The 72089-nt window shown below is 38.0% G+C and overlaps 2 protein-coding genes across 3 annotated transcripts in view; both read right to left on the minus strand.

Moving 5' to 3' along the window:
* Positions 1 to 1818, minus strand: part of CCER1 (coiled-coil glutamate rich protein 1) — a 3201-nt gene extending 1383 nt beyond the window's left edge. For both annotated transcript variants that reach the window (XM_047741865.1, XM_047741863.1), the window contains exon 1: positions 1 to 1818. This exon is cut by the window's left edge and continues 50 nt beyond it. In XM_047741865.1, coding sequence (XP_047597821.1) covers positions 33 to 1298 — 1266 coding nt within the window. In that variant the 5' untranslated portion in view covers positions 1299 to 1818 and the 3' untranslated portion in view covers positions 1 to 32.
* A 5151-nt stretch (positions 1819 to 6969) lies between these two features.
* EPYC (epiphycan) lies at positions 6970 to 48804 on the minus strand. The gene is made up of 8 exons (XM_047742355.1): positions 48632 to 48804; positions 43705 to 43794; positions 41105 to 41282; positions 19490 to 19661; positions 14243 to 14401; positions 13202 to 13404; positions 11835 to 11930; positions 6970 to 7306 (listed from the first exon to the last, which is right to left on the minus strand). Exons 3-8 carry the CDS (start codon positions 41267 to 41269, stop codon positions 7136 to 7138), a joined length of 966 nt encoding a protein of 321 aa, XP_047598311.1. The 5' UTR covers positions 41270 to 41282; positions 43705 to 43794; positions 48632 to 48804; the 3' UTR covers positions 6970 to 7135.
* Between the last annotated feature and the right edge of the window lie 23285 nt (positions 48805 to 72089).

The raw sequence follows: 72089 nt of genomic DNA on the forward strand, positions 1-72089 counted from the left end.
TTCCATCCCATTCTCAATCCCTTTCCTGAGGTCTAACAGTTAATGTCGTCTACCATGAGGAGAGCTTCCTGGGGCACTTTGGGAATCATCTGCTTGGGGCTTAAATAAGTACAGTTTATAAAGTTCTCTCTCTCTTCCTCAGCCCCCACTAGGAATGAAAAAGGCATTTCAAGAGGTAAAGGATTCTCTTCCTCTCTCGGCTCCTCTTCCTCCACCCCCTCCTCTTCCTCTTCTATATCCTCCTCTTCCTCTTCTATATCCTCCTCTTCCTCTTCTTCCTCTTCCTCCTCTTCATCCTCCTCCCCCTCCTCCGCGCAGTCAGCGTCTTCGACCTCCTCTTCATCTCCGGCCTCGGCCTCCTCCTCCTCCTCCTCGCTCTCCTCCTCCCTCCCGTCACACTCCTCGTCACACTCCTCCTCGTCACACTCCTCCTCCTCCCTTCGCTCGTCGTCGTCGTCGTCGTCCTCCTCCCCAGACTGTGCGGTGGGAAACCGGCGCTCCTCGTCGGGGTCGGGACTGAAGCCCAGAGAGGGATTCTGCGCAAAGGCGTACAAGGTTTCCCGCGGCTCCGTCTCTTCTTCGCCGCCGCTGGGGGGCGCGTCGTTCCCGGAGGAGCCTCCGGGGGAGGCCGCGCCCTGCGCCTGCTGCGCCCTCTGCTCCCGCAGCGCCTCCTGCTGGCGCTCCAGCTTCTCCTGCTGCCGCATGTCCTCGTAGATCTGGTTCATGATGAACTGGGTGGTGTTGCGCGGCGCCCGCATGCCGGGTGCCCGCCACCCGTACAGGTTGACCGGCCTCAGCAGCGTGCTCAGATCCACGGGCGGGCTCCTCGGGAAGGAGCGGCGAGGGTGGCGGCGCAGGCCGCGGCCCCTGCGGCCCCAGCGCTTCTTCCTGCCGGGGGGCCTCGCCCAGCCGGGGTTCCAGGGCCCGCGCCAGCAGGAGCAGCAGCAGAGGCAGAGCGGGTGCACACCAAAAACCCGGATCACTTGCACTTGGCCGGGAGGCTTCCAGAATCCGGCCGGTGGTGGGCGCCAGGGCTCTCCCCAGCGCCCCCAGTTGGAATACACGGCCCAGTAGGGCCGTCGGGGTGGTTGGAACCAAGGACCCGGACCGTGCTGTTGCTTTGGCTGTTTCCTGGGGGGCTCATACTCCGACTTGGGACCATAGCGGTGGCGCCGCTTGTTTATGGGAGCGCCCCTGCGCCTTCGGTGGCAGGTAGACCAGGTACGCAAGGGGGCGGAGGACGCCCAGCCGCCGCCCAGGTTGAGAGGGTCCTCCCTGTTGTCGAGGGTCTGGGTCATCGTCCCCGGAGCTCCCAGAGGTCTAAACAGAAGCGTCCTAGAAGCCGTCGTCGGTTGGCCTGATCTGAAGGTCTGCAGAGCCTCGTCCGTCTGGGCAGCACCACGTGCCTGCTACCGGGAGGGCACCTTTCTCTCCAAGAGGACCCCCTTCTCCCTCTTCTCTGCTTGCTGGATCGCTCTTCCTTCGTAATCTCTTGTCTTTCGCACCCAAGTTGTCTCGCCCAGGTGGGTTGGGCGGGACTGGGGCTGGGTAAGGATGGTGGGGGAGGAAGGTGTTGGTGGGCGACGCACGGTGAGACCCGCTCCCGGGTCCCACACACACCCGCCTCGGCTGAGGCGCGGGCTGGGAACCGGGGAGGCAGGGGTTGCGCGTTACCTTGCTGCTCCCTCCCAACCCAGGTGCTACACCGTCGCTGTCCAGGCGGGACTGAGCCGGCGCGGGTGGCTCCGGCCTTTAAATACCGGCCGGAGAGCCCCGCGTGCCCACCGCGTCCTCGGTTGCTCAGGGCGATAGCCAATTGGGGTCGAGGTCGTTCTCGCTGTGCGAGGAGGGGGTTCCGGGTGGAACGAGGTGCCCCGTGAATGTTCGCAGGGGGCTTGTGACGCAGGTTTTGAAAGCGGGAAAGAGGGCCCTAGGCTGGGCTTGTGCTTCCCAACTCAGACAACGTTTGGGGCAGTTAATTTGAAACTTTTGTACCACCCGGAGGTGCGGGGATAAAGATGGACCTTGAGCTGAACCCCTTGGAAGGGGGAAATCTTGTATATCGGAAAACTCATCTCTTACACCTTTGGAAGTCGAGGAGATAGAGGGAAAGTGCCTAGAGTCAGAAAACGGGACCCCACTCCTTACCTTAGGGCCTGTGCACACTCTTCTGACTCTTGGGCGTTCTAGTGCATCACACGTGAAACACGACCACCACCATTTATTGCGTGTGCTTGCAGCAAGCATGAGCTCACCGCATGTAGTCCTCACACCTGTAGGCTCTGTGTGGTGGGTATTGTTACGGCGCCTCACAGATCAGGAAATTGAGAGGTTAACTTACTCAAGCTCGTGGGCATAAGGAGCTTTGGGGCTAGTATTTAAATCTAAGCCAGGTTGGCCCCCAAACCAAAGTCTTAACCACATGGCTGCACTCTACTGCTCATCCACCTTAAGTAGGACTCTTTCGAGGAGTACACGAAATCCTTCGGGGAAATGCCTTGCTAATTGTCATACAGCATGCGCTTGTCCACTAATGAAATCAATAGTACTAGGATGTATACAGTGGGTTTACTCTTGAGAATACAAATATGCCAGTTACGTCTTTTGGTAAGTCCGTTTGTCTACCAGACAAACATTGGGAGTCTTTATAACATTATGGTTCATAATATGGGCTTTAATTTAAATTAGCACGAACCTACTCTGAGGGATACTGTAACGATGGATATAGGTCATGGTCGTTAGGCATTCATCCAAATCCATAGAACGTACAATATCAAGACTGAACCCTAATGTGATCTATAGACTTTGGGTGATGATCATGTGTCAGTGTAGGTTCCTCAGCTGAAAGGCACCTACCATTCTGATGAGGGATGTTGGTCATGGGGGAAGCTCTGCATGAGTGGGGAGAGGGAGTATATAGGAAATCTCTTTATATGGGAAAGTATATGGGAAACCTACTGCATTTCAACATGAACTTAAAACTGCTTAAGAAATGAAATCTATTAAAGAAAATGTGCTTCAACTTCGATTCAGCAATGATGAACCTCTGTGAACCTCAGGCTCCTAACCCATATCGAGAGTAGAGTTATAAAATGCCTATTCCACGGAGCTGTATTAAAGGTTAAGGTACTTCCTTAATTCAGCCAATGCAAGTACCCCAGGAATGTGCAGTCGCTGTTGGCTATCATCATTGTCATACTTAAATACTTTAGGACTTTAAAGTTGATATGGTGTATGTAAAGATAACCAACCCTGTGCATGAATGCCAAAATCGGCATCCCTGCCCTTGTGCCCTTTTCTTGTCCCATTTATTAGAAACATCAAGGACTAGCTACCACGCTCGATCCTAGAGAAAACCACCCCAGAGTATATCTTTTTATTGCTTTCCTGTGGTGAGTGGAATTATGGAAAATGGAACATTGCCCAGTGGGAATCTGAGTCCATGCAAGCCTCCAGTAAATGATGGAGAAGTAAACGTGGGAAAGCCCCTGAAGCCTGCAAAGGTCATTTATGCCTTCCTGGTTGAAAATGGAGAACAGGGTGGGGGATCTTGGATCAGGACTCCAACCACTGCCGTGGGACCTGTAGACTCCACCGGCTTCATTCAATTTGGTTTGCTCTGTGGTTTGCTGGAGAATGGCCTGCTTGACTTCAAGTGCTGAATGCTGACACTTTGAGCCCCCAGTGTCCCTTTCTGGATATGGAACCACACACCTGGCTGTTACTCTGCCCTTACTCTGCTTAATTCAAATTGGAATGCTGATACTCCAGATTTATTTTTATGGGGACCTATGTGGTATACCTATTGGGTTTTAATTGGGAACTTTAGAAATTGACCATGTTGCTGTAGTGGATTTCTCATCAATTTCTTCTTTGTTTAAAAGAGATTAACTCACAGAAAATAAAAGCATTGTTCTTGTACAGTTTCTTCCATGGGGACATGCATTTCATATTAATTCTTCTTATTAAAGAACGTTAGCATGGTATTCTTGCTCCTTCCTTACTCTTAAGAGAAACAGAAAATTACGGTTTATGATTTGTAGTTTTTTTTCAGTAGATTGGCATTGTAATTCAAATTGTTCATGTACTGGCAAATCACCCAAGAAATTTACCACCAGAGGATGTTAAACATGACTTTAAGAAATGCAATTAAGGAATTTTTAAAGACCTCTTTTAATTGGCTCATATTCCCTAAATACTACAAAATAAACTGTTTTAATATGTAGTATTAGTTTTCTACTGCTGTGAAACAAATTCTCACAAACTTACTTAAAATAACATACATTTGTTATCTTGAATTTTCAGGTGTTGGGGGGCCCAGGAATAGCTTAGTTGGCTCCTCTGCTCAGGATCTCACCAGACTACAGTCAAGGCACCTGGCTGGCTTGGGTTCTCATGTGGGGTGCTCCATTTGGGAAAATGTTACGGCAGAATTTATTTCCATGTGGCTGTGTAAGTGAGGGCCCTCCCTTTTAGCTCTCTGTTTGCCTTCAGGTTGGAGGCCACCCACAGGTCCTGGAGGTTAACAGCCATTCCTAGAGATTATTCTCACTTCCTTGCCATGGGCTTTCTCAGTAGGGCTGCTCATTCCTTCAAGTCAGCAAAGCAGATCTCCCGAGTGCTTCCTAGCACAATGAATACACACACACACATGCATATGTATCATAGTATGGGCTTGACATTGACATTAGTGACATCTGCCATCTTTGTCATATTCTGTTGGTTAGAAGCAAGACCCAAGGTCTTACCAGCATTCAAGGGGAGAAGGTTACACAAAGACATGAATAGCGAGAAGTGGAAGGTTCACTAGGGGATTACCTTAGAGGGTTCACCACACAGACCAAGTAAATTGAGTAAAATACGTCCTTCATATCAACTAGTGTGACTTTATTTGGGAGACTTGAATAGCATGCAGCATTCTGAAATTCCATTAAATGCTGTATGACAGCGTAAGTTATGCTATGCTTTATGTTATGCAGGACGTTATACTATTACATTGAAAACACACTGCTATCTTGGTGTTATTTTTTGTGCATTTGTGTGAATTGAAAAGGATGAATGCTAACACTTGATGGCAGTAGTAACTCATTCAAAATCCAGTCAGTGAGAGCCCCCTGTATACAAAACAAACTATGAGAAGATAGGTATTTCATCTTTATATTTATCACAAATGGCATATTTAAATTATTCCAGGTTGCCAATATTAACTATCCTTTATTCTGGTGCAGTGTAATTGGGTATATTTATTAGATTTTAGCATTTTTCAATTGGCTTTTGGAAAGCAAGCCTCCGCTAATTAAACTTATAAATTAAAATTTTTTAGAGAGAATTTGGATATGCCTGAGAAATTTGGTCAGATAAATGAAACTCAACAAATATTTTTTAGATCCATCTTTGTCACCTATTAAGTTCTATGGGATATGAGGAAAAATAAATGGAACGCATTTTATACACTCTCAAAAACGCCTTTTGCAGCCCTGAAGAGATCCAAGCAGTCATTTTAAACCAAAAAGGTAAGCGCCATCTGTTGGTCATAGAAGCTAACTACAAGGTATTAAGTCTTTCCAGCCTTTCAAAAAGTGAGATGAAATTAACTCATTAACTAACGTAGTGGACTGATATGTGCTTTTCAGAATCAGTAGTGCTATACGTGCTGATATGGAAAAATTGTCAAGAAAATGTTTTTAAGTGAAAGAAGCAAAATTTAGAATAGTGATTACCTCTGGTATTTAAAAGTCCATGTTTGCATGTTAGATGTGTACATAATGGTGATGTGTGTGTGCAGACCTGCACATGTATTTTTGTATAAAAAAGGGAAATTGTTCAGGGCACTTGGGTGGCTCAGTCAGGTGAGTGTCAAACACTTGGATTTTTAACTCAGATCATAATCTCAGGGTCATGATCTCAGGGGGCATTGAGCCCCGCGTTGAGCCCTGCTGAGCCCCGTGGGTTGGGCTGCATACTCAGTACAGAGTCTGCTCCAGATTCTTTCTCCTTTTTTCTCCCTTACACAGTGCTCTTCCCTTGCACTTCCCTTCAACAGAAAACTTCCCATTCCCTCTCTCTCTCTCTCTCTCTCTCAAATAAATAAATCTTAAAAAAGGGGGGGTTGCTTATGTACAAGTTTTTGTTTCTCATGAAAACTTTTACAAAAGCATGCAAGAAACCATCGCCTAGTTATTTCTTGGGGGTGGAACTTGAGGTTTGCAGCAGGAAAGAAAATCACCTTTCACTGTATATTCCTCTGTCATTTTTTGGTTTGTAACCATGTCCCTGTGTTATGATCATACATTTCAGAAAGATCAACTTTCCTTAGCTTCTTCCCTAGTGTGGTGATCATATCATCATCTCTTTTCCATTTGCTAAATTTTATTTTGTTCACAGGCACAGAAATATACCAATAGGATGATTTGATTGTTAACCAGTTGTGTTAGAGTGATAAGACAAGCCCAGGGTCCTCTACAGCACCATCATCTTATGAGATATAACAATAAACTGCCATTTAAGCAAGGGTCTAAAATGAGTTCTCAGATCTTTAAGGTGAAAAAATGATTTTTTGAAGTTCATAATTTAATATTTTTCAAAAACTGAAGATATGTGATATTGTCAAATATGATTATTTGCATGTTGTGATTATAATGGATGTTTTCCCACAAGGCCATTGTAAATTTCAAATTATTTTATTGTCTCCTTCATTCTCATTAATAAATTTGGAAACAGAAACACGCTTTAGTTAAAAAAAAAAGGAATAGAAAAGTTTAAAAAACATCTAAATCTTGGCAATGCACCTAAAGTGTTCATTTTGTTTTTTTTTCTTTATTATAGACTTAACTTGAAATTATATGGGAAATAAATCCTTAAAACTTGCAAGTTATATGGGATATACAAGAGTATCTATGAAATCAAAACTAATGTTGTCATTTAGTTTTGCTCTTACTCTACTTCATTTGGTTTTATTCCTGACTCACCTGGTGTTTGCTTAACATGCTAAGTGTCATGATACCTTAAAAATTTCAGTTGTACACCATGTTTTAGAACACAATTTGAAAGTATCGCGCTGAGTTTCTGTTTTTGAAGAGAGCAGTAAGAATTGTTCCATTACAGTGAGTGTCATAATGCTAACCATGATCTGAAATTAGACAAGACTTCCAATAGGCAAACGAGGTAGGCACAGGTAGGCTTGAGGAGTTTTGCTGAGATTGATAGGGTTTCCATCCAGTCGAATATCCTCCAGCGCCTTACGAATATAAGTTAAATTTTTAACATCGCAGAAGGTATCTTCATGCATCTCCAAGATGTTGTTATTCTAAAAGAGATGGCAATAAATGATAACACAAAATATAACATATGCTTATTATTGATTAATAACACAGTCCATTTGGCTTCACCCCATTTTAATTCTTTTGTTCCTTCTCTTATCCAAAAATGCAGGTTATGAGATCATTATGCCTTGAGCACTTTCTAGGCTATGGGGATTAAATCACTGACGATTAAATCACTTGCACTTGAATAGTAGGAATGTTAAGATAAGGAGGTGAGAAAGCAGAGGTAAAGAAAAAGGTATTTCTAAAACTGATGGGTCTTGTGACGGAAGAATGGTAACTGTGGAAAGTTATCTTAAAGAGATAGCAGTGGAGCAGAGAATGGACTAACACAGCGGCAGGGAAAGAGCCAAGATAGGAGCATTGCAGGGAGAGAAAAGACCACGTTCAATCTGAGTAATTACCTTAGAATGTTCAAGAATGGGAAGAGAGTCAACATGGCTGAAGCAGAGTGAGGGAGAAAGTGAGCAACTATCAGGAAGATAAGCAGGGCCCAGAAAGACATATTTAAAAATACCTTTGTTGGGTATATTTCACACACCATAAAATTCCTTCATTTTAAGTATACAGTTCAGTGGTTTTTAAGATAGACAGTTGTACAACCATCATCATAATTTAATTATTTTTTAAATTTTTAATTAATATTTTAGCCATAATTTAATTTAAGAGCATGTTAAACCCTATATATATTAGCAGTTATCCCCTCTTCCCATTTTCCCCTATCTTTAGCCCATGGTGACTTCAAATCTACTTTCTGTTTTTATGGATTTTCCTATTTTAGATATTTTCTATAAATCATAGTTTATCTTCTGTGACTGGGTCTTTGCACTTAGAACTGCATTTTCAAGGTTTATATATTTTGTATCATGTATCAGTACTTTGTATTTTATTGCCTGATAATATTCCATTGTGTGGATATGCCACATTTTTATCCATTCATCTGTCAATAGAAATCTGGATTTTTTTCTGCTTTTGGCTTTTATGAATAATGCTTCTATGAACATTTGCAAACAAGTTTTGTGTTGACATGTTTTCAGTTCTCCTGGGAGTTGAACTGTGGGTTTATACTAACTCTGTTTATACTAACTCTATGTTTAACATTTCAAGGAAGTGTCAAACTTCTCCAAAGTGGCTGCACCATCTTAGATTCTTACGACAATGTATGTGTTCCAATTTTCTCTGAATCCTAACCAACACTTGTAATTATCCATCTTTTTTATTTTAGCCAACCAAGCGGGTGTAAGGTGGTATCTCATTGTGGTTTAGTTCATGGCTAGTGTATTTAATACAACTGACATTTGGTATCAATTTTATAACCTGCCACATTGCTGAACTCATTTATTAGTTCAAATGATTCAATGGATTTCTTTTGACTTTCTATATAAAAAAAATCTGTAGATCAATTTGGGGCCTATTTCCATCTTAATATTAAATCTTCCAAACCATTAATATGGACTATCTTTCCTTTATTTAGATCCCTTTCTCCCCAGATAAAATTATATACCTTTAAGGGGTACAGAATAATGTTTTGAAATATGTATACATTGTGAAATGACTACCACAATCAAGCTAATTAACACTTCCATCACCTCCCATGGTTTCCTTTTGCATGTGTTTCTGATAAGAACACTTAAGATCAAAATTGAAAAACAAATTTTGAAAAAAAAAAAAAAAAAGGAATGCTTAAGATCTACTCTCAACAAATTTCAAGACCACAATAGGTATTCTTAACTATAGTCACCGTGCTGTATTACATCTCCAGAACTTATTCACCTTAAATAACTAAAACTTTATATTCTTTGACTAATGTGTTCCCATATCCCCCAGTCTCCATGTCCTGGCAACTGCCATTCTACTCTCTGCTTCTTTGAGTTTGACTTTTTTAGATTCCACATATAAGTGAGATCTTACAATATGTGTCCATCTGCATCTGGCTTATTTCATTTAGCATAATGTTCTCACCCACCTTGTTCCAAATAGCAGAACTTCTTTTTTTAAGATTGTTTTTCTTTCTTAAAAAATGAAAAATATCCCATTGTATACATATACCACAATTTCTTTATCCAGTCACCCATTGATAGACCCATGGTTTGCTTCCATATCTTGGCAACTGTGAATAATGCTGCAGTGAACATGAGAGTGCAGATGTCTCTTTGAGATACTGATATTGATAAGTGATATTCATTTCACTTGGGTATATATTCAGAAATGGGATGGCTGGATCATCTGGTGGTTCTGTTGAACTTTTTGAAGACCTTCCATACCATTTCCTTTAATGACTATACCCCTTATATTCCCACCAATAGTACACAAGGGTTCCACAACCTTGTCAACCTTGTTATCTTTGGTCTTTTTGATAATAGCTATGTAGTGAGATGACATCTCATTTTGGTTTTGATTTGCATTTCTCTTATGATTAGTGACATTGAACATCTTTTCATATACTGGTTGGCTACTTCTATGCTTTCTTTTAAGAAATGTCTATGTAGGTCCTTCGCCAATATTTTAATCGATTTTTTTGTTGAGTTATTTGAGTTCTGTATGTATTTCTGCTATTAACCCCTTACCAAATGTATGGTTTGAATATCTCCCACTTACAGGTTATCTCTTCTCTCTGTTGATTGTTTCCTTTGCTGTGCAGGAAGCTTTCAACAATATTATAGCATTCAGTCTACAAGTCTTGTACTTTTTTTGTTAAAATTATTCCTGGGTGATTTATTATTTTGTGATTAATATGAATAGAATTGTTTTCTTAATTTCATTTTCAGATTGCTCATTTGTAGCGTATGCATACACAATATTTGTATATTACCTACAACATTGCCTAAATCATTTATTAGATTTCTTTTTTTGACTCATTATTAGGTAAAGTGTTGTTTAATATCTTCATATTTGTGACTTTTCCAAATTTTCTTTGTGGTTAATTTCTATTTTAGTTCCATTGTAATCAGAAAAGTACTTTGCCTGATTTCAGTTCTTTTTAATTTGTTGTGGCTAGTTTTGTGGCCTAGTATATGACCTTTCCTGGGAAATGTTCACTGAACACTTGAGAACCATATATGTTTTGCTATTATTGGGCGGAATGTTCTATAGATGACTGTTAAGTCTAGTTGATTTTTTTGTGTTTTTAAGGTGTTCTTGAACTATTTCCTAGTTGATCTTACGACTGGTTGTTCTATCCATTATTGAAAGTGGAGTATTGGAGCCCCAACTTATTGTTAAATTATTTATCTCTCCTTTCAATTCTGACAGTTTATGCTTCACACATTTTGAGGCATATTGTTTATAATCATTAATATAATAATGCAATAATGGTTAATGAGTGTATAATTATATATTGTTAGGTAAATATATGTTTATAATCATTGTATCTTTCTGATGGCTTAACCGTCTTCTCATCACAAAGTGTCTATAAGGAATAAAAGGTTTAGTGCCTATGTGCTGTACTACTCCTTTTGATAGGTAATAGGTATGCACCATTAATAATAACTATGCCTTACATATAAGTCCTTATCATATTCCCATAACTGTACCATTCACTTTATAAACTGAAACTGTGGTACAGGGAGGCTCAGATATTTTGTCCAATCTTTAGAGAGGATTAGAAGTAGAATTTCAGTCTAGGGAATCTGCTTTTGCCAGAGCATTCATTCTTAATTACTGTATTTTGACAAACTTTTTGAAATGAATCAAAATTGGGGATTTTTATATAAACATTAAAAATAAATATTGAAGACAACATAAGTTAAAAACAGCTAATACTGGATATTGATTAAGTAGTCATGAGAAGAGAGATGCTTTAAAGGTACACTTAATGCCTTTTTAAGCCTTAAAATAGGGAATATGAAGCCAATTACTTCTTGTTAAATGTTGTATTATATACACAAGCCCATTGTGTTTGAATACAACATCAGAGACACAGTTACTTTGTAGGGTCAATATTATCACAGACAACAGTAATAAAATTTAATTCAGAATTACAAAAACACATTGGAAACACATTTTCTTAACCCAGAGAGATGGAAGTCTGTCATCTCTCAGCAGATAGGAATGCCCTAGGATTGAGTTTAATTCAATACATGAAACTTAAAATTAAAAGCTAAAGTTGACATTTTTTTCTCTTCTGAAAGCTAGAAAATAAATTAGATTTCTCTTTCTCCCATTTTCTCTTCCACTTCCAAATCTTACACATTTCTTTAAGAAATGAAACTTTCAGTTTTGTTTGTATTTTTTTTTTCCGAAAGTAATTTTGGGTGCCAGAAAGATGCATTATGATTTGACAAAGACTGAAAATCTTTAAAGACTAAAGTCATTATCAAAAAATCAGTATAGAAAGAGGCATGGATGTACAAAGACCTTGCACTCCAATTGTGAGAGAGAGAGGAGAAAAAGAAGAAAAATGGTGACAGTGTGTCAACAGACCATTATAAAGACTTTCTGTGTCCTGACTTCCTCATCTTTACTTTTGTTTTCCATGGAGCTATTGGGCATACATTACTGGTGGAAACCTACCTGGAGGTGAAGGGCCCGTAGGTTTTCCGGGAGTGGCAGAGGGATGTGGTCCAAATTGTTATCAGTGAGGTAGAGGTGATGGAGATCAGACATATCCTGTAAACATTCCAAATGTAGGGACTTAGTGGAAATTAGCGGCACTGCAGTTGTGTTTTCCATTCCCTGTTCATGCAACTATTTGTAAAATAACACACGCCTGTCAAGGTCTTGTTTTGCAAAGATGAAGCAGATCAGTTCCCCAGGTTACTAGACATAAGTCAAATGAGTTTTGGAAAAATTAATGGTAAGCGAATATTTCTTGATGAAAATGTAAAGAGCTTCTCAATCTCTACAAAGAACCTTGCTTTGCCCACTCTCACTTTCTCTGTTTAAGCAAGGCGGTGTCTTCCCATGGGAGACATTCTGCAGAGAGGTTTTGAGGAGCTGGGTGAGGCAGAGGAAGAATGGCCTTTGTGTTACAGGGACAGAGAAAAGAGAGTTTCTCTCCAACAAAAATCCTGTTCTCTCTAGTACAAGTACTAGGAAAAGGACAGCCTAGCAAGAAAAAACAAACAAACAAAATTTAGACAATAATAGGTCTACTCTAGACAAACACCACAGAACAAACCATGACTCACCACCACCCATGCCAACAAAAGCTGAATGGGGAGACTGAACCTTGACCCTTGGCTGGCTACAGTGAGGTGTCCTAGCTCCCTCGCCAACCAGGGTTACAGGAGAGCTGGTGGAGAAACAGGACTTCAGTCCTTGCTCGGCAATAATGGGTCCACACCGCCCCCTGCACTCTCCCCGTGTCCCTTCAAACAGGATTTTAAATCTGTTTATCAGAGTTTAGAAGAGCAGCTTGAATACAGTAAGAGTGGGTAAGAGAGCTGGCTGGTGAGTGTTCTCATGCCCTATGCTGTTACTACTCTAAGCAAGACCCTCTGGCCCCAAATGTGCTTCCTTAGAAAACAAAATTTCTAAATTTCTAAAATTAACCAAATCCATCCTTTTTGCAAGGTCATGTAATGGACTTCTACCTCAAGACATCACCCACACCCTGCACAGGTAGTCGTCCTTTAAGACACATAAAATATTGGCCTTGAGTAGAGTTCTTAGAAAGTACAAATGGCCTGGCTGACACCGTTTCCAGACGCTCCAGACATCTCATGCAAGCTCTGCTCTCTGTCCCTCTTGTTCCACCAGCCTCAGAACTTAGCAAAACGCAGTATTTCCCAAAAGCTTGGTGAATAGTATTGTATAGTTTATTTTAGGAGATAAAAATCTCATCAAATTGAATCTGCTTATGGCAATAAAAATGCTAGTCATTGATGGCAAATGGGCTAGAAGGATGAGAAACTTCCATATCCAAACTTAAAACTCACTTTAAATGCTTCTTGCTTTATTCCTTTCCTTCCCAGTCTATTGCTGCTGATATCGATAAATGTCAAAGTGTTTGGCAGTTCGGGGAGCTGCCTTATTTTATTGTCACGCAGGACAAGCTCCCGGAGGCGAGGTAGCTTTCTGAATGCATCCTCATCAATTTCAGATATTAGATTTGATGTCAAATCGATCCTTCTTAAATCATCTAGAAGGAAAAATGAGGGAGGTGGTTAAATACTCTTAAATATGTTTTGTTCATATAAAAGTATGACGATAAATTTTCCCACATAAAAGCAAATAGAAATATGAAGTGAACTAGCAATAGACAACTAATGAAATAATTGTTTCTAACTACTTTTTATAAAAATGTAATTGTTTCCTCCCAATACTATACATATTTATGTACTTGTAAGAAAGCATAATTTTAACAACGGTAGTGACACATTATATTTATCTGGTCTTTTCCCTGAAGTCTTCATAAGCTTTGTCTAGATTTTACTATTTAAAAGGGTTTCCTCAGTGATGACAGATTGCTATATTTTCTCATCGTTATAGATACATTAGCATTAAAATACAAAGACATTCAAAAGAGATTTTCAAATGATTGAAACAGTTTATAAAGACAAGTTCCAAAATTCTTCGAAGTTGGCAACAATTATAAAGTCAGAATGTAGCTTGTAGGCATCGATCATAAAGCAGTTGTTCCTCAATGGAAGTTATTCAAACAACCCAAATCCTAGTGATTATATGACCACAACATTTTACTCAATGTCATGACATGATAATGAGATCTAGTCTATAAAATATACATATTTATGATTCTATTTCTTGAAAATTTTATTTGAAAATATATAGTTTCTTAATGACCTTTCACTCTTCCTCACTTTTTCCCCACATAATTAAAGCAAACCTTCAAATATTTAAATAAGGGAAAAATAGTTGATTTATGAGCCATATTTTCATATTCAAGTTTCATTTTATAGTGCAATAATTTTAGGAAAAGTCTGTAAAGAAGACAAGGAAATTAGTGCTGTCATCCATACTTAGGCTTGCAAAATCATTTTTGTTGATCTTTTTAATTCTGTTGAAGCGGGAATAGAAATAAACCGTGTTCCTGGGCAGCGGAGGGATAGCGTCAAGTTCACGGTCATCACAGTATACAGTGGTACTTATACACGTACACAGAAGGCAGGTTGGAAAGTCTAAAAGGTAGAGGCAAATAATTACATGTAAGTAACAAGAACAGCTGCTAAGAGATAATGTGATTAGATGTTTGTTAAATAAGTTTACAGTCTCATACAGACCATCCTGGTATATTTCATATTTTCTTATATAGTTTTTTATAAATGGAGATTAAAATCAAATGTACCAATTAAAGCAGCCATAATAACTAGTACATTCTTTGTACTGTTTTAAATTTTATTTTAAATGACCCAGTGGCTATAGTGTGGTTGTTGCTTTTATACTCATTAGAAATTCTCTCTTCAAATATAAATATTAAGACTGGTTTTTGTAAAGTTAAAACATCCCACATAATATTTTTATTAGGTCTTTGGTTCAATATTTAAACACCCCACTGAAACAATCTGCTTCAAGAAAAAGGGTAATAATCCTTTATATGAATTCACTCAATATGTAAGTATTGAATCCTTTCTAGGGAGACACAAATCTATTTTATGACCTTCTATGAAAGATAAATGTGAATCACACAATAAAATGATAAATCTGCAAAATGTCATGAAATAATGAGCATAAAATAGGGGAATTTGACTCAGTTTGACAGTCATGGTTCTCTGAGGCGGTGATAACTGAGTTGGGATCTGCAGGAACAGCAGCTGACCATGTACTTCCCATAGTGAAGAGTGCACAGGTAGAGGAAGCAGCATGGGCCAAGGCCCTTCCCTTTGGAAGGACTAAAAGATGGTCCATGCGGCTATAGCACAGAGAACATTGAAATGTATGGGACATACCATCCAGAGGCCTTATCGGCTGTTGTTACAGATGTCGCGTCTTATCCTAAGGATGGGCAGGGTATTTTGTGATCAGATTTGCGTATTAGGAAATCACTCTGCTTGAAGGTGTGGTAGAGGACTGAGGGAGGGCCAGTGTGCAGAGTGGAGATGAGTTGTTACCTGGATCAAAGATGACGGTTGCTTGGCTGTGGTCATAATGACATAGCAAAAAGGCAACAGATCAAAAGATATTTGTAAGGCTGGGTTATATCTCAACATCTCGGTCAGTCTCTACCGCGCTCATATTATGCACACACATATACCTCTCCTTCACTCTCTGTTTAGAGGTCCTGCAGAGGACAGTAAGCTTCTAAGGAAGATAGAAAAGCAATGACCAGAAGGAAAGGAAGAAAAGAGAATGGAAAGATGTATCAGAGGCCAGATGGAGAGGGAGAAGGAAAAGGGAATAGAAAACCTTCTATGCCTGCTGAGATATCAGGTGAGTTAAGGACTGAAAATATCTCTTGGATTAGTCATTGGGGTGGTTATAGGCAACTTCCATAAGAGCTGTGGAGTGAGGGGGCTGGAAGCCAGATTAACTGCCAGTTGAAGAGGGGAGTAGGGGGTGCAGAGATAGTTACAGCAAATGTAGACAATGCTATTGAGATGTTTGTGAAGGAAGAGAGGGGGATGGCTATAGGCATAAGCAGATATATTTGCAGTGTGTAAACTGAGTGAAGCACGATCCACTTGTGGTTTGTGATCAAGAACCAGTGATGTACTTACGAAGGTCTTTTTGCTGTCATTAAGTAGGAAAGTTAATTACAATAATAGCTTCAGGAATGAAAACTATTTTAAGACTGGAAATCTGAGAAAGACAATTTAAGGGGTAGCTATAAAGTATTTAACACTTGCCGATTTTTCAAATTATTATAAATTAGTATTTGCCACTTATGAAATTTTAAAAAGTAAGGCATTTGAGTCTTCTATGTATTCATGGCTTTGCTTTAGCAATAATTGCTTAGGATAATTCATACTATATATGTATATGCTATATCCATATGTATGTGTATATATTCACACCAGTTATAATTTAATTCTCTCTTCTTCCACTCATAACCCAAGTCTACTTTATATGGCTTCAGAATATTGTTTTTAGAAATCTGTATTAATCATAAAAAAATGATATTTTGATTACTAATGATTCAATATTTCTTTCCAAGCTATTTAACTTTGATGAGTACATAAGATTTAAATTTAAGGGCACCTGGGTGGCTCAGTAGGTTAAGCATCTGCCTTTGGCTCAGGTCCTGATCTCAAGGTCCTGGGATTGATAGCCCCACATCTGGCTCCCTGCTCAGTGGGGAGTCTGCTTATCCCTCTCCCCCTACTCATGCTCTCTCGCTCTCTCTTGGTGCTCACTCACACTCTCGAGTGAATAAAGAAAATCTTTATTAAAAATATTTAAATTTGGGGCACCTGGGTGGCTCAGTGGGTTAAAGCCTCTGCCTTCAGCTCAGGTGATGATCTCAGGGTCCTTGGATCGAGCCCTGCATCGGGCTCTCTGCTCAGCAGGGAGCCTGCTTCCTCCTCTCTCTCTCTCTCTCTGCCTACCTCTCTGCCTACTTATGATCTCTGTCACATAAATAAATAAAATCTTTAAAAAAAGATTTAAATTTAATTTTAAAGTTTAGAATTTCTGGTGATGCTTCGCCTGTGGAAATGAAAATGTTAATTAAAGTTTTAACTTCATTACTCACCCTCACTCTACTTCAGAGATAACTCCCCACCTGTCCCCAAAGTCATAGATGTTTTATATAGTTTCAAAGCTGACATTCTTGAGCCATAATTTTGACAAAAGCTTTTGAAAAGATTAGGCATTATGTTTTTCTGTTGTGCTTGGCTTGGCTGAAAGACCTGAGTATATGGGTAATGATGCCAGATAGTCAACTTTTGAAGGATCTGAAATTACTTAAAAGTAAATCATGTTCTGGATATATTTACTTTCCCTATTGGAAACTTTCTTCTGGGTACTCCTTCTATTGTATGTGCATCTCCTTGGGTTTATTTGGAGAGTGTTCTACTACTCCTTAGAATAGTAACTATGTGGAAAGAATATGATGTATTCTTCAGAGATACTGGCTTAGAGTTTAGTGATATCTCTTCACATTTCAACACCACTATGTACCACCTCAATGATCTTTGACAACTTTTACACTATGTTGGGGTTTTAGTTTTCTATTGTAAAGTGGAAACAATACCTAATATGTAGTATCATTCTGACTCTTCAAAGAGTTCATATACATAAAACACTTTAGTGGTTGGCATATCCACAGCATTTTACAAAAGCCAACTTTTTACATTACTTATTGGTGAACAGTTTAAGACTGGTAGATGCAGAGAGTAGATGGGGGGGTTACCAGGGGCTGGGTGGGGACCGATGAGGTGTTGTTGGTCAACAGCTGTAAAGTTTCAGTTATGCAAAATGATTAGGTTCTGGAGATCTGCTGTACAACATAATGCCTAGAGTTAACAAAACTGTATTGTACACTGAAGCATTTGTTGAGAGTAGAAAAATAAACTCTTCTATCAATAACAGAGTTATGAGAATAACTAACATTTATTATGTTCACGATGGGTCAGGCACGAGGTTCATTCATTTAATTCTTACAACAATTCTATGAAGTAAGATCTATTATTTATCATCCCATATTTTAAATGAGGAAACCAAGACAAAAAGTATTGAATGGCTTGATCCAGACTGCATATCCAGGAAGTCCCAAAGCTGGCATTTGAATGCCTTCCCTCTCTTGTTCTCTCAGTATGCTCTGTACAGAGTTTTGTTGTATGACTTGGAACACATTATTGCTTCTACATTTGTTTGCATGTCTGTGTCCCTGTACTAGACAAAAATATCCATGATAACAGTAGTCGTTTTAAGATAAGTATTATATCTCCAGAACTTAGAGTATAGAGACACTCCAACTCTATACTCTTAAACTTTTGAAATGGGAATTCTACTCATTTTTCTACACCCCCCTCGCTCTACCATTCTCCATGTGGGAAAGCCTTCTGGTGTGAGTCCGTCTGAGTGCCCCCAAGGAAGACATGGACACATTCTAAGAAGAAATATAGACAGATCATAGAATTGTATTTAGCAACAGGAACTCTTCCTCATTAACTAAAAGGCTCTGGTTTAGATCACCTTCAGGCTGTACAAGATACAGTCCAGTGTTACGGAATGCTTTCTACTCGGCTTCTCCCAAGGACTGAATGAGAAGAAGCCCATGTTCCAATAAGTACACAGATAAGAATCAGAACAGGCTCGATTAAGGGGCGTCTGGGTGGCTCAGTGGGTTAAAGCCTCTGCCTTCAGCCTTTAGGGTCCTGGGATCAAGCCCCACATCGGGCTTTCTCCTCAGCAAGGAGTCTGCTTCCCCCTCTCTCTCTGCCTGCCTCTCTGCCTACTTGTGATCTCTGTCTGTCAAATAAATAAATACATAAAAATCTTTTTTAAAAAATAAAAAAGAATAGGCTCCCTTGAAATCCAGGGTGTGGGGGCGCCTGGGTGGCTCAGTAGGTTAAAGCCTCTACCTTCAGCTCAGGTCATGTTTCCAGGATCCTGGGATCAAGCCCCGCATCTGACTCCCTGCTCAGTAGGGAGCCTGCTTCCCTTCCTCTCTCTCTGCCTGCCTCTCTGCCTACTTGTGATCTCTGTCTGTCAAATAAATAAATAAAATCTTAAAAAAAAAAAAGAAAAGAAATCCAGGGTGCGCAACCAACAGCTATAAGATCTCTTAACAAGTTCCTACCATTTTTTTGAGCTCGTTTCCTCAATAAGGAAGACCTACGACCTTTACACAGAGGTTGTAGTAGTCAAATGGGAGAATGTGAGGCAAGCATTGTGACCCACAGATCGCCTGCGCCCAGTCAGTGTAAAATATTATTACTATTGCCATCATTACCATCAGCCATCACCACCTTATCCCCCTAAACTGCTGTGGCCTGCTCTGTCAGACCTGGATTCTCATCTTGCTCTAACATGTAGTGGATTCTTTGTTCTAGAAATGCGTTCTACCACAACGGTTTAGAGTAATGATGCTAAATAAATAGTTTTGTCCCAAATCTTTGGTTATTTGATAATTTCCATCATGCCAAAGCTGAATTCTTAAAACTGTTTAATATTTGAATATAAAATATATGTGTATCTCCTGCTTCAAACCCAGCCTATGGCAAAACTTTCTCTGTGGGTCATGTGGGTTGCCTGTGGCATTGGAGTTGGCAGCTTTGAGGTATGACAAAGTGGACTTAATTCAGATCAGCCTTGATGGACCTGACCTTCATTGGTGTGTGGGCCCAGGACCCCGGTGAATTCAGGCTCCTGTGGAGAGGAGCCATCGATCAGTCTGGGGGTGGACTCCTCTTCTTCCTCCTCTTCAGCCTCCTCCGGCGGTGGGGGTGGGGTGAGGAGCTCTCTGTTCCCAGAAGGCATCACTGTGGCTGTTTCAATCTGAAAAAGAAACAGAATTTCATCAGGCAACCTTCTTAATCACCCACGCTGTGTGGCACGACACAAATTTTACACATATCCATTTTTGCCACAAGAGGTCGCTGGTGTTCTGAAATTCGACACTGCAGGGCCGTCTCGCCTGACTGAGCACATGTGGTTCTAGTTACTGTTGGTTTTAATTAATTTTGCTTTTCAAATCTTAGTATAATTTCCAATGCCCATGGTTTTTTTGTTTTTGGTTTTTGGTGGTTTTGTTTTGTTTTGTTTTGTTTTGTTTTGTTTTTTTGGTCATCCTGCTCTTTCAAACATTCTCACATGTTTATTCATTTTTTTAAAGCCTCATTTATTGTTTTCTAAATACATAGCATTGCAAGAATGCATTATTGTTGGGGAAGTTTCAAATTAATCCAGAAGTGTGCAGAATAAAATCCCAAAGTCCCCTTCACCCTGAAGCCCAGATTCCATTCCTTTCGAAGATAATAACCATTAAGAAATTAAGGTGTATGCTCCAGTCCTTTTAATCCTTGTTTTCCTAGATTCAAATATTCTGGGCTTGTTTGTTTGTCTGTTTGTTTTACAGTTTACACTTCTCCAGTTGTTTTACTGTAAAACAGTAAAAAGAAAAGAAAAATATATATGGAGTTTACCAAACGAAAAATATATATGGAGTTATGAAAACTATAGATTTGATTCTGATGTGAGTAACAGGTATTACCGACAATATTTGGGTTTGTTAAATTGACCTTTTCGAGAGCTTTGACAATAGAGGGAACTTACTAAAATGGAAAAAAAAGATGCTCAAATATTTTTCTTAGATAATACTTGGTTTTCTCTTCTTGCATATTTTGGGTGATGAGTAACGGCTCTTAGCAGCACCGCTTGCATTTAGAATAACTCCTTTCTCTCAAATCCCTTCCCATGCCTCAATGTCTGTTCCTCTGTATTACTTAGTAAATGTCTACCTCCCCGACAACTTTGTCACTTTAGGCAGGAAATCCGTCCAAGATAGTTCGTTGGCAACAGGCAGGGCCCACTGTTGGGCACATACTTTCTTCATGGAAGCCCCAGAAATCCCAGATTCTCCTTTTTCAACCCTCATAGGGCTGCTTGATTCTTTCTGCCCTTCTTTATTTGCATTTATTAAACAAGCAAACACAAACACACACACACACACATACACACACACACAAATTACCTTCTAACTTTAATGTCAAAATGACATGCACAGTATTACTTTTATGTGTAAAATCAGTACATAACTAGGGCAGATATTCTCTGAGTATTTTATTTTATTTTTATTTTTTTTTAAAGATTTTATTCATCCATTTGACAGACAGAGATCACAAGTAGGCAGAGAGGCAGGCAGAGAGAGAGAGAGAGAGAGAAGATGAAGCAGGCTCCCTGTGGAGCAGACAGCCCGATGCGGGGCTTGATTCCAGGACCCTGGGATCATGACCTGGGCCGAAGGCAGAGGCTTTAACCCACTGAGCCATCGAGGCGCCCCTCTCTGAGTATTTTAGATAGATATTTTAGATAATCACAATATTTTAAAGATACATTTATTATTTAGTATTTTTTGCATAAATTTGAATACATTGCCTCACAAATGAAAAATCATACCTTTGAAGGAACACTAAACTCTTGTCAGTTCACACGTTTGAATTGTGTCTCTTTCTGTGTTTCTCTAGGGTCTCCCCACTTCTGCCTTTCCTACACTGTATTGAAATGACTCCATCAGTTTTCTGCCTATCCAAGCCCACTAGTTGGTACACTCTAAGTTACATGTTTTATCTTTGTAACTCAAACCTGTAGCATGATAGGTGATCAACAAGTACTTCTTAAATATAATTTTAAAATTGCTTGTGCAGAATATATCTATTTCACAGCTCTACATTTAATTTTAGAGGTTTTACTGATAAGAGTCACGAATGTGTTCATGTTCACTTTAAATGTACTTAAAGCACGAAATCAAGCAAAAACAATTCATACTGTCTTTGGTGCATTAGGAAGCCATACACGAAGATTTTGTAAAACTTGGCCAGGAATCTCCACTTGAGAAGATTGGGCACACTTCCTTAAACAAGGAGACATACGGTTTCCATCTGCAGGATCAGAATGAAGCAGATTTAGAAGGAATAGACCTGCAGAGACCAAAAGGAGGCTCCAGGAAGAGCGGAAATTGAGACAGATGTTTCATGGAAGGGAGGGAGCCTAAAGGGAGAAACACATTCCAGACATGTTGCCTTGAATCTTTAGCTTTGCAGGAAAAATGTTTGCACATACTTTCTACAGATAATTGTTTTTCCACTCATCTGATGTGACGCTGTAAGCTCTCACTTGTCATCCAGTATAATGAGGCAAAAACAGCTTTTGTGTTTATCGGAACCTGTTTTGTTCACGCTTCCTTGCTAATAAAATGTGAATGTTGAACAATTTTGAAGACTGAGGGTAAGGAGCGCTTTTGCAGCTCAGCAAAATCCCAGAACTATACACTCAAATGCTGTTCCTGGGAAGCTTTTGCATTGCAGACACGTTTATTCTCACTATTGAATAGACATGGTTTAGGCTTCTGTCATTTTCTTCTTCTTCTTTTAACTATGTCCATACTGCGATACAAAGTTGTGAGGCAATGCATGCAGAGAAAGGAAGCCGGGGAGCACGAGCACCTGGCTGTCCATGTGACTGACTTATATGCTTACACTACAGAAACCTAAATTTGGGAATAAACGCAAATGGCCAGAAAACATCCCTGCTCCTTTTCCTCAAGCTACCACAGGCAACTCTCAAATGCAAGTATAATCGAGGCTCCCACATAAATATTCATCCTTCCTGTATTTTCCTCCATTATTTTTCCTCGTTTGACTCTGAACTGCTCCCTACTAAACTGTTTTAACCTCTTAATTATATTTACCTGAATTTTACGAACACTGTAAATACCAAGGATCACTCCTGCCTACGGCCTTGGACTTAGCCATCCCTGTGCTTGCATATTCTTCCCGGCATGGGACCAGCAGGGCACATCCCTGAGTGGACTGGTTTGTAGTACGTTGTCAATTTCTATCCCCCTTTTCACTGGGCTTTAGAGCTATAGATAGTTTATGTCATGGTGGACTGTATTTAGGCATACTTTCCGTGCTCATGAAAGAGGATGTCTGTACCAGAGAGGACAGTTGCTTAGCCAAGCGACAGTGACCTGGGTAGAGGGAAGTGTCAGCAGATGTCAGGTTGGAGTGTAACAGTGCCGGGAAGGGTCCCCAGGGCTGCGTCAGCCTCTGCACCCACACAGCCTTGACTCCATGTAAGTAATCCAGCACCCCAATACAGTCTCAGGGAAAAGGGAGTTGACATGACCCTCAGGTGTCTTAGATGAAGTCTCTGCTCCCTGGAGACGTCAGGACTCTAAGTAGAAAAATGATTCAGTTACCTTCCTTGTAGCAGATGATGTGTTCCGAGATTTACCAGCAATATTTATATCGTTAAGAATACTGCAAAAGGGGACGCCTGGGTGGCTCAGTGGGTTAAGCAGCTGCCTTCGGCTCAGGTCATGATCCCAGCATCCTGGGATCGAGTCCCACATCGGCTCCTAGCTCGTCAGGGAACCTGCTTCTCCCTCTGCCTCTGCCTACCATTCTGTCTGCCTGTGCTCACTCTCTCTCTGACAAATAAATAAATAAATAAAAAGAAAGAAAATGGAAAAAAAAAAGAATACTGCAAAAGATTTGAGACTTTCATTCTCCAATCATCAGAGGAGTTATCCACAGAAAAGCCTTTCTACAAAAGTACTCAGCACCATTTTAAGTGGTAACATTTGGTTATAAATAATTTTAATCAAATCCATTTGTCTCTTAGCAGAAAGCACATCTAAATGACCTGTAGGACTATATTGCTCCCACTGGGTCTGCTTAATATGTTTGTCTTAATTTCAGAGTAAAAATATGAAAAAAATAGTGCTTTTGGAAACAACAGTCCTACTTCTTCCTGACTGCCTTCCCTTGCCAGGGAACCCTGTCAGTCCTGAGTTCTTGTTGAACATGTTCGTTATACCTGCTGAGGATGGTCACAAGCCATTTGCTGTGGCTAAGAATGTGTTCCGACTAATAAAACATACCGTGTGGTTTTTTTCCTAATATTTTGATACCTTTTGATCTCAGCACTTAAGTGGCAGCTGAATTTCCAATGAGGAACTTTATGAAAATGTCACATATGCATGATAGAAAGAATGTTACAAAAGAGTTCAGGATACTCAGATTTGATTACTACCTTCGTGAATGAATGCAAAGATCACTGAATGAAAGAGTGAAATTGTAAATGTTGTAAATGAAATTGTAAATGATGTAAATGGAAGGTTTGCCAGTCTTTATAATTATCTAATCAAGCAGAAAGAATGTGCCAAGCATTACACTTAAATTAGGATCATTATGTTCACTTTACCCGTCAGTATTATTTTCAAACATCTATCAATACTTTCTTTTTTCTTTTTTTTCTCTCTGTGTCCACCACCATTACCATAATGTAAGTCACTATCCTGGGAATACAATAGTTGACTTACAGGAAGTTGTTGCCTCCTCCGTTATATATTCACTCTGTAATGAGAATAATAAGCTCTTAAAAAGACAAAGCTGATCATGCCAAGCTCTGCTTAAAATCCTTAAATGAATATTTACTCTTTTTTTTTTAAAGATTTTATTTATTTATTTGACAGATAGAGATCACAAGTAGGCAGAGAGGCAGGCAGAGAGAGCGAGGAGGAAGCAGGCTCCCTGCTGAGTAGAGAGCCTGATGTGGGGCTCAATCCCAGGACTCTGGGATCATGACCTGAGCCGAAGGCAGAGGCTTAACCCCCTGAGCTACCCAGGCACCCCTGAATGTTGTTTACTCTTAATAGTCACAAGAACAGTGCCATGCAGGAGCACAGAAACATACTGTTTAAGTGGAAGGATTCTGAGGAGGTGAGCTTGACTCCAGCTTACCTCTGAGACTTTGGGTGAGTTACTTTATCTTATGAGCCTCAGTTTCTCTATCTATAAAATTCTGGTATGCATAGTAGATAGTACAGTTGTGTTAGGATGAAAATGTTTATATAGTAAGTACCATGGAAATTTACTATTATTTGCTCTTTTTATTTTTGCTATTTTTTATTTTATGTTTGCTATGATTACTAAAATAAATTCAAAACTCTTTGACTTACTAGGTCTTGCATGGCTTGACCTGACTAGTGTCCCCTTTCCTTCATTTCATGTCAGTTTACTCTTCTGCTATACTGGCCATCTTTAATTTGTTATGCTCCTTGTTCTATAAGACATTTCCATGTAGGAGTTGTTCTGCTTAGAATTCATCCCATTCCTCATCTTTTTTTCCCCAATCTTATTCTATTTTTTAACAGCTTTATTGACAATACAGTAAATCCATGAAGAAAAAGAAAGTAAAACATGTATACACTGAGATCCTTGTTGACTCCTTGATAGTCACTTAAGGATGAAGATATAATTGTTCCTATTAGCATACAAAAAAATAAAGCAGATTTTAGTATAAATACTAATAGGGTCTGGGATAGAGTCACAGTGAGGTCTCCATCCTAAGAAATTGAAGTGACTTTCGCTTGTTCTCATGATATAAAACTGACCTTAAAAATGCGCACGCACACACACACACACACACACACACACACACAAAACTATTCCTCCCAAGCTTTTGGGAGTAGCTTCCTGACTCTTGACTTACTCGTGATAATAGTACAGCTAAAGAAAGAAAAAAGTAAAATGAAGAGGGTGGCAGCCTTAAAAAAACAAAAAACAAAAAAACAAAACAAAACAAAAAAACCCAAGTTCAGGAAAGAATGGTTTATTTTTATGATCAACATTGTTTGGAGGATAGAAATATGAAATTTGTTGAATATACACAAAAGTCACTAAAGAGATCATCTCTGGTATCAAAAGAAGTTTTACTGGATCTCTTCAGGGTCTAGATGAAAATAACTAGCACGGATTGAATATTCACTGTGTGAGCATCTGTTATGTTCTTTCCAGTGATTCACATGTAATTATCAGAATCACTCTTTGTAGAAGGTGCAATAATTATACACATTTAATAGATTTGTAAACTGAGAATCAGGGATGGGAGATCAAGTAAATTGTCAGAGGTTACATGATTTCTAAATACTAAGTCCAGGATTTGAATCTAATTAGTACTACCACAAGACTGTTTAATTTACTTAATTGTGATTCTGTACCCAATCAAATCAATTTCTGCTGAATAATCTAACTTCTTAGGCACTTGCACTCTGAAAAAGAGGGGTTCCAGATCATGGAAGTGAGCCTTATCATCACGGGGAAATGCCTTCACATTTTAAATTCGTAAATGGACTTTCTTGTACAGATTTTATTTATTTTTTTTTTATTTAAAGATTTTATTTATTTATTTGACAGAGGGAGAGAGAGATCACAAGCAGGCAGAGAAGCAGGCAGAGAGAGAGGGGGAAGCAGGTTCCCTGCCGAGCAGAGAACCCGACGTGGGGCTCGATCCCAGGACCCTGGGATCATGACCTGAGCCGAAGGCAGAGGCTTAACCCACTGAGCCACCCAGGCGCCCCTCTTGTACAGATTTTAAGCCTCATATAATTTTTGCTTGGCATCATTCATCAGCCTACAATCTGATTTGATCATCACTGATTATGTTAGTCGCTGATCCTGAAGGCTGAAGATCATACTAAGGCCATGTTGCCCTGTGGGAGTACTTGACAGTCATTCAGTCTTCCCCTGATATTGACACGTACGAAAAATATCATATAACATCGATGTAGGTGGATTATAACATTCGAATAGCGTTTATTGTAATTCTCACTTTTGTGGGAAATAAATATTATGTCAGAACGAAACTTTAGTCTAGTTAAACATGATGGCTAAGACAACTCCCATGTATTCACCACAGTTTCATTTTCCTCCTGGGCATTCAGCTCAAGTACATTTTCCACTTTCTATGACTCCGGCTTAGGTCACGTGGCCAGTTTTAGCCAACAGAATGGGAAAGGAAGTAACGCAGCACATCTGGTCCAAATTAGTAAGGAGAAAGGATGCTTTCTCAGTCTGTCAACAGAAGATACCAGTGTGACCTTGAAGTCCCAAGGTGAAGATGGTGAAGTTCTAGCATGAAAGAAGTTTGAATCCCTGAACAACTGCCCGGAGGACTGTAACCTGTTGACCTCTATTGGACAGTCACGTCAGCAAGATACGAATTTTTATTGTGTAAAGCCATGGGGATTTTGGAATTGTTTGTTACAGCTGCTAATGTAACTTGTCCTAATAGACATCTTTTCAATTTTTGTTTTCTTATCCATTTCTTAGTCACTCTGATGGAACAATTTTTACTACTTTAATAGTAGGTTGATTTACCTAGCATGTATCATTGACACTAGAAAAAAAAAATACCTATTTTTTTGCCACTCTGTTCTCTGATTTCTTTTTTTTTACAAACAACTCTTCTTTGATCTTGCTTATTTGGTGGAGTACTTACTGAAAGAGTATACCCTCACATTTGAGTGAATTTACCATTATTTCAATTTACTTACTTTTAAAGCTCAGTATTTTATTAACTAGATTAAATCAGAGTTAATAAATATGTATAAAAAGCAAATGTCAAATATCAGAATTAGTTAGTGGATTTCTATTTACTTCAAAAATCATAAAATCATAATATTTGATATTGACTTTCTAGGATGTATTTATGAAAACGTGAATTCTTTTATGTTTTTAAAAATTTATCCTAAGAGATGGTGATTCATCATAAATTTATAAATCTAACTGGTAATGCTTCTTGTATTTAATGCAATGAAATGAAATAATGCAATAAAATGAAAAATTTTAATGCAAAAGAAAAGAGCTGATGATTTGAAGATTTCATTTAATCCTACCTTCTCTAGTCTGTGTCCCTTCTGGGACCACAGTATTTTGTTGTTCACATGTTTATTTTCTCATTTCCTTTCCTTTTTGTCAGAAAGCGGCAATATTCCAGTTTTAGTTGCCAGGAAAAATTCTACTTCAGTCAGTTTTATCCCAGTTTATTGAGGTCTCCATTCACCATCATCCTGTTAGGCTCCAGAAACTTAATAGATTTTCAATATCTTAGTTCTTGCAAAATGTATCATCTAGTTCTAATTGAATGTCTCCAAATAATATTGGTAGAGAACTTTGGCAAAGGCTTTAGAAACCTTATCTAATAGCAAAGCCAGTTCACATTCCTTTTCCCCTTACTGCCCTTGTTCCCCAAGTAAGGATGCCAGAAAGATAATTTAGTATAGGCTGAAATCAGTAATCTCATGAGGCTAGGGGTAGGGGGAGAGTCAATCGCGGTAATTGAAACAAGAAGTTGGAATGAAAACCAAGAGATTTGGAACCTTATAACCTCTAATTTTTTTTTTAATGATGGAGTAATTTAGTATTTTTTTTGTTTCAATCTTTCCTATTCCAACACAAAATAAACTGTTCCTCCTAATACATACTTTATTGATCCACGAAGCATAATAAGCCATGTCTTTTAGTATCTAAAACTTTTATGCATAAAATTGCTATCACTCATGGTGATGATGAGGAGGAGGAGGATGTATATATTATCAGATGGTAATAACAACATTTAAAATAGGGAAACGTACATTTTTTAGAGGATGTCCCAGGGAAGACCAGCTAAAGTCAAATTCCTGTGAAAGAGATAATTAGCATGTTAATTTGTTTCTACTGTCCAATTTCAGTGGTAAAGCCTTACAAAACTTTACAAATTTAGAAACCCGACTTGATCTTTTAGGGGCAGAATTACCCAAAAACTGTACTAAACCCAAAATCTAACCTGATTTTATCTGTAGCCTCTATAGTCTCACTTGGGAAGCTAATTATGATCAAAAGAGTATTGATAACCGAAGACCCAGAACAAAGGACTCAGCTAAGTCAGCTCTTTAATAGCATGAGGCAAAGGAAGAGCTGTTTCTAAAGGGATCAGAATCTTTAAATTTGTTGATGACCATAAGTTTTTGCTATCACTAAGGCTGGATCATCTTGCCAGTAGAAGGCTGCTGAATGGTAGTTAATTGGCCTTGAAACATTTGATTTTATGATTTACTTTTTTTCTCTCAATACCAAAATGTACCAATTCCCTTCAACTTCCTTTATGTCTTTATATATGTTAGAGAGTCAATATAGTTTTAGTGGAAGGATTTTTATCTTAATTGTGCTGGATTTGATTTCTTTCATATTTATGTCTTTAATCAGAGTTTTGATATCGTAACTCCAAAGAGAACACACTCATGAGAAATTTGATCCAGCCTCAATATTTTTTATATATATTTTCTTTGTCCTTCTCATATATGTTAAGAAATGGAGTTGTAATACATATTTTCAACCATACCCTATACTTCGTTAAAGCCCGCATTGAATGTGAGCAGAGAGACTGGAATGATGTCACGGTGATTATCCTTTAGCGCTCATCTAGCCGCATCTCATATTGACTGCATTGACATCAAAAGCCAGTGATTGTACAACCTGATGGGTGACATTACCAAGTAATAACCCTTGCACTATTTCCATGCCTGTGTGTGGACGTTAACAAACACAGGGTAAGTCTGTCTATTCCTGGCAGACTCAAGACAAGATTAACCATAACTTGTCCTGGGAGAATTAAAATGGTGAATTTGTGGAACTGGGGAAGATCCAGTGAAAGGTTTATTAAAGGAGAGTTAGGCAGGAAAATAACAGGTCAATTTCAATCTTGAGTTAGATATTATTAGTGTGATGGGAGAACATGTTCAGGATAGGATTACTCAACTCAAAACTACAAAGAGTTCTAAAAATTTTTTGAACAATGTTACTTCTGGAAGATTTATAATTTACTAGCCTTTAATTTTTTTTTAAAGATTTTGTTTATTTATTTATTTATTTATTTTAGAGATGGAGGAGGGGCAGAGAGAGAGGGAGAGTGAGAATCCCAAGCAGATTCCTTGCTGAGTGCAGAGGTTCAGTCCCAGGACCCTGAGATCATGACCTGAGCTGAAATTAAGAGTTGGATTCTTAACAGACTGAGCCACCCAGGTGCACTTAGTTTACTAATTTTTTAAAAGATTGATTTATTTATCTGAGAGAGAGTGAGTGTGAGTGGGGAAAGCTGCAGAGAGGGAGAATCTCAAGCAGACTCCCTGCTGAGCAAGGAGATAGCTCAGGCTTGATCTCATCACCGATAAGGTTGTGACTGAACAGAAATCACCAGTCAGCCACTTAACCAACTGAGCCACCCAGATGTCCCTATTTTTTTTTTTTTTTCTAATCTATTCCTATGGTAGATGCCACAAGACAAAATCTACAGGACTATGTTAGAAAAACAAAAGTCGGGACGCCTGGGTGGCTCAGTTGGTTAAGCAGCTGCCTTCGGCTCAGGTCATGATCCCAGCATCCTGGGATCGAGTCCCACATCAGGCTCCTTGCTTGGCAGGGAGCCTGCTTCTCCCTCTGCCTCTGCCTGCCATTCTGTCTGCCTGTGCTCGCTCTCTCTCCCTCTCTCTCTCTAATAAATAAATAAAATCTTAAAAAAAAAAAAAAAAAGAAAAACAAAAGTCTACACCAGAAAGAAATGAGAAGGCATACATCTAGCACACAGTCTTGGGCACTAAGTATATTGACCAAATTAAATGCAGATTAAAATAATTCAGAAAAAAAATAGCAACTGACACTAAAAGAAGAGCTGAGAGAAGTCAAACACCTGATCTGGGCCCATTCCGAGAGATTCTGATCTCAATAGTCTGAGGTGTGGCCAAGACATTAGGGTTTCTAAAAACTCTAGAGATGATTCAAATATGCAGGCAAAGCTGAGAACCACCACACTAGAGAGGAAATGTACTCCCCTGAGTAGGATGTAGAAGACAGAAATGCTAATTAAGCCCTGGAACTTTGAAAGGTTAGTAAAGTCTTGATGACAATGTGGTAGGATTGTTTTACACTAGGCTCTCAGGGGCCAAAGGCTTCACAAACATTCATGACAGCGTCGGTTTAAGAATCTGCTGAAGTTGATGCTCTTGCTGGGGGAAAAAAATGGGGAAGAAGGGAAAGCTCCCTGGGAGGTAGATTTCTTGGATTCCAGAGCAGGAAACCAAGGAGAAGCCACTGGCATAGCTTCCAGGCTGAAGAACCCCATGGGCTGAAAATTCTTGCTTACAAGATCATCTGTCACCTCAGAGAATACACAGGGAGCATCAGGTGCCAGAAACCCAGGGTTTCCAGGAAAATAGGCATTCAAAGGCTTTGTGTTGAGTATGCAAAAAGAGGAGGAAACTTCTGATTGACCTGGTGACCAGGCTGGCTGCCATCATATGTTTTAAAAACATTCTGAAAACAGGACTATCCCATATGCTACTCTAAGAGTCCTTATACTAGGGGATGTTTCCTAGGTCAGTGCTGCTCAAACCACTGAAGGGAACTACACGTGTATCTCAAAGAATCCACTCATGTCGTCGTAACTGAGAGAGTCCAATTTTACCCAGGCAAGATGAAGAGAAAGCAAGAAGAATTAGGAAAATTAACAGACTGTTAATTAGAAAATTAACAGAAAATTTAACTTAACAGGTTAAAAGTCACCATCTTAGAGGGGGTGCGTTCTCTGTTGATCCCTTTACTCACTCTTCCTGAGGAAGAAAGACTGGGCTAATTGGTGGGTGGGAGAAGATACTAGGCTTGAGTGGTTCAACCTCTTTTTTGCGGGGGGGATTTCCTGCCTGTCAAGAAATCTGATTTTATGCCTCCATGCACTAAGATTTACTGGATCAGACACTGATCTGAGAACTGTGGTTAACCTCCGTTGCCTCAGACTGATGGCATATTTACTTCTGGAAATTTATATTAGGATGCTCATAATTGCTTCATACCTAAATTGTAAATTTCAACCTAGCCTTTATCAGTAGCAAAGGAGATATTTTGAACTCTATTTATCTGAGTCTCGTTTCTGTTACTCAACTGGGTCTGAAGGTAGGCAGTGCATTAGGAGGAGTTTTTATGGGGTCCCTTGAAATCTAACACCTACTGCCCAGAAAAAATTCAGTATTATATTTATCTATATGTGTTATAAGACAAAATAATATGCATTTTGATATACATACCTGCCTCCTGGTTTCGTATTATGTTCACAACTCTTGTTTTCTGTATTTGCTTCACCTTCTTTATTTATATTTTTATGCCATAATGTAAAATAATACATAATTAACAATATATAATACAGGATGTGATATTGTGGAGAACATAACACAATATGCACTGTATTATATAGTTTTAGAAATTATTTTATGAGGTGATACTGATGCGTACAGATTACATTTTATCTATATTTACATTTATATTTACTGTGTGTGTATATATATATGTATATATCTATTGCTGTACACATTGTAACTTTTGTTCATGTAAGCAGCCTTAAATACTGCTGGTGTGGTAGATAAGCACACAAGTAAAGTACATGTCTCAGATTTGCTGTCAGGGCTGAAACTGAGAACAGATTTGGAGAAATAATTTCTCAGCATATATATTTTGTGACAGAATTCATAGAAGCCTTATGTCTTACTAGATAACTACAGATCTGTGTGTATGTATATGTGTGTGTGTGTATATATGTGTGTGTGTGTGTGTGTATATATATGATATCTGTTTTCACTTCCTCTATTGTGTTGAAGACACATATTTATAAGATGAGTAGACTGGGAGGTACTGAAGGAGAGAGAAGAGCTGGTGTGATCTACTTGGCCCAATTCTTGGCTCTCAGCAAAAGACTGGGAGGCAGATCTGAAGTGAACTCATGCCTGGTGCAGTGAGTCTTAGTTACAGCTGAAATCCCGTCCCTTTCATGAAGGCTTACCTGACCACTGCATGGTGGATCAGCTTTTGTCGATATTGACTGAAGGAGTCATTTGACGATAGAGCTACTCACATTTATGAAACACTTACCATGGATCAAGCTCTAAGGTAAGCAGTTAACAAGTGTATCTTACCTCATGCTCAAAAAGTAGGGTATAAACAGGAGGCTGAAGCTCAGAAGGGTTGTATGATTTTCTAAGGCTGTACAGTTGGTGTTCAGGCCTGGGATTCACACGCAGGAAGTCTGACTCCAGAACCCAGTCACTCAAACTGCCTCTTAAGGGTGAAACAGGTGTATACATGAGAAACACCCAAAGTCGGTGGTTTCCTTCATTATGCTTTGTAGTGGGTGGTTTCATAGTTTAAATGCCCTGGCAAAGTCAGGGTGGGAAACAGGTCCTCACTGATATAGTCACTTGGATTGGATGCTCACTGTGTAAGTCACTTCCTAACCAGGAACTCCAGGCCTTCAGCAGATAATATTTAAATTATAGGTCTGTGTCTTCTTAAAAAAAAAAAAAAAATGGAAATCCAGAATGTTATTTGGATTTTCACTGTAACACAGACTAAGGTGTTTGTTAAACAGAATGGAATTTTAAATTTCTCTTTTTCCAAAATTGTCCCACACAGTTGATAATAAATCTTGAAGCTATTCCTTGTCGTTACCATCATGTCAACATTTGGCTTCTGAAGGTGTTAAAAGGCTCTGGGAAATATTCAGCCTGGTTACTAAAGATGTGTTCTTAAGGGTTTCATAGACTGGGATGTGGATATCTTAAGTGCAATGGAATTTCACTCTAAACATGAGCCTAGTGTTCAAATTGATTTAAGCGATCCATATAATTATCTCAAAGAATGCGACCACGAAGACTGGCAATGAAAGCTGTTTCTTATTTTCTATTTTATCTTGAAAATGGGTGAGGAAGAAATGTGTTTGGCAAAGATCGTCCAATCCCCACACTTCTCACAAAGTAGCTTTCAGTTCGGAAGGATTGTCTTACCTCTCGCTCCCTTAAATACTTTGACAGCTAAGACAGATGCTTAGATATTGTGTTAATTATCATCACTTGAAAATTCTTGCATTTCTGATTCCTAACAATCAAATTTCTTAATTTCAGAGGAAAGAAAGCTCCATATTGGGCACAGCTAAAAGAAGTAAAGATTAAAGAGAAAGAAAATAATGGAATATTTTAATGCTCAAGTCTCTCTGGTTTGGCATTAAAACAATCTGGTTTAAATTTTACTCTGAAACTTACTAGCTGAATAACCTTGGGCAAAATTCTGATCCTTAGTTGATCTTAATAATAATAATAATAATAGGATAATTTATCATTTCAAGGGGAAGTTATAAGAATTAACTTATGTTTGTGTTCTCGTAAATAAGGTATAATATAAACAAGTCACTGATAAAGACCATCAATGTTCTTTTGTTTCCTGATGAGCCTATATGAGTGCATATGTTTGTTGCTACATTCTTCAGAAATTTCCAATAGTTTTAAAATAACATTCAAACAGTTTAACACTGTTTTTAAAAGAAGCATATGGTAAGTCAATCAGACAACCATATTAAAAGCTCATAGTAAAATTCTTCCCTCCCTTCCTCCAAAGTGTCTTTGGTGAAGAGGGAGAGTGAAGAGGAAGATAAGCTTTTATTTTTGCCAAGTTCTGAAAAGAACATTTAACTCGGGTCGAGTTTAAGTTACGTCTTCCAATAAAAAGTGTTTTATATGCAAACCGTAAGTTTGAAACTTTAAAATGTATAAACTGGTCAAAGTGAGACATCACTTCAAATATAAGGATAAAAGTATCCCATGCCTTCATCACCAGAAGAAATAAATAGTAGAAATATTATTAATCTGATTACTTTTTGTTCAGAAAATAGAGATGGTTTTTTAAATTAGCTACATGTCAGCATGACCAAAGTGCTATGACAATTTATCATACTTAGCTAACCTAATTAAAAATACTCTTTTTTAAAAAAGATTTTATTTATTTATTTGACAGAGAGAGAGAAAGAGAGATCACAAGTAGGCAGAGAGGCAGGCAGAGAGCCTGATGCGGGGCTCGATCCCAGGACCCTGAGATCATGACCTGAGCCGAAGGCAGAGGCTTAACTCACTCAGCCACCCAGGTGCTCCTAAAAATACTTTTTATATATCATTATGTACAGTGGACATTCATTCTGTAAGTGGCCCCAAATTAATTTCATTCTCCTTAAGCACTTTCTTAAAACTATTTACATGGCACCATATTACCATGAAGGAAACTGAAAAGAAACCATTGTTCAACTGTTACTGGATGAACTCCCTTCATTGAGTTTTTGTCCATTTCTACAACCTCACTGAATTAAATTAAATGAAATTTAATTTTCATTCCTTTGATGAATCTTACCCATTCTTCATCTCTGAAAGCTATTTTTGAAGCTTAATGAATTTATTTCAATAGAGGTTTTCCTCATAAAGATGATTTAAAACAACTTAGCTACTTGTTCTTTTAATGAAAGAGCAAAAAAAAAATGGGCTAATTTTAAGATCAAAGGAGTATAAGAGCAAGGAAACCATCTCTTATTCAAAAAACTTCCTATTGGTCAATTCTTACTGATATCCCTTTATTACTTGTTATTGTTATTTATTTATGAAAGTATGAGGCAGTTCTAAAAGCATTGTGGTAATGCTTCAATCTATACGAGGGCATTAGGATGATTAGAAAGTAATATAAAATAAGGAGTGGTGCCTGGGTGGCTCAGTCAGGTAAGCAACCAACTCTTGGTTTCAGCTTAGGTCATGATCTCATGGGTCCTGAGATAGAAGCCTGCCTGGGGCTCCTGGCTCAGTGGGAAGTCTGCTTGAAGATTCTCTCCTCCACCCCTTCCCCCACTCATTCTTTCTCTCTCTCTCAAATAAATAAATCTAAATAAATAAATAAATAAATAAATAAATAAATAAATAAAATGAGAGAAGAGTAAGGCAAAAAGTTTGCCCAGATTTCTGAGCAAAATGGCAAGCACAATTAGTTATAAGATGTAGAGCCCCCAGAATAAGCAACTTCCTTAAAATTTACAATGCACTTGGATACTGAGACCTGAGAGAAATGTCTACTCCACATCCTCCTGAAGAGCTTTGTATGCCATCATTGTAAATGCCCTTTGTACTGTCCCACATTAAACAGAATGAAGTCTCCACAGGGCTCTGTATTATAACATTCCTGGAGTCTATTGAAGATTAAGTGAAAGTAATTATATAAAGATAAAGTAAGGTAGCATAAGACAGGATCAGTCTGGGGGCACCTGGGTGGCTCAGTGGATTAAGCCTCTGCTTTCAGCTCAGGTCATGATCTCAGGGTCCTTGGTTTGAGCCCCACATCGAGCTTTGTGCTCAGCAGGGAGCCTGCTTCTCTCTCTCTCCCCCACTGTCTCTCTGCCTGCTTGTGATCTCTGTCTGTCAAATAAATAAATAAATATCTTTAAAAAAAAAAAGGATCGTCTGATTAGATGGAGTCAAAGAGAACTTACTGCAGGAATGGTAGTTCCTATCCTCCATAAATATTAATATAGCTACTGAGTACTTTTCTGGGCAAAAGAAACAACTCATGGGCAGGGCCAGTGTTTATCTTAGACCTAAGAGAAATGAAAAAATCAGTAACTGCAAAACTCTATGATGAAAATGGAAGCATCAAATGCCTGCCTTAGTCAAAAACACAGTCTCAATTTAAGTCAGTCAGAGAATACCAAATTTTGAACTGTGTTCAGATGAAATCTATAAGGCAAATAGTTAAATGTTTCCCTGAATTCCAAGCCACCAAATATTTTTATATCCACATCTATATAGAGATTAGATAGGGTAGATAGATAGATAGCTGGCCAGCGCATAACATAGATATAACATGTTGGAGGATGCGTATCTACAGTTATTCTTTGAAATAGTTAGGCATAAGCCATTCTCTCTTACAGTAATTACATAAGTAAACTGTCTATACAGGGGACTTCTAGTTTACATTATTCACCCATAGAACAATGCTTTCTCTCTCTTTTAGCAATGTGGGAGCACAAGCATTCAGTTCAACTAAAACAAATATCAGGTTAAAAGGACAATTTGGAAAATGGTAGAAAACAGAGGGAGGATAATGTAATTTTTTACTAACCTGCTAGGAATTATTTTTTGATATGAGAAGATAATGCAATTATATGTCATTAATAACTATAATCTTAGGCAAGTTACTTACCTGCTCTTTTTCTCAATATTCTCACCTGTTCAATGAAAACAACAATAGCACTTCCAAGTTTTGTTGACAAAAATGAGATACTGCACATGATAGGCCTAGAATAGTACTCAGCGTGTAATAAATGCTCAACCAAGCATAACTAATATTCATCAGAAAGCAAAAAGTTCGTATTTTGGTCTTAAGGCTTATATCCAGTTCTTGCTAATACCATTAAAGTAAAATAAAAGCTAAGTAAAAAACTGCAAAAATGTTATGTTGCACTAGCAAATCTATCCATTATCTGCTGGGTAGCATAAAGCACCATGACGGATTTGCCGGGCCTACAATCTGCTCCTAACATAGAATCCTGCCGATCCTGGGTATTCTAAATGATCAGAAATCATCTAAGTCAGCAGTGTGGAGTACTGTTACTGCATAAGATCTTCAAAACCAGAAATTCTTCCACGATGCTTTCCTATCACCAGGGAGGATATGAATATTCTATCACCAGTAGAAATCAACAAAGCTCTATTGAGATACTGACTCCGGGGGAGGGTGACTGGGCTCACTGCTAGTGAAATCACTGGATTCATAAATGCAAACCTTGCAGCAGCATAAGTCAAATTTGGTTTTTGGAAAAAAAAATACATTATTACATATTGTATTCGTTTTCTTTCTTTTTTTTTAAAGATTTTATTTATTTATTTGACAGACAGAGATCACAAGTAGGCCGAGGGGGCAGGCAAAGAGAGAGGAGGAAGCAGGCTCCCCGCTGAGCAGAGAGCCTGATGCAGGGCTCCATCCCAGGACCTTGGGATCATGACCTGAGCTGAAGGCAAAGGCTTAACCCACTGAGCCACCCAGGCGCCCTAGTTTTCTATAGCGGCATGACAAATTGTCATACATTTAGCAGCTTAAAACTAGACTCATTTTTAATTGACAGTGTCTGTGGGTCCAGGGATGGCCTGACTGAGTTCTCTGCTCAGAGTCTCACAAGGCCAAAATCAAGGTTAATGACCAGGGCTGTAATCTCATATGGAGCTTTGAGTTCCCGGTATCTACAGTGCTGTGGTTTCCATATACTCACTGGCTGTCAGCTTCTCTCAAAATTTAGAGACTTCCTGCATTCCTTGTTATGTGGACCCATCCATTTTTATTTTTATTTTTATTTTTAAATTTATTTTTATTTTAATTTGTTTTTAAAATTTCTTTTCAGTGTCACAGAATTCATTGTTTATGCACCACACCCAGTGCTCCATGCAATATGTGCCCTCCATAATACCTACCACCAGGCTCACCCAACCTCCCACTCCCCTCCCCTCCAAAACCCTCAAAGCCAGCAACAGATAGTTTCCCTTGCCTTGAATTTCTCTCATGCTTTATAATTTGTCCCCGACCTCAAGACACTGTTTTAAAGGGAGCAGAAGTATAGGTCAAGACAACCAAGAGAATTTCCCTTTTAAAATTTCAGTTGTGCCATATAAAATAACCTAATTATAGAAGTGATATCCCAATATATCGATGATGTTAAGAATTATAGAGGCCATGAAAAGACCAGTGGATGGGTCATTTAGGGGAGATCTTAGAATTCTACTTACCTCATAGTCATACACATACACACACACACACACATACACACACACACACACACACACACACATACATAGAGCTTAAGGATTAATCATTCAAATTCTAGAGGGTCCACTATATTGGCTTATGATGCCAGGTCTTACAATTTGGAAGAAAGAAACTTGCATATGTTTCAGAAGCAATATCCAGTTATTCTATAAATTTGCAATTTTAAAATACAAGGTTACCTTTTCTATAGATGATAAATAAGTTCTAGGCTAAGATAGGCAGACCCACACTTGGCATTAAGGACAAAAACTAAAGAACCTGATCCCACCATTCTCCATGTGCTTTGTTTACCATGAATTTTTTCATCAACTGACCCCTAGATGGTTGTGTTACCAGCATTCATACAAAGAATATCACATAGGATCAAGAGCATATAAAACAACTGGTCTTAATTTATAAAGATGAGACAAATAAGGTTATGGGGAATTGCCAGAATCTGAACGTCCAAGACTAAATTGAAGAAACTTCTATCATGAGTAACTATATTCTAGAATCCACTCACCTGACTAGGTCTATTGGCTTTATTTCACATCTTTCTATAACTAATTGCATATTCTTTTTTTGTAAAGCAGTTTACATGAATTATTTGTTAAGATCTGAACTGATGTTCCGAATTTTGTTCTTCATCTCATTTTATGTATTATCTTGTTTTTGTTTGTTTCTGTATTTTTTTTTCTTGTTTCATAGGCAGTGGATGAGTGGGTTGGCTGATTGACTTTTGGTACTGGATCAACTGGGTAAAGTTAAAAAATATGCATAGTTTGCTTTCACATGTATTATGTTTTCATTATAGAACAGGTATATGTATAAGTATACATGTATATCATGTGTCTATAAACTGGTTTTCTGATGATGACTCCTCACAACAGATGATTAAATCAGGGATGACTTACCTATTTCCATCAGCAACAAGAAATTATTTAGTAGCTCTCTGGAGCCCTCAGTTGTTAAGGATGCTGAGTTTGCCTAGGCTAGTATGAAAATTAAGGATGTTTGAATGAGGTAAGGGGATACAATGCCACATATTTGGTGCCTTACAAAAAGGGTTGCTCTTTCAGAATAAGCAAATACCGAGGAAGGGTTGTATACTAAATCATCTTTATATAGATTAAATTTTTTAGCTTAAATTTCTTCATGTCAGAAGGAACTTCAGAATCTCTGAGACTATGCAGTAAAAAGGGGTTCTGACAGCAAGGGATGGCTTTAAAGAAGTCTGCAGATAAAGCTCCTCTCCTTCAAGAGATTGTCTAGGGCAGCCTTGAGCTCTCCCTAGAGTCTTCTCCCCAGGCCTGTTAAAAACAGAGGATTTACTTTTGGTACTCACCAAAGCTCTTGATCCCATAAAATATCTTTTGGAGGCATGACAAGTAAATTTAAACTACAATATTTAGTTCAGTAGATAATGGCACATACATATGCAGCCTTTCTTTTTTTAATTAATATTTATGGCAGATGAGTTAAGCACTGAAAAAGCTTCTCCTTATACTATCCACTGATGATTAGATTGGAGATGCAGAGACCATGTACAGCAAGACTGGTGTTAATGACCATAAACTTCACAGAAAATGCTTTTAACATAACGGAAGACATATAGCAAACTGAATCAAACAGTGAATACGGACTTGGAAAATAAAGTCACAATTTTGCGGAAGAAAAATGGTCTTCTGATAACCTAAAACTTTACTGAAATGAGGGAAAGAGAAAGAGGGAGAAAGAGAATAGAAGGAGAAAGAGAAGGAGGGGGGATGGGGAGTGGGGGGAGATGGAAGCCAAAAGAGAGGGAGATGGAAAGGAAAAGGGAGTTGTGGAGAAGATGTGAAAACTATTGTATTGTGCAAATTTGATTCTTGAATTTCATCAGGCAACATAAACAATAATGAGAGCATTTATCTCTTAAGAAAGATATAGCTCAGTACCATTAAATACATGCTTTTGTCTAAATATTTTATTTTCCTAGTTATCAAAAGTAACTATTCTAAGAAGATTTACACTTGAGTGACTGGCCAAAATGTTATGATCCTGTAGGTGATGTAATTTCCCATTTGGTTGATTTCTTCTTAATTAGTTTTTGTCAATGTTGTACGTTAATTACACTCCAACATTTCAAGGTCTGTTTGTTTTCTGATTCAGAAAAATTAGTCTGTATCCTTTAGTTATGTAAAAAGTCTAACATTTAATTAGAAACATGTCATATCAGATTTATGTAAAGGGCTGTAACCTTGCCAATGCCTACATTACTGCTGAGAGATAATCAGTCATTTTGGAAAGCACAGTCACTCTTGGAATACAGTGGAGCTCCAAATCATTGTCCGTTCTTTGCATTATTTTAATTTTCTTCCAACTTATTTTAACCTCACATCTTTTCCCTTTGCCCAAACTTTCCCAGCTTCCTCATCATTGCATGTGTATTATTTCCACTCTTCCTTACCGATTCCTTTTTCCTCCTATTTTCTCTTGTCCTAACATGATAGAAACTCTTTTTCATTGTCGTTGCTTTAATTTTGTGAGAAGATATAAAGGAAATGAAGTGAACTGTGAGAAAGCACAAGTGTGTCCCCATGTCTCCATGTCTCCAGCAGACTGAACACATTTCAAAGGAAAGGTTCATATGAAATTATTAAGAGAGAACATATCTGTTGATACATAAACAAGAATCTCTTTGAAAGGAACGCATCTCAGTAATTCCCCATACTCATGCTTCTAGAAGTCTCAAGAATGAGAGGAATCTGTTACCTCAGTTTGACCAATAGGTATGTTTTCATAGTTGTATAAATTATCCAGGTCCTCCAAGACAGTGTCATATGTTTCTGAGTCATAGTTGATGGGTTCCAGAGTTGGAGCTGTCCCAGCAGCATCAAAGATGACAAGTCCCAGAATGAGTCTTGCCAACATTTTCATTTTTCAAGCTTTCCTAATCAAAAAAGGCCAAAAGGTATAAATATTTAATTGATGATAACTTATGAATACTTTTCACAAAATAGGCATGATAAATCAAAGTCAATGCCGTGGGACTCAAGCCGGTAGCTCTCCTGACACAGATCATTTGTAAACATAACACAGGAAATTGTATGGATTCTGAAGACTATTGATACTGATGTTCAAATTAATCACAAACCCATCCACGTTTTTACAGTAGATAGTGTAATTACAGTGAAATTGAGTTTACTTCATAGAGAAACACGGAGAAAATGGGATGTGGAAATATTGCCGTGCACTTATTCAGAAAAGCTTTTGCGTCAGAGTTTTACCTTTTACTAAGCATTAAGTTTCTTTCATCAACTCTGGGAGTAGGAAGGAGGAGGAGGAGGATAAGGAAGAGGAGGAGGACTATAACTGTTACTCCATTTTACAGAAGAGGAAACCAAAACAGGGTTGGCTAGTGACCTAAGTAGGACTCGTAACTGTTTCTTGCACATTCAAGCTTATGGATTTTTCCAGACAAAATAATGAAAGAGTCCCCCCCCCCTTTTACTGCCTTGTTGCCTCTGGGTATCATTAATGTATACATACATAATTTAATATATGTACACATTAACATTTCATGCAATACTTTTCAAAAGTTATTCTTAACTAAATGGAGCAGAAAAGAAAACTATTTTTCCTTTAGTCCTTAGTGTTTTCTTTCAATTCTTAATAGCCATCTAAGCTTTAAACTCAGAATCAATAAGAATCCATGTCTAAAAGATATCATTTGGCAAGATTTCCTTAGAGGAAGATTTCCACACACATAAGATTAAAAAGTCTCTTGTTTTGTAATTCCTTGTTAAGCATGATTCGTATTTTGCATGATCACATCCTGCTTTTGGGGAGGATTCATTCAAAATCTTATTATTTTAATTATATTTATAACATATGTAGGATATGTTATACATGTATATATATATGTATAATAGATGTTTAACATTTATAATTTTAATTATTTTTGTTCTGTATATACTCCTTTGAATACATTTTGCTTTAGAAAAAAACTTTCTTATTTAATTTTAAACATCTAAGTTGGGTCTATCAAAAACGTTACTTGGTGGTCATTTATTGAGGAAGCAAAGCCTTTGTAGAACTTTTTATCAAGTATGTCTAATTTTAAAGGTTTTGTATTTTGGATACACTTCTTAAGTCTACTTCAAGAACAGGACCTCTGCTGTTTGTACCTATGCACACACGTAAAAGGGAATTCATGATAAATATTACTTTTAAACTTGAAAGCACTGACAGACAAACCGACCTTCAGTTACTTGAAAGAAAGTCTTTATGAAGCAGGTTTAGGCAGAGGGATATGAAATCCCTCTGAGAATGAGAAGCAAGACAAGGAGCTCCTTTTTATTCCCTCCTATGCTTTCTTCGAATCATTTTTTTTATTCACACTGGATAAACGAAGCCTCTATGTTACCTGCCTTTGCAAGGCTCTTTGCAGGATTGGGGATTTGGAACTGCTGGATGTAGTCACCAACAAAGTCCTGTTTAATCAAATGGTGTGATTTACAAATCTTTCAGGAACCATTCTTCCCTTTTCAAGTGGGAGGCATTCAGAGGGACCAGTACTAACCTCAAAAGAGTATTTTCCTTCTCCATTTCTGGCCACTGTAATTGTTCAGAGCAATTAGGCACTGGCTGGTTATTTTTCTCACTTCATACTCTGTATTTGATTAGAAGTGTCTACGTTCTTCGAGTTTACTCGCATGGTGCATAACACCTAGAGCTATCAGCAGTAAGAAAGTCTGTGCAAAGCCTGGAACTACGAAGAACACCTCTCTATGTTCAGTTTTAAAAGGATGTTTCTTCCTTCAAGTAACTATACTAGTATTTAACGTAGTGTCTTTGTTGAGACTGAATTTGTTGTGCACTTCACACCATGTTATGAGATTTTGCAAATTATGCTTATATAAAACCTTAAAATATAGACCTTAAAAAGACACTCCAAATGCCTAATTCCCATATGCTCATCAGTATATATTTAAACACCTGAAATCTCCCCCTTTTCTTCTTTTGACTAATATGCCAATCAATACTGATCAATAGTGCCTGGTTATCCTGGCAAGAAACATGATCTATGTCAGGGCACTTGCTTTAAGGAACACATTGGAAACTACTGTAATTTTATTGGCATCTCTCCTATTAAGATCAACTATTTTACTGTCAGCTATTAATTCCTGAGCTAATTCAAAATTTTGGATTTTCCAAGAATAACATAAATATAAAATAGCAAACTTAAACCCAATCCATTGCATCAATGTTCATCATGAGATATTAAAGCAAACTGAATTATTTTTTAAAAGGTTATTATAGTAGAAAAAAAAAGTCTCTGACCCAAGAAGAAAGCAAGTGTAAAAACTTACCTTTGGCTCCTACTTGGTGAAATGGCATGGAGTGACTGGAGACGCAGAGCTGGTAGTATTTGCCCTTGACCAATGGTTGTGAATTCTGGTCTGTGGGAGGTGGAATTTATAACACTCAATTTTCTGTTTGGAAAAGCTAGCCTTGAGAAATGCTTCTCAGTCTTTAGAAACCCCAAATTACTTTAGAGTCCCTCAAAATAATCAGTAGAATCCAAATGACACAGCGTACAGAGCTCTTGAAATTATGTTAAGGGAGTTATCATTGCCAATGTGTCCCCCTAAACATTTTAAATGGAAAAAGTAGCTTTTACTATATGTCATCTCTAACAAGTTCACCAGTTAAGAAAAAGTTAATGTATACAGTAATACTATAGGTGAGTATTTTAGAATTGTTCTAATAAGAAATAATTTTCCTTGCATGTCTTAAATGGCTTTCTTCCCTTTTCATTAATGTTAACTGAAATTCAGTAAATGTTGTAAAAGTCTTACCTGTTTAATGTCGGGTAAGTTAAAAAAAATCCAAATTATTTTGATTGTTTGGAAAGCTCTGAGAGCAATGAAACAATAAAGCCTCTGCATGCCCACTAAAAAAAAAAAAATCCTGAAACAATGCATAAATATGATCTGATCATTTTGGAAAAAAAAAAAAAAAGGCTCCTTTTTTCTCTCTTTTATCTATCAGAGCCAAACAAATCAAATTACATAAAAACACTTTCCCCCAGCATACAAGATTTGTTGTAGGCTCCTGGTATCTGATATGGTTTGAGAAACTCAGCTTTATTACAGGTTTGGAGAGAAAATATGTTTGTATTAAACTCGTATTCTTTGCCTCCATTCACACTGCAAAAGTTCTAGAGGAAGATGAAACTTTTGTCATGTATTCTGGCTTCTGGTGTGCTTTCCATAAATCCAGGAGTCTGGTTCTAATCTGTGCATCAGGATTCCTTTTTCCTTGACCAGAAGTGAAGAGCCATATTAGACTTTGAAAGTGCATTAGGGCACACTGATGGAGGAGAAACTCTGTCTCGAGGACGCTAACGCCTCCTTCTGCCTTCCCTGCCGTCTTCCCTCCCCACCCCAAACTCCTTTACTATGGATTCAGGGCTACCTCAGCCCTTAGTCTCATCACCCACACCTGCTTCTGCACTTCTATGTGATTTGAGCTCAGCGTGCATTATTTTTCTTGGGACCAGTTTTATTTGTAATGGAAGCAGTGATTCTGGGTGAAGTACAGAATCTATCAAGCCCTCTCCGACAGCAGAGAAGCCATCCTAGGGGGTAGGGACGCCCTCCCTGCCTCCTTGCTGTGTCACATGATATGGACGCTACTTTCAGAAGCACTTCTGGAAAGAGGACTGAATCCGAGTTTCCACCCTGGCGCTGTCACAGCAATGCCCCCCACTGTGTGTTAGAGGAGTTTATATATGTCTCTCAACACATTCTCCATCAGAGAAGTTCCCCATTTACAGATGGGCGACACTCAAACATTAAGTTATCCAGTGTCACATGTGACACAAACAAAGAGAAAACCAAATTGGGTCAAGTTCCCAGATGTTAGTGAGGTCATCTGAGGGATGCCGGTGACGGTAGAAATGCAGTGGCATCTCTCAGTTTTTTAGATTCTGAGGCTGTTTGCCTGTCACTAGGTCTTAGGGTCTTTTAAGTGCTTTAGGATATATAGAGATGGATAGGATATCAATGAAAATACCTAATATTTCTTCTTCTTCCTCCATGATTTAATCTAATACTCTGCACACATTGTCAGGTGACAAAGGTGGCATCTATGTAGTCCCTTCTATTCTCGAAGGCTCTGGCTGTACCTGTAAGATTCTATTTGCGGAAATAACGTTTTCACACTCTCCTTTAGTGACCTGTTGGTTTACGTGACACTGTTCTTAGGCTTCAGAACGTTGTCTACTAATGCAGTCATTTCATGACAATTTAATAACTAAATTCTTTGTCCTAATACAGAATTGAAAGCAGAAATGATCATTCCTGAGTCTTTTTCCAAATAGATGAACTTTTCACTGTTCCTTATAAAATATGGAGAATTTTTAAGTCATTTCTCTTGGTCTTATTGGACTCTCTCCAATATTTTCAAAATCTAGGTTGAACTGTGGGAGCTCAAATTTGTAACAATCTCATGAGGACCTAATCGCTATATAGTAGGGAGAAGGATTAATTACTGGGTCCAGGCTCTCTTATCCTTGGTAAATATCTTTTAGTTTCTTGATAATTTTCTTAATAGAGCCTGAGCTTGGTTATCCGAAACCCTCAGCGGATCAGTTATTAAGACTAGTTGCATTATCTAGTAGTTGAGGCTTTCTGGTTTTATCTCTTTAAGCCCCCAAATGGTTTACAAATCTTTATGGCTACAATTCTTTTTTTTTTTTTTTTTTTTTTAATGTGACAGAGAGAGAGATCACAAGTAGGCAGAGAGGCAGGCAGAGAGGCAGGCAGAGAGAGAGGGGAAAGCAGGCTCCCGGCTGAGCAGAGAGCCCGATGTGGGGCTCGATCCCAGGACCCTGAGATCATGACCTGAGCTGAAGGCAGTGGCTTAACCCACTGAGCCACCCAGGCGCCCCTATGGCTACAATTCTTAACAAAATTAATTAAACATCATCCTGCTTGCCTAAATGGAATTAATTTTAAACGAGATAGTCTTCTCTCAGTGCTGATCTTTGCTCTATAGAGAACAGAGAGGAGCCCTCTGACAATCACATATGGCAGTCCATCCTTGTCCTCTGCCCCAAAAGGCCACATTGGTAAGAGCGACAGGAGGGTGTAGATATCCCACCCCACCAATTATAAGGAATAAGACCATCCCCTGAAATGATTAGCTGCCTTCCTCTAAAGAATCCCCATGTTGCCTTACAGACTTTGTACTCATCAGTAGGGGTCCTGGAGTTTTGGACCATAAACCCATATACACTCTTCTGCCTGTTTACCCTAATCTGATCCTATCACCTCCTCCAGAATCTTTCAAGACTGATCTGCAATCTGCAAATTCTCCGTTGCCCTCAGTTTCTTTTTGGAAAACTTCCCTTTGCTCCTTCGATCTTAAAAGAACATGGCTGTCTCCCAACAAAGTTTTCTGCTTCTGTGGTGGGTTTGATTTTTTTCTTTTTCCTTCTTCACTCACATAATTCAAATATGGAGCAATTTTTCTTGTTTTACACTTTCTCTTCCAAATTATTTGTCCTCTTTACTCTTTCAAAATTTTTGCCCATTCTGAAACTCATGGCATGCGGCTGAACCACCTGTCATCTCTCCCGGTCATCAACTCTTTGATCTCCCAGCCAAACCTCTTATTGCTAACTTTAGCTCGTGGCTCACTCATACCCTCTATTTGGACCCTGTCATTATTTCCAGGGATGCCAGCCTCCGTGTACATGACCCATCTATCGTGGTGGCTCCTTTAGCTTCACAGGTACAGTCAAGCTACCGCGTTCCTACCCAGCCACTCACCATCACTCTCATGCCTTCTAGCTCCATCATCACCTAATGGGGCACTATTATCATTTTCTTTTTGCCTAATGAGACCCTCTTGCCATAGCCGCCACCACTTTTCCACAATTCATCACATCTCTTATTTTTACATCTCTCTTTATCTTTAGATAGGAAGCACCATTATCATATTTATACCTTTTCAAGCACTCCCTGCTTTCTTCTTTTTTTTCTTTCTCTTCCATTGGACTTACCTGGGAAACCTCAACTTTAACTGACTACCCCCAACTTTCTTCTCTCCTGCCTCTGAGCAGCTGTATTTTACCAGTGAAAATCACACACAATGGTTGGTGTCACTTTAAATTCCTTAAACTGATCTTCAACCCTGGCCAACAGATCTACTATTCTAACAGGTCTATTTTATAACATTTTTTCTCTTCTTGAACCTCCCATGTTCCTTTTCTATTCACTAGAAGTCATTAGAGTGATGGTAGAAGTCATCAGAAAAATACTTTATTAAACTTTTGCCCTCTAGTTCACTGTACTTATATACATCCTCTGTGTTTTCTTCTGTGACAGAGATCTGTGTTTCTCTAAATATCTCCTCCCTCCCAGCATCTCCCTTTCAGTAGGTCATTTCTACATACAGACACATATGCTCTGGCCAAAACTCAGCCAGGAATTCCCTCTAACACTAGTGAACTGAATGAAGGTAAAAAATGGCAGCTACAGAACGGAGAGGGGTGGGGGAACGAGGTAACCAAGAAATGGGTATTAAGGAGGGCACGTGTTGTGATGAGCATTGGGTGTTATATGCAACCAATAAATCGTTGAGCATTACATCAAAAACTGGTGATGTACTCTATGTTGGCTAACTGAACATAATAAAAAAAATATAAATGCAAAAAAAAAATGGTGGCTACAGCAATGTCTTTGAGAACATGTGTAAGTCTAAAGACATTCAGAGTCAAATTATTTTAAAACACCGCAGAGTCTTAAACTTTATCTGTAGACTTGATTCATTCTATATCTGAAATTATGCTTCAGTTTTATAAAATACATTTTCATCTTACCACTGTCCTATTTTTATGACCCCTTTTACAGAAAAAATTCCCAAACAAATGGTGTTTATTGGCTGTTTCCCCTTGCTCTGTTCTTATTCACTCTCCGTTCTCCTGCAGTTTGGGCTCTGTATGGGTAATTTTCTGGCTTTGTCTTAACTGCTGTCCTAGCTGCCAACTTTGGTTTTACTGTGGTTTTCCTCTCACCCCACTGGCTATGCCTGATCTCTTTCTTCGTCAGCCACCTCTTTCTCTACCCAGCCTTTAAATTTTGGAGCACCTCTGGTTTTAGTTCAATGATTCATCTTTTCTCAATTTATCCTTTTCCCTTGAGGGCCCTCCACTATTTTCATGCTATAATTACAACAGAACAAGAATAACGTCAATACTAACTGACATGTTCAAGGTTCACTCTGCACCTGGCATTGTTGATCATGCTCACTTGCTGAGGTCCAGGGAGGTTAAGTGACTTCAACCAGTGAGAGGCAGAACCAAAATCAAAGCTGAAGCCATCCGGCAGCCAAGTCCAAGTTCTTCACCACAACACGGAACCACCACCTTCTGCTTAAATCCTCCAGCGTTCCATCCCCGGTCCTCACCGTTCTCTCTGAGCTGCTGATCCTTATATGCTGTTGACTACTTTGAACTTGACATCTGCATTTGGATCGGTCATCGGGCCATCGTGGTGTGCCCAAGATAACTGCTCTGGACCCACCCTGGACTTCGTTCTTTTCCTCTTTGTGTTTAATTAAATGATATCACGTCCCTCTCAATTGGCTCCAGTCCAGAGCCTTAAAGTCATTGTAGATTTCTTCCATTTCCCGACTTTCCCCCTATCTAAGCTATCAGAAGAAGTTGGTTCTACTTCCCGTGTATGTCATTCCACCATCCTTTCTCATCTGGACGATCAAAAAAGCCTGTTACCAAGTCTCCCTGCTTCCTTTTTTGTGCTTCTATCATTTGCTCTCCAAACCCCTGCCAGAGGCCATCTAAAATATAAATATGTGAAACTCCATGTTTTTCTCATTGAAACATTCAGTAGCTTCCTATTTCTCTTTGAATGAAATTAAAACTCTCATGCCATGTCCCCCAAAGCTCCCTATCAACTACAGCCTACCTACTTCTCCAAGCTTGGATCAAGCACCACTCCCTCTGTCACTTTCTACAGGCATATGAATGGCCTTTCTATTCTTGAATCAGGCCTGATTATGGCTTCCTCAAAGGGTTGCACTTAATGTCACCCCTTATGTTAGAATGGCCAGATAGTTTTTTAAACTGTTCATGTTTTTGCATAAATAACACGTGAAAGGACCTTTCCTGCTTCAGCCCCTCCCCATCAGAGTGGACCACCTTCCTTTCCATCACACTCTAATGAGATGCTACAACTCTAATGTCTATGCTACAATTGCGGGGTTTTTTCATAGCACTTGCCACAACTTGTTATTATATTTTTCTGTTATATATATAATATATATATTATATATATAAAATATAGATAGATAGGTAGATAGATAGATAGATCTTCTCCCAGGTTAATAGATAGATAGATAGATACATCTTCCCCCAGGTTAATATAAGCACACTGATGCATAAATTTACCAGTCATATTCACAATTATATCCTTAGTGTCTAAAATAGTCCTTGGCCCCACAATTCATGCTGAGTATTATTTGAATGAATCAATCAATTAATGATTGCCTGCATGAATCAAATGCATAGCAATTCAAAGCAACAAATAATTACTTAATAAACTACTATGAGGGTGCCTGAGTGGCTCTGGTCATGTTAAGGGTCTGTTAAGGGTCTGCCTTCTGCTCAGATCAAGATCCCAGCGCCCTGGGATAGAGTCCTGCATGAGGCTCCCTGCTCAGCAGGAAGTCTGCATCTCGCTCTGCACCTCATTCCACTTGTGTTTGTGCTCAATCTCTCTCTCAAATAAATAAATAAAATCTTTTAAAAAATAAACTACTATAATTTGCTTGGGCTATTCTAAAACATATAGGATTACTTGCATTTATGATAAATGGTTTTTAGCTTTCCTCTTCTTTCTTTCTTTTTCTTTTTTCTTTTCTTTCTTTCTTTCTTTTTTTTTTTTTTTTTTTTTTTTTTTGAATTGCATCTTTCTGTTTGGCTAACCGTCAAGCTGTCTCTTAACACTTTCTAAGCCACTGCCCATGGGCTTCATGGAGCAAGTTTTGCATTTGCTTTCTGCTAAGACTTTCTTGCGTCACATACAAAAATATAAGGTACAGACTTTTGATGAGAATCTGAGAGTTTCCATACCAGTTAGGACTCCCTCCAAAAAGAAGTATAGAAAACCCCAAATCAAACTCATTTAGGAAACAGGGAATTCACTGACCCAAGTACCTGAAAAGTACAAATTTCTCTCTTCTTCTGTTTGTTGACATCATTCTCAAGTGGGTCCAAACAAAGGCGGTGACTATGTCTGTTCCATATCTTATATCCTTCTGGGTTAAAATCCAGGAGAAAAGAGGGGAGGTCTCTGTTCTAGTAGCCTAAATTGCATGCCCAAAATTAATAATAATAAAAATAATAATATTTAATAATTTAATTAATAATTAATAATAATTTAATAATTATTAATTAATCGCCTTTTAAAGAAGATATTATTTATTCATTTGAGAGAGAGAGAGACAGAGCAGAAGCAGAGGGAGAGACAGAGGGAGAGGGAGAAGCAGACTTCCCGCCAAGCTAGGAGCCCCACACAGGGCTAGATCCCAGGATCTGGAGATCATGTCCTGAGCCAAAGGGAGACACCCAACCATCTGAGCCACACAAGAGCCCCAGTTAATCAATCACTTTAAAAAATGGAATTGAGAGAATTTAGTGTCTGTTCAGCTGAGTCCTGTTACCTGCTCAAATGTCACCTCTTCAGTCCCTGCTGGCCACTCTGTGTAAAAGAGAACCAGCTTCCTTATAACCCTTATAACTATTTGACATTCCCATAGAGAGTGTTACCTTCTTTATTTTCTTTGCCAGAATGTGATGGTCACAACAACATGATATATCTGTTTTGTTTGTGGCTGCATTTCTAGTCCGTAAACACATAGAAAGTGGCCAAATGCTTTACCCCTGAGCCTGCAGTGAACTGAGAAAGGAGTGGTTTCCTGCAAGGACTAGTAAAAGAAGAGCAAATGAATCATGAGTGGTGAAAGTCTTTGAATGTTACTGTACTGTGGGACCTCCTGAAATCTTTTTTGTATGAGATGAGGGGTTTTCCTAAATATATTATTTTTATCTGTCTTCCCAAAGAATCAACATAAGGTATCAATAAGTTATTGACAAACAACATGTTAAAATAGTACCATTAAATCTCTGCTTCATGTACAGTTTATGGAATACTATGTTTTCCGTACCATTTTCACATTACTCATGTTTAATAATAATTACAAAAACATTCATAGACCTGTTAATGTTTTTTAATTATAATTTGAACTGAATTATTACATTTTATTTGTCTTTTTCATGTTGCATCTTTTTAAAAAAAACATCATTTTGGTATAAACTATACATTTTCATCATTATAAAAATTCAAGGACTAATTACATTTTGAGAAAAAGGGAAAATAACTATCCAAATGCTCACCACCCAAAATGCTATTATCTCTGTGTATCTACAGATAACATTTCTTTTAGCTAATCTGTTTCCAGATTTTTTTTTTCCCCCAAAACATTTCATATGTGCCAAATTCCCTGAGGCCTTGCATGTTTGAAAATGTCTGTGAACTTTTTACTCTGAGGACAAATTGTTTGGTAGGATATTCTTAGGTCACATTTTTCTTAGGACATTTAGACATTGCTTCATTGTCTTCTGGTTCTAAAGGTTCCAGTGGAAAACTCTAAAGCCAGCCTAATTATTTTCCACTGTTTAGGTCATTTTCTTTTCTCCTCTGGAGGCTTACAAGATGTTTTCCTCACCTTGAGCCTTGGTAACATCACTAATTATGGCTTGGCATTTATGGTTCTGTATCAGTCTTCCAAGAGAAGAATGCATTTTCACTAGCAGATTAGTTACTATTCTTAATTTCAGCACAAATCTCTTCTAGCCTACCCTTGCATTTTGATTTCTATTTAATTCATTGTACTCATTTTTCTAAAATAACAATTATATCATACTGAACCTCATTTTGTTTTTTTCTATCACCAGCTCTTTTCACTCTAGTCAATGCTCTTATTTTTCCCTTTCCTGTGTATGTCCTTAAACTGACCACTCTTCTATTGTTTTTAGTAAGTATTTTGAAATATGCCCAAAGGAATATTAACAAAGCCCTGTTCTCCACGGGAAGCTACTTTTCCAGAGGCCTCTCTGACCTGACAGAAGGGCAATCAGCCAACTCCAGCTCCTGCTAGCCTTTTTGTCCAAAGCACTAAAGGCATATTTCCCAAGGATTAAGGTCTGCTAAAAATCTGAGATTTAACTACAAAAATAAACACATAATGTTTACCCTCCCCAATACCTTATCAGCACATCAACAGGGCTTCAACATAAAAACAGGTTAGAACTGAGAAAGATTTAAGAGACTGATTCTACATAAGAAAGAGTTCTTAGGGAAAACCCAAAGGCTATAGGGGCTGGGGGAAACATTCAACAAGGAAACTAGAGAAAATTAGAGCTTCCAGCACCTACTGCTATGGCCAACATTGAGCACACCCAACTCTTGGCCAGATTAACAGAAAACCTCACATTAAGAGCCTAAACCTCATTGCCTATTACCCCATACATCATGCCCAGCTTTCAATGAAAAATTACAAGCTATGCTAAAAAACAAGAAAAATATAGTCTGAAGAGACAAAGCAAGTATCAGAACATGAACCAGATATGACACAGATTTTGAAATGATTAGATGGAGAATCTAAAATAAATAGAGTTAATATGTTAAGGACTCTATTGGAAAAAGCAGACAATGTGCATGGACAATGGGTAATGTAGTATATAGAAAAGTAAAATGAGTGGCGCCTGGGTGGCTCAGTGTGTTAAGCCTCCACCTTCAGCTCAGGTCACGATCTCAGGGTCCTGGGATCTAGCCCCACATTGGGCTCTCTGCTCAGCGGGGAGCCTGCTTCCCTCTCTCTCTCTCTGCCTGCCTCTCTGCCTACTTGTGATCTCTGTCTGTCAAATAAATAAATAAAAATCTTAAAAAAAAAAAAAAAGGAAAAGCAAAATGAATGACAGCATGCTGGAAGGGATGGGAGGAAGGAGTTGGGAGCACTATGTTTATTGCATATTCATATTTATATATTTATATATTCATACTCTCCAAAAACTGGAAGCATTCAAAATATCCCTCGAAGGTGAGTGGGTAAACTGTGGTATACCCATGCAAGGAATATTATTCAAATATGTATTTTTTTAAAAATAAGTTATCAAGTCATAAAAAAACTTGGATTAAAATTGAACATGCTAAATGAAAAAAGCCAGTCTTTAAAGTTGACATATGGTATGACTCCAACCATATGACATTCTGGGAAAGGCAAAACTACAAGAACAGTAAAATGATCAGTGGTGGGTCGCATGCTTAGAGGGTATGTGCAGGGGTTAGTAGGTGAAACAGGAGATTTTTGGGGCAGGGAAACTATTCTGTATGCTGTAATGATCGATACATAACATTATGCATCTGTCAATTCCATAGAACTGTACAGCACCAATAGCAAACTTTACTGTCAACTATGGACTTTAGTTAATAATAAGTGTATAGATACTGGTTCATTAATTATAATAAATGTCCCATATTAATGCAAGGTATTATAATAAAGGAGTACAAGGTTGATAATCTGGCAATCTCTGCTCTATCTGCTCAATTTTCCTATAAGTCTAGTCTAAAAGTATTCTTCAAAAATTCAGTCTTTAAAAAACGCAGCCTTGGGGCACCTGGGTGTCTCAGTGGGTTAAAGCCTCTGCCTTCAGCTCAGGTCATGATCTAGCGGTCCTGGGATGGAGGCCTGCATCGGGTTCTCTGCTCAGTGAGGAGCCTGCTTCCTCCTCTCTCTCTCTCTCCGCCTGCCTCTCTGCTTACTTGTGATCTCTCTCTGTCAAACAAATAAATAAAATCTTTAAAAAAAAATGCAGCCTTTTCATTTCACATACACAAAAAAATTAATATATTAATTTGCTCACTAATTTCACTTATTTTTGGAGTACCTACTGCAGACATACCTCATACTATTGCAAGGTTGGTTTCAGACCTCTGCAATAAAGCAAGGCAAAGAAATTTGTTTCCCAGTGCATGTGAAAGCTATGTTTTCCACTATACTATAGTCTACCAAGTGTGCAATAGCATTATGTTTAAAAAACAATGGCATGCCTTAATCAAAAAACCACTTTATTACTAAAAACTGTTAGCCATTATCCAAGGTTTCAGTGACTAGTCATTGCTGATCACAGATCACCACAACAAATACAATAAGGAAGAAGTTTGAGATATTATGAGAATTACCAAAAGTGTGACGCAGAGATAGTAAGTGAGAAAATATGTGACTGGAAAAAAAATGGTGCCAATGGAGTCATTCAGGGCAGGGTGGCCACAGACCTTTAATTTGAGGGGGGGGAAAAAAAGGCAGTATCTGTGAAGCTCAACAAAACAAAGGGCAATAAAATGATGTGTGCCTGTGTATCCCAGGCACTGTACTTGGGGGCATACACTTTAATGGAATTCTCCTGATGTAGTGAGAACCTAAATGAAAAATATGGTATCATACTGGATTAAGGATGGACCATATTTTAAAATGAGGTAAATCTTACTTTGACTGCCACTGCTCATATTGCTACTACCTTTAGTTATGGATGGGTCCCTGCATCAATCCGTAGGGATAACCCACACACTATGTACATTATATTATTTCTATATGTGTGTGTGTGTATGCATAAAAGTGTGTTTATATATTTTATATATGTGTATATAATATATGTATTCTATATATTTGAGAAATTTTGTCTCCTTCAGCAAATATTTTCTTCTAAAGAAAAACATTTGAAATCAAAAGAGGCTTTTATTAGAGCTGAGAAGTGTAACACACAGTACAGTTATGGTGTTCTTACTACAGAATATTGCCTCACTTTTAACTATGTCTACACATGGATATAGATGCCAGCAGTCTTAACACTTTGCTCCCTTGTTTACCAACTCTGATGTTTGTTGGCTCTGTTACAGTTCACATCTAGTCTTCTCTTGGCTGAGGTTACTTGATGTTGTCTAATTTGGTTAAATCACTCGTCCCCAGTTGAATAAGTTAACTCATGTGCTTGTTTACAAGAGGATGCATTTTTCATCTTGGCCTTTACAGCTGGTGTGGGTGAATTGCCTTTTTGCTCCAAACTTGATCCTCATCCCAGAACATCATCCAATTTTCACTCTTTCCATGACTCATACATTCATTTGACTCTGATCTTTGCAGTTTGAGATAGCATTCAATACAGCTTTTATAAATTGCTACTGTTTTTCTTTCCTCATCAGTTCCCCCAGTTAAAATCACATTTTAGACTTCAGTTTTTTAATATATCATTGTCAAAGCCATTAATAAAATGATAGATGATAAAAGGAAAACTATACACCTAAGAAAGAGTTAAAATGGAATTTTAATAAGTTTATAAATAATTTGTGAAACTTTTATTAAAAAAAAGAACTACGGGGCACCTGGGTGGCTCAGTGGGTTAAGCCGCTGCCTTCGGCTCAGGTCATGATCTCGGAGTCCTGGGATCGAGCCCCGCATCGGGCTCTCTGCTCTCTTGGGGAGCCTGCTTCCTTCTCTCTCTCTGCCTGCCTCTCTGCCTGCTTGTGATCTCTCTGTCAAATAAAAAAAAAAAAAAAACTATATGGTATATTGGGTAATATGGATCCCAAACCTAAAAATTTAATTCTACTTAAACTTTTATTATTACTATTTTTTAAAGTCTTTATTTTAGGGGTGCCTGGGTGGCTCAGTGGGTTAAAGCCTCTGCCTTCAGCTCAGGTCATGACCCCAGGGTCCTGGGATCGAGCCCCACATCAGGCTCTCTGCTCAGCAGGGAGCCTGCTTCCTCCTCTCTCTCTCTCTCTCTGCCTGCCTCTCTGCCTACTTGTGATCTGGCAAATAAATAAATAAATAAAATCTTAAAAAAAAATAATGTCTTTATTTTAATTCCAGGTAGTTAACATACAGTGTAATATCTGTTTCAGGAGCACGATATAGTGATTCAACACTTCCATACAGCACCCTGTGCTCATGACAAGTGCCCTCCTTAATCCCCATCACCTATTTCACCCATCCCCCTCCTCTCTCCCTTCTGGTAAACATCAGTTTGTTCTCTAGAATTAAGAACCTGTTTCTTGATTTGCTCTCTCTCTTTTTTATTTTGTTTCTTAAATTCTACATAAGAGTGAGATCATATGGTATTTTTCTTTCTCTGACTGACTTTTTCACTTAGCATTATACTCTCTAGCTCAATCCATGTGATTGCAAATGGCAAGATTTCATTCTTTTTATGGCTGAATAATATTCCATTATATGTGTGTGTGTGTGTGTGTGTATTCCACATCTTCTTTATCCGTTCATCAGTTGATGGACACTTGGGCTGTTTCCATAATTTGGCTATTGTAGATAATGCTGCTATAAACATGGGGGTGCATGTATCCCTTTGAATTAGTGGTTTTGTATTTTGGGGATAAATACCCAGTAGTGAGATTGCTAGATCATAGGGTAGTTCTACTTTTAACTTTTGGAGGAAACTTCACACTGTTCTTCACAGTGACTGTACCAGATGCAGTCCCATAAACAGTGCAATAGTTTCTTTTTCTCTACATCCTCCCAACATCAGCTGTTTCTTGTGTTGTTGATTTTAGCCATTCAACAGCTGTGATATGACATTGTAGTTTTGATTTTCATTTCCTAGTCTTTTTGTTATTATTTAAAATACTAAGTAAATACCTCAAGGTATCAGAAATGCTTCTCTTGCAAGAAAAATATAAACAACCTCTTAAGGACAACAATGGAACTTTTCCATTTAAAGGGCTATAGATCCCAAAGATACAGATGTAATGAAAAGAAGGTCCTTCTGTACCCCAATGTTCATAGCAGCAATGGCCACAGTCGGCAAACTGTGGAAAGAACCAAGATGCCCTTCAATGGATGAATGGATAAGGAAGATGTGGTCCATATATACTATGGAGTATTATGCATCCATCAGAAAGGATGAATACCCAACTTTTCTATCAACATGGGAGGGGTTGAAAGAGATTATGCTGAGTGAAATAAGTCAAGCAGAGAGAGCCAATTATCATATGGTTTCATTTATTTGTGGAGCATAAGAAATAACACGGAGGACGTGGGGAGATGGAGAGGAGAAAAGAGTTGGGGGAAATTGGAGGGGGAGATGAACCATGAGAGGCTGGACTCTGAAAAACAATCTGAGATTTTTGGAGGGGGGGTGGTGGGAGGTTGGGTGAGCCTTGTGGTGGGTATTATGGAGGGCATGTATTGCATCAGCGCTGGGCATGGTGCATAAACAATGAATTCTGGAACACTGAAAAGAAATTTAAAAAAATAAATAAAAATTTAAAAAAAAAGTAAAGGGCTATAGAATTTATCCTTCTGCTAAGGAAAGGGTCTGAATTTCTTAAAATTATCTAAATGCATCATTTTATATTTTGCAGGAGGCGACAAAAGAAATGCACTAAGACAAGTATAAAACATTCTCTCATAGAACAATGACCTGTTTTACAGGAAACAAAAATCTTGCCTTGAAATTTACACAGTGAGACTGTATATAATTGCATGAAAATAAAAGTTGTACATGATAAGACATAGTTTGTTTTTACTGTAGGTTTTTATTGAATGATCTGTTCCTCATCCCAAGGCAAGCATGAATAAAACTAGGTTAAATGTAGCATGTGGCTTTGCAGTGTCTTAGAATTTGTTTCTTTCTTTTTTTTTTTTTTAAGATTTTATTTATTTATTTGACAGACAGAGATCACAAGTAGACAGAGAGGCAGGCAGAGAGAGAGAGGAGGAAGCAGGCTCCCTGCCGAGCAGAGAGCCCGATGCGGGACTCGATCCCAGGACCCTGAGATCATGACCTGAGCCGAAGGCAGCGGCCTAACCCACTGAGCCACCCAGGCGCCCCTAGAATTTGTTTCTTTTATTTTATTTTATTGAATACTGTCTGTATCTTTGCTTATCCTGTTCAAAGAGAAGGATGAATAAAACTTGGCCAATGGGGGAAAAAAATCTTCTGATAACATCATTGATAGCTACATTGAAAGCAATGATCCTTTCTTATGCTTGAATTAAATAAAAAATCATTAATGTAGCTGAAATCTATTTTTTTGTTGTGGCTTAGTGCCTTTCCAACCTCACTTTATCCTGCCATGCTCCTTGCTCACCAAAGATTCAGCCACATTAGTCTCTCACTGCCTCTGCTATACCAAGTTCTTTCCATTTCAAGTCCTTTTCCTCTGTTGTTTCCTTTTGTCTCATGTGTACATTCCTCCCCCTCTCAAAACACCACCACAAATCATCTATGTCTCAGAAAGGCCTTCTTGATTCCTCCAAATTAGAATTCTTACTGTTGTCCACTCCCACCCACTGGCCCAAGAGCTTCTTGCTTTATTTTCCCACATTTTTTTCTAATTGAATACTTTGTGTTTATTTGTTATCAAATTTAATTTCCACAAAGCTAAATTCCAGAAAGGCAAAAATCATGTTTTATTTTCCCATCTTTGGATGTCCACTGGCAAGCTCCATCTCTGGAACAAAGGTGGGCTCCAATCAATACATGAGTAAAGAAAATACAGTTTCAAAATTTATATTGTGTGGCCATTCAGTGTCATTGGGTCCAATTAGTCTAAAATACATTAAGTCCAAGGAAAGCACAGGAAGAGCACGTGGATGATTGTTTTGTCATGTGACCAAAGTGTCCAGTGGTGGAAGCAGTAGTTGGTACTGGTGCTTTTTCAGTGTATCTGTGTCAGCTCTGAAGCGGGTACCCCTTACTGTTTGACACACTCTTCTAGCTGCTCAGTGGGTAACTGCTGGTAAGTTTCCCTGACTTTTCTCTTATTCAACATTGCATAAGAACCTGCTCTTCCTTCATTCAAGAAGTCTTTATTCAGTCCTGAGATGTCAGGCACTCATAGGCATAAAGGAATACAAACCAATAGACATGATAAACAGAAGGCAGCAGAGAGAATATGACACCCGTTCTTCACCCTGCTTGTGTATATCTACACACACACACACACGCACACACACACAAGACTGGAGGGAAATGCACCCAGATATTAATAATGTTTAACTACAAGTGTTCAAATTACAGATCGTGCAATATTTTCTTTCTTTTTTTTCAGATATGCAAGGTTTCTAAGTTTTTGTTTATTTTTTTGTTGAAGTATAGTTGACATACAATATTATATTAGTTTCAGGTATACAGGATAGTGATTCTACAATTACATACATTACAATGTGATTACCCTTATAAATCTAGCTATCATCTGTCACCCTATGAAGGTCAAAACTACTAGCTATATTCCTTATGCTGTACATTGCATTCCTGTGAATTATTTATTTTATAATTTGAAGTTTGTACCTTTTTCCTTATTTTTTATACAACCTTAATTTTTCAGAATTGTTATTTCTAAAGTTTAAAAAGTGTTATCTCTCATCAACCCCCACCATCTCTGGGTAGAATATCTTCTGAACGTGCTACCTGGAAACCCCAAAGTTCTTTAAATCAGCTTTTATAATTATAACTTGTTATAGTATTCTTATCAAAATTACACTAAAAACTCTAACAATTATGAATTATTTTTATCAATATTATTGATTACTATATCAATAGCAAATGCAATGTTTTTTGTTTGATTTACTCTTTTGTTTGATTTACTCTGTAATTATGTCTCTGAATTACTAATAAGTAATTAGCAAATTAGTAAATAGTGAATTAGTAAATAGTGAAAACACTAATAAGTGTTTTCAGATATAAGAAATAAAAATATAACAACACGGGGTGCCTGGGTGACTCAGTTGGTTAAGCATCTGCCTTCAGCTCAAGTCGTGATGGAATGGAGCCCAAGTCTGGCTCCCTGCTCAGTGATAGTCTGCTTCTCTATCTCCCCTTGCCCCTCCCCACTCCCACTTGTGCTCTCTCTCTCTCAAATAAATAAATAAAATCTTTAAAAAATATAACAACACAGTGAAATTTCAATTTCATATGAATGACAATTTTTTTAAGTATAAGTATGTCTCATGTAATATTCGGGATGCATTTATACTAAAAATTTACTCATTTTTTGCCTAAAATTTGAATTAACTGGATGTCTTATATTTTATTGTCAACACTAATTAGATTAGAATTTGAGCAGGAAAAAAGAAGAATGATTCTCTTCACACTCCAACAAGTCCTTGCAAAGATTCCTCATAGAACCTCAGAATCTCTAGAATGGCAGGAAACTTACAGGCATGCAGGAAAATAAAATACTTGCAATACAATACTTAAATACCTTTCATGGCATATTCAGATGAGGTTTCATTGAAGGCAACCAAATCTACCTCACTCAAGAAGAATTTGGGAGCATGTGTGTGGAGCCTTGGGACAGTGGGAATGGGCCAGGGGAGGTTTATTTATCCTTTGAAATCTAAGGTGATATCCCTGAAGTTTCCTGAAATCTTAAGGTGTGTGAGTTTCACAGCAGAGCTAAGATTTCTGAAAGTATGCATGGTTTACCATGCTCAGTGTGAGTCAGCATGTAACATAAGAAGACGTCATGTATAGGTTCCCTTCAGCAGTCTATTTTGAGCAAATTTTTGATCAACACCTTACCTGAAGTGTTAGCTATGCACATGATATAAGTTGGGGTGGGTGTCAGTACTCTCAATATTAGTTAGTGTTCTTCAGAGAAACAGAACCAAATATATATAGACAGACAGATAGATAGATAGATAGATAGATAGATAGATAGATAGATTGATTTTAAGGAATTAGCTCACACAATTGTGGGCGCTGGTAAGTCCAAACTTCCTAGGGCCAGACATCAAGCTGAAAATGCAGGCAGTAGTTAATGCTGTAAGCTTGAGTCTGAAATGCATAAGGCAGGATGGCAAATTAAAATCATAGGAGATTTCTATTTTACAGTCTCAAGGCTAAATTACTTCTTCCCTTGGAAAGTTTTCCCTCTAAAGAGCCGTCAACTGATTGGATGAGCTCCATTCCTATCATCAAGGGTAATCTTTTTTACTTAAAGTCAACTGATTGTCAATGTTAATCATATCTACAAAATACCTTTACAACAACATCTAGATTAGTGCTTGACCAAACAACTGGTACCATAGGCTAATCAACTTGACATATAAAATTACCTATCACACTCCTTATAAGAACTGATATATATTTAAAGGTCTAGAAACATTCCATTCCTAACATAGCAAGAAGAATCTTGGTTTTGGGTTTGATGGCCCCTAAATTCAACTTTTACTGGCTATGTACCCTTGAAAAACTCATTTAATCTTTCTTTGCCTCAGATTATTATTCTGTAAAACAAGAAAAACAATACCATTATAAGGTTGACATAAGGATTGTATATTTAAATAATGTATTGACTATAAAAGTATACAGCATAATTTCCAATGTACAGGAAGCATTCAGTAAATGGTAATTTTTGTTTACATTGATAGCTACTATAATTATTTCATAATTTACTGTGAGTTTTATTAGAATTAATGCTGCTCTCCAGATTATTTAGCTAGTTATCCAAGGAATGCTGACATTCTGCCTTGACCACAATTCCTCTTCCTCGTAGATTTTCTAAGGGAGCTCAACATACAATAAAAAATTGTACAACATACAATCAAGAAGTAAAAAAATTAAAAATTAAGTACAATTTTATTTCTAACCAGTCTTCTTCCTGATCTCCTTAAGGCAGAATTCTTTGCTAAGCCTTTTAGGTAATCCCAGTCATTACCTTGAAATGTGACTGACTATTTAGATAAACAATATATTCCCCGTGGGGAAAGGAAGAAGGTGTGAAATAAAGTATGTGAGAAGTGTCAGATGCATGTCCTGAGCAGAGGTCTGAAAGAGCAGGTCTCATCAGGACAAAGAATCCATGCCAGAAGGGAAAGCACACACACAGAAATGAAGCACATACTCACAATCCAACTCAGCTAGACCCACCTTTTTAAAACCTACCACTCCTAGAAAAAGAAACGAAACCCAATTAAGGCAAGCATAACACCTGCCAGCTTCTTCCTGCATATCATTTTTACGTCAACAGTGTGGAGCTGCCTCAGGAGCCCGGTGTGTTCCCGTTCTCCTGGCTGAGGGCAGTGGGTAAACAATAGCCAGACAGGGACTCATCAGGGATCTTTGGAGAGAGAAGCCATGGGAGAAAGCTGTCTGAATGGGTGGGAGATTGAAGTCATTGCATTCGAATAATTAAGAAAAAACTCAACTGATTTCTAGTCCCAGGATGGCATGTGTGGAGGCCGAGAAAAATTAAGGCCATCCCACCTCAGGTTTAGCCTTAGCATAAGTACAGTCATCTTAGCTCTGGCAGCCATCTCAGACCCCTGTGCCCAAGGGCTGAACTTTCCCTTACTTTACTTTAGTTCTAAAGACCCCCACCCTGCTTTGGTTCCTGAAACCCCCACCTTGCTTTAGTAACAGGAACCCATAAATACCCCTGCCTTAACTAAGCTTGGGGGTCCAAGTCCCTACTCCACTGTGTCTGGTATACTTGAGCCCAAGCTTAAGTTTGTTAAATAAACCCTCGTGTGATTGCATTGGTGTTGGCTCCTTGGTGGTCTCTCAGACATGAAAACTTGGGTATAACAGCATGGCCTGGTAATTATTGTCTTGTTTAGATATATGAATCAATACAGGATTCTCCAAACTTCCATTATTCCAGGGCCACTTTAATGAGCTTTGTCATATTCTTATAAACTAACTCCATTACTTAATATTGCTATTAAACAAATGCAACTTAATTCCTTTAAACATTTAGGCTCATCTTATCTCATGATTTCTGTGAAATTTCAGAATGTCACAGAAATTTCATAAAAATCATGAATTTTTTTGTTGTCGTGTGTATTACATTAAAAATAAATTTTAAGGGCGGCTGGGTGGCTCAGTGGGTTAAGCCTCTGCCTTCAGCTCAGGTCATGATCTCAGGGTCCTGGGATCGAGGCCCACATCGGGCTCTCTGCTCAGCGGGGAGCCTGCTTTCTCCTCTCTCTCTCTATGCCTGCCTCTCTGCATACTTGTGATCTCTCTCTCTCGGTTTCAAATAAATAAATAAAATCTTTAAAATAAATAAATAAATAAATAAATTTTAAAACTATGTAAGTAGACTGCTGAAATCTGTATCTTATGCAACCACTTGGAAGTGCATCATGCTTCCAGGAAAAATTAGTTTCATGTAGGTCAAAATAGAGGTTTTAAAGATTTTTAAAATTTATTTTCATTTTTTAATTTTTTAAACACTTTATTTATTTGACAGAGAGATAGAGCACAAGTAGGCAGAGTGGCAGGCAGAGGGAGAGGGAGAGGGAGAAGTAGAGTCTCCACTGAGCAGGGATCCTGACATGGGGCTTGATCTCAGGATCCTGGAATCATGACCTGAGCTGAAGGCAGTCACTTAACTGACTGAGCCACCCAGGCATCCCAAGATTTTTTTTTTTTTTTTTTTTTTTTTTTTTTTTTTTTTAGAGAGAGGGAGAGTTTAAACAGAAAACAAATAGTAAAATGATAGACCTTAAACTATGAATATTAATAATTTCATTAAATGTTAGTAAACTAAACCAAAAAAAGGCAAAAGTTACCAAAATAGATACAAAAGGAAAAGAATAATATACAGTAATTATAAGTAATGGGCTACTGATAGACCCACAATGGGGATGGATTTCAAAAATGTTCTGAGCGAAAGGAGCTTTATACAAAGGTTACATACTGATTCATTTTGTATCAAGATCTAGGAGTAGGTGAACCTATTAAGGAAAAAATTAGGACTGTTGATATTTGCAGGAGAGGAGGTCATGAGTTGACTTTCTGGTCTGATACTGATGTTCTATATCCTGGTAAGAATGTGATATAGCTGTCTTTGTTAAAACTCAGCAAATGTATACTAAACATTTATATATTTGTTTTGTCATTTTATTTTATTTTCTTTCATCATAAGTGTACTCTTTAAATTCCATCCCCATTTCCCCTATGACTCTATCCACCCCCCCTCCTCTGGTAACCATCAGTTTGTTCTCTATAGTTAAGAGTCTGCTTCTTGATTTGTTTCTCTCTCTCATTCTTTCTTTTTTTTTCCTTTGCTCATTTGTTTTGTCTCTTAAATGTCACATAGGAGTGAGATCATATGATATTTGTCTTTCTCTGACTGACATATTTTGCCTAGCATTATACACTCTAGTTCTATCCATGTCATTGTAAATGGCAAGATTTCACTCTTTTTATGGTAGAATAATATTCCATTATGTGTGTGTGTGTGTGTGTGTGTGTGTGTGTATATATAATACATGTGTGTATATATATATTCAGTAGATCTGTATGTGTGTATCTATCTATCTATCTATATTCAGTAGATTGCTTTTTAGTTTTGTTGATTGTTTCCTTTGCTGTGCAGAAACTTTATTTTGATGTAGTCCCAATAGTTTATTTTTGCTTTTATTTCCTTTCCTCGGGAGACATATTTAGAAAAATATTGCTACAGCTATGTCAGAGAGATTCTTACCTGTGGTTTCTCTTTCTCTTTTTAAAAATATTTATTTATTTATTTGAGAGAGAGAGAGGCAGAGGGAGAATTGGACTCCCCACTAAGCAGGAAGCCTGACACGAGTCTCGATCCAGGACCCTGAGATCATGACCTGAGCTGAAGGCAGATGCTTAATGTACTGAGCCACCCAGACGCCCCTACCTGCACTCTTTTCAAGGATTTTTACATATATTATTGCATGTAAATTTTATATAAAAAGAAAACAACAAAAGAAATACTGAACTCTAAATAATGAAGTATCTAGGAAGAAGTATAATGACAGCTACAATTTATTTTGAGAAGTGTCAAATACTAAATGGATGGTGGATGGCAAGAAGTATTTAGTTATGACAAATATTCCATAAATACTATACACTAGAGTGTTAATTGTAGAATCATGGTGGCAAGTACATTAGTATTCAATGTAATATTCTCTCAACTTTCTAACATATCTGAAAATTTAGTGCAAAAATGTGAAATCACAGTTGAGCCAACCTGGAATCTATAGAAAGGTAACATTAGGACATGTTGGTAAATACAATGATCAAATGTATTTCTGTGAATTAAGTCAATAGGGTGGAAAATATTAGTAAGGAAACAGAAGATCTGAATGATGTAATTACAAGAGCTAGCTATTTCCACAATAACAGAGCACCTGAATCCCAGGTCCAGAGCTCTGTCCCTGAAGAGAGTGAGGCTGCTACCAGCCTAGGAACATCTCATGAGCCACGTGTCAGCAACCTTGTTACCCAGTTATCAAGGTCGTGTCAGCGACCTTGTTACCTGTTATCTCAGTGAAGAGCTAGAAGCACCTCCATATTGTTCAAGGCTGAGGTGAAAAGGGAACATGCAAAGCAATATTCTCATGTGTACTGACTGTTAGTTAGTGAGAGGCTGAGCAGAGAAGGAAGGAACTGGAGCTCGAGCCTTGTAATCCATTCTGTAGCTGGAGAATGTTAAATGCTGTTCTGTGGGGCCCAAGGTCTTGGCTTCTGAGAACAGTGCAACTGGTCTCTTAGATTTCCTGGGAGCTCCTGCATAAACAGATGCTGAACACAGACTATCTGGAATACTGAATTGCCCACCAGAGAGGAAATAGAAGAGCTGGTCCAGCAGGAAGTCCTACTGAAAAGCCTGGGAGGCATCAGGTCAAGAGACTTAACTTCTGAAGACAGCACAGTGAGTCTTCCCACTATGGTAGATTCCAGAATCAGATACTTCAAAGTCTTGATCTCTAATTGCCTGAAGCTTGCTTTCCTTTATACCTGATACTGGAATCTGCATTGTTGTGCATGCAAATGAACATGCTGTGCATCATAAGAATCAAGAAATGATTTAAAAGAGATCAATCATTGCAAAAGATATAGCTCTTTAGACACTTCTGGCCTTTGCAGTGACCTGTTCTGGTGCCGTCCATATTGCAGGGGAGTCTAAAGGCTCAGATGCCACTTCAGAATTAAAAAATAAGATATTGGACATGTTGGAGAATCACCCATCATTTTATGTATTTAATCGTCATGGTCAAGTACTATTCTGGCTTTTAGTTACAATGAATACTTCAAACTCAGACTCACGGTCCTCTAACACATCACTGAAGTTACAAAAATTCAATACACTGTGCAGTTAAGATTTTTACAAATAATAGTAGAATGGCATACAGAGATGGAATACAGGAGTTTGGGGTATAAAACATTCCCCCACTCACCATCAGTATCTACATTGATCTTTCAGTCTTAATTAAAATAAAATTTATGTCCCTTGTTTGCACACTGGTAATGAAATCAATCATTTGGTATAAATTATCTGCAGAGTCTTTGCTCTTTGAGAGGGATTATTATTATTATTATTATTAAAAACAAATTCATTTCTTTAGTAAAATTCGCCATTTGGATTACATTTCTTTGAAAAAGGTTTATGGTTTTCAGTTAAGAAACCCACGAAATCAAATCATTCCAGAATTTGGCGCTTAAAATATCAGTTATTTATGTTCCTGGATCTCTGTTTGCACGAGGCAGCTCTGTTTCAGACTCCTGTGAGTGGCAAAAACATGGATGAGAGGGAGGGCAAAGAATTGAGGCTAATCACACAGTATGCGACAAACACAACTTAGCAAAGGTGTATCTTGGCTCCCCCGAACAACAGGACACAGTCTACTTTTCATTTCTTACATGATGTTTAAAAAATTGACGCTATGCTGACCTAGGAGGCATGACTCAACATATTTCCAAGGACTAAAGTTAGTGGGATAAATCTCTGACCAAAGGAAGAAGCTACAAATTAATAACAAAACAATCACACATTAAGAAATACATCTCTAACTAATCCTACAGATCACAAAAAGAAATCACAGTGAAAATTAGGAAATATTTTTTGAACTCAATGACAACAAGAATCCCACACCTCACAACCTGTGGGATGCAACTACAGTTTGTCATAGAAGGAAATTTTTAGCCTAAAATAGACAATATGAAACCTGAAGGAATGATAAAATTTCAATGATTTAAATATTCATTTAAAGAATTTAGATAATAAGAAACTTAAAGGAAAGAAGGAAGAAGATAATGAAAAAGTGAATTTAACCTAATAAACTAGAAAACAAAAATAATAGAAAAGACTGAGAAAGCCAAAATTTGGTATTTGAAAAAGTTCATAAAGTTGATAAATCTGTTATGAATCTAATCTAGGGGGAAAAAAGGTATAATATAAAAAATGAAAAAGAAAAAAAATTACAATCCCATAGTCATTGAAAAAAACTAGATGAGGATATTTTGAGAAAACTTCTGTCAATAAATTTTGTTCATATCTTTTGTCATCGGGTTGAATACTTTTCTATATATGTTTATATGTCTATAAAAATGTTTTAGGGTCAGCTGGGTGACTCAACTGTTTAAATGAGAAACTCTTGGTTTCAGCTCAGGTCATGATTTCAGAGTCCTAAGATTGAGCTCCACGTCGGGTTCTGTGCTGGGCAAGGAGTCAGCTTAAGATTCTCCCTCTCCCTCTGTCCTCGCGCAGTCTCATGCATGAGTTCTCTTTCTAAAAATAAAATAAAATGGAATAAAATAAAATATGTTTTAAAAACAATGACATAATCAGCTTAATAAAATACTAATAACCAATGTTTACTGAATGTTGATTTTGTGCCAACAATAGTTCTAAGTGTTTGGCCTACATTATTATCTCATTCAATTCTCATGGCAACTTTACAAAGTGTACTTTTCTTATTCCTACTTTAAAAATGAAAAAAAAAAAAAGGGGCACCTGGGTGGCTCAGTGGGTTAAGCCTCTGCCTTTGGCTCAGGTCATGATCCCAGGGTCCTGGGATCGAGCCCTACATCGGGCTCTCTGCTCATCAGCGAGCCTGCTTCCCCCTCTCTCCCTGCCTGCCTCTCTGCCTACTTGTGATCTCTGTCTGTCAAATAAATAAATAAAATCTTAAATAAAATAAAATAAAAATGAAAAAAACTGAAACATAGAAAGTTTAAGTAGTTCACCCTAATTCACCCAGCTAAGCAGAGCTACAAACGCTCAAAGAAAAAGAATAACAAGACAACAGAAAAGCTGAGACAATTGCGCTGAGCTCAGAAAAAAATATAAAAATAAAATAAACTTAGTATCTATGTGAAGACAGTGAAAGCAACACAAAGCAGAGCGAGGTAGAAACTACATAACAAGAATGGGCCGAGAGTAATAAGAAAAATATGAATATTAATGTGTCACCAAGCCACCACAGTTATTGATGCCATAGAAAGGGTTTGTGAATGAGAAATGTAGCAATGAGTTTGCATCAATTAAGGATTATGTTATACTCAATGTAAGGCATTTCCTTCCCTTCAAGCTCCAGTCACAAAATGGCTGTCCACCTCGAACTTTCTGTCCATGAATACAAGCGTAAAGAGGAAGATAGAAGCAACCAAACACTGGATATGGTGCTTAGATCAGGAAATCCGAACACACTCCAAACCTCCTAGTCTTTATTGTAGGAAGCTCATTAGGCAAACTTGTCAAATGGGTCATCCACTGCTGCAAGCAAACCTGAAAAATGCATATGTGTGTGTGTGTGTGTGTGTGTGTGTGTGTGTGTGTGTGTGTAAGAGAGGGGGGTGGAGATTGCTACACCAAAGACAATTGCTGTTCTATTAACACAGAAGGAAAGGACGGATATTGGACAGGGAATGGACACTGCCATGGGGGTTACGTTAATGACTGAATTTAGTAACAAGGATGTCCCTGGTGACAATGGCAAAAACAAAATGAAACAAAAAACACCCCCCCCCCCAAAAAAAAACAGGTTCGGTGACACAGGAGATCAGAAGGCAAATGTGAGTAGCTGAAGGTAAAGGACAATCAAAAAGTGGAAAAAGAGTGTGAGGACAAACTTCATGATATTTAACTCTAAATGAAAGAGTAGCTAAAGAAAAGCTGAATGCAGGGTACACTACCCACTTACATAGACATGCGATGGTTTATTTTTATTAATTTTAATTAAGTTGACAAAATTTTGAATTACAATTTATATATTCCAAATTCTCAAATATGTATATTTGCATACATATATTCGCAAATATGAACATGAATATAAATACGAATATATGCGTTGGCATTTGTGACTCAAATGTTCTCATATTGCAATGGCTTGCAAGTTCTCCTATTGCTGAACTTGTAAAATTAGAGGAAAAGCTCATAAAATGGCATGAAGTAGATCATGGTTTAGCTGAAAACCAATTTACTACAAAGGTTACATTGGAGAACTCCAAGCCCGCCGTGGCCACTGACCTACCTGTGGAGTCCAAAGACCATGGTCTATCCTGGAATCACTTTTAATGCCTCATTTGTGGAAGCCTCGATAAGTACTTTGCAAATATTAAACCTAAGAAACCAAATGATGAATTTGGCACTACTGTTGTTGTTTTAAAAGACTCCTACTGAATACAAAAAAGTGAAAAACACCATGGCAAAAGTTTGTAGGGATAGTTTGATTCTTCCACTGCTGTTTCTCAATGGAGGTAAGGGCCGTGAGGTATTTCAAACATGTGATGTTGGCTTGGAAGGTAGGGTGAACTTTTTTTGAACTTTCTGGAAAAATTGTGTTTATACAAGTGTTTATGATAAGTAAGTAGATGAGCCCAACCGTATCTCTTATTGTGAGGAATGCAGAGGAATTTTTAGTTGAGGAAAGAGAATTTCCTTTTCATTTTATTATGAAAACTTTAGAAATATTGAATACTGAATGTAGAATTTACATTTCAAAGTTAAGCCTTTTCCTAGCGTGACAGATAGAAAGGAAAGGAACATTCATTCTGTTTTGTGTTTAGTTTTTTGAATGAATAGTATATTTTATATGGTTTGGTATTCAAATCATGTATGCCTCCATTGCTTTACTGAAAGCACTAAAAGACATGAAGTATAATTGTGCCCAGTTAATATCTTATTTTCTATCAAAACCAGATAATTACATTATCTGGCATTTTTCTCCTTATCAATTTTTTTAAATTTTATTTTTTATAAACATATATTTTTATCCCCAGGGCTACAGGTCTGTGAATCACCCGGTTTACACACTCCATAGCACTCACCATAGCACATACCCTCCCCAATGCCCATAACCTCACCCCCCCAATCCACCCCCATCAACCCTCAGTTTGTTAGATTAAGAGTCACTTATGGTATGTCTCCCTCCCAATCCCATCTTGTTTCATTTACTCTTCTCCTACCCTCTTAACCGCCCCCCATGTTGCATCTCCTCTCCCTCATATCAGGGAGATCATATGATAGTTGTCTTTCTCCGATTGACTTATTTCGCTAAGCATGATACCCTCTAGTTCCATCCACGTCGTCGCAAATGGCAAGATTTCATTTCTTTTGATGGCTGCATAGTATTCCATTGTGTTTATATACCACTCTTCTTTATCCATTCATCTGTTGATGGACATCTAGGTTCTCCTTATCAATTTTTATATACAGTATTTCTAGATACATTTTACTTTGAATGTTAAAATACTAACTTATAAGGACATTCAGAATTAAAACACATACTGGGATTTAGTACAAATAATACTATAGACATTATTCTGAATGAAATTTATTCTACCCCTTTCTATGTCCAAATGGTCATTTTGCATAAACATTACCTTTGATTTCAATAAAGATCTATAACCTCTGGAATTCTTTAATTTTATGAAATGAATCAAGGTCAATCCAGGGTTTCAAATAGTTTCATAAGAGATAATTTTGGTTAGAATGCTCTTCTTGTCTCTTTAGCTCACCTAAATAATAAACTTAATCAAATACAGCAAATTCCAGCATCCTTACAAATATGCCAAGTTTTATAATATTTGTCATTGCAATAAGAGCTAAGGGATAGATTTGTTATACATATTAGACAGAAAATAAGAGAATAATGCTTTTTTGGTGTTTATAAAAGTAATATAGCCAACTGAGTTTCTTCATTTGAAATAATAGTTATTAAACTATTATTAAGTATGGCACTTTCTATCTGCCAAACTCACAAATACCTCTAAGGGAAAACCAGTCAAAGCTTTGATTATAGGATTGTTCTGTAAACCTAATGTTGTACAGTGTGATACCACTCTGCAAGCACCTATGATTGGACTAGGACCCAAAGCTGCATCCAAGAAAACTGTATCCATGCCAGACTATGAGAGTGCCTAGTGGAAATTGCCCTGAATGGCACCATAGTTGTTGTCAGAAATCTGAAATAAGAACTATTCGGTGTCCTGGCTTTTTTTTGTGTTCATGCCCGATAATTCTTCCCCATTTCTTCTAGGAATAGAATTTCCTTACCTATTAGAAACCTATTGGATATGTTTCAGGGGTGGTGATACAGTTCTTGTTTCCTCTGCCACAGGTATGAGACAAAGATTGGTTCAGAGATGAGTACATAGTATCAATTGTGTTAATCAGAGTCAATCAGAGTGAATATTATGTTAGAGCCATTAGAATATACACTCATTTCCAACCATATTCCTAAGATGATATAATTCTAGGACTAGTAGTGTAGATTTGGTCTGAGACAGAGACATAGAGATGAAGAAAGACAGAAAAAGGGACATAACAATATTATTTGAAACCCTGCATTAATCATTGCTGAATCCAGTGTGAAACCTTTATTT

Source organism: Lutra lutra, chromosome 8 (genome assembly GCF_902655055.1).
Source record: "Lutra lutra chromosome 8, mLutLut1.2, whole genome shotgun sequence".
In the NCBI taxonomy this organism is placed as follows: domain Eukaryota; kingdom Metazoa; phylum Chordata; class Mammalia; order Carnivora; family Mustelidae; genus Lutra; species Lutra lutra.

What these genes read in the sequence shown, in the direction of transcription:
- EPYC (XM_047742355.1), bottom strand. Translation starts at nt 41,269, where the DNA reads ATGAAAATGTTGGCAAGACTCATTCTGGGACTTGTCATCTTTGATGCT. An exon ending in TAAAGCAAGAAGCATTTAAA is followed by an intron (nt 11,931 to 13,201) that starts GTGAGTTTTAAG and finishes GAATGTTTACAG; the next exon opens with GATATGTCTGATCTCCATCA. An exon ending in TACGGGCCCTTCACCTCCAG is followed by an intron (nt 7,307 to 11,834) that starts GTAGGTTTCCAC and finishes CATCTCTTTTAG; the next exon opens with AATAACAACATCTTGGAGAT.